Source organism: Oreochromis niloticus, linkage group LG14 (assembly GCF_001858045.2).
Source record: "Oreochromis niloticus isolate F11D_XX linkage group LG14, O_niloticus_UMD_NMBU, whole genome shotgun sequence".
Classification (NCBI taxonomy): domain Eukaryota; kingdom Metazoa; phylum Chordata; class Actinopteri; order Cichliformes; family Cichlidae; genus Oreochromis; species Oreochromis niloticus.
The window spans coordinates 28,495,561-28,551,232 of NC_031979.2; the positions used below are offsets into that span (position 1 = coordinate 28,495,561).

Below are 55,672 nucleotides of genomic sequence, written 5' to 3' on the forward strand. Positions count from 1 at the left end.
GGATATGTCGGCCAATTTCCACTGGAAATGCCTTTTGGTTAAACCTTGAGCAAGGAATTTGTATTTGCACTGTTAAATCTTTATATAACTTTAATGCACATAAAAAAAAGCTGCTTGTTTAAGTGAAAATACGTTGATGTTTTTTTTTTTTTGCACTAATAAAGTTGTGGAGTCATAAAGTATTTTGTCTAGTGTCAATTATATTGTCAGTTATATCGTTATCGCAAATGCTCAAATGTATATCGTGATAAATATTTTTGGTCATATCGCCCTGCTCTAACACCAACGATACCGACCATCAGCCAGGGCCTTTGGGCAGCTGCTGAGGATATGTTCTTGGGTGCCCCTTCCAGAGCACAGGGGACAGGCTGATGTCTAGCCCTTCCACGACTCATGGAGGTGTACTGGGCTTGGTAGGGTGTTGTATACTGCCTGCACGAGGAATCGGACATGGTGGAAGTCTGCCTGCATGATGTTTGACCAGGTGACTTAGTGCTGCAAGGTAGTCTTCCACCTTGTCCACACTCCCTGCTGCCTGAGTCCTACGGCCCTGTTTATTTGCTCCTCCTCCTCACCTGCTCGGACCTCTTCCTGGAGTAGCTGATGTCTCTCGTTTCCCTATACCCTGCTGACCTGAGACTTTGGGAAATACCCCAAGCCTGCTCTCCCTGTTGCTAAGACCACCACCAGTGTCTTCTGCTTTAGGCGTGACTCTGCCACCTAAACTGCCTTCTCGGCCTTCCACTTTCTTCCTGTCCTTACCTCAATGCCTTGCTGATGCCAACTTGCACTCTTTAGAATCTCTGTACTGTAGGGCTTCTCTTGTGCATGCCACTTTGACGTTAACTGTGAGACCACTGAAGGGGAACTGCAAGATGTTGCTTGCCCCATACAAGGCAGTGCTGGTGAGGCTGCAGGGAAAACCCAGCCACTTGCGAAGAAAGCCGCTGATCTTCCATTCAAGGGATTCCACAGTAGTTATTGGGACTGTGTAGACAAGCAGAGGCCACCGGATTCAGGGCAGGATGGAATGCTGGTAGATCCAAGCTTTAAATCTTCCAGGCAGGCTGGACTTCTCTACCTCAGTGAGCCACGCCCTCAGCTCCTCATTTGCCTTCTGGGTGGCAGCAGAGTCTTTCATGCTGGAGTCAAAGAGCTTTCCCAAGCTCTTGACTGGTTACTCCATTATGGATGGGATTATGGTTCTTGAGATTGAAAACCAGAACTTGTCCGTCACCTTACCCTTCTTCAGCTCCATAGATCTTGAATTGGAAGGTTTGAAACTCATCTCAGCACGGTGGCATGGTGGTTAGCACTGTTGCCACACTGGCCTAGTTAGCTGCCCTCGACACTCCACCACCATGTTCACTGCCAGAGTAAAGAGCGTAACTGAGATGGTACAGCCTGTTATCATTCCTTTCCTTTGTAATAATTCAATATCAGGTCCTTGATATTGCTGGGAACATGGAGGAAGTATAGAGCACACTCAACCAGCTTGTGTTTGATCAACCTATACGCATTTTTCAGGTCCAGCCACAATACAGCTGCGTCGACTCTGTTCTCATGGGCTTCTCTTATAGGGTGTGTAACTATGTTTTTCGAGTCCACCTCTTTGAGAATACAGACTCCCTCTGTGCACCTCCACAGCATCTCACCCTCTCTGCCATATCACCTTTATGGTCTTCCACAGGTGTCGGAGCACCTCTGGGCAACACTTATACACAAGGTAGGGTATGCTACTGGGACCTGGGGAAGATGCCGAGCAGGCTGCCTTGATGACCTCACATACCTCCTTCAAACTTGGCTCCATCAGCTTAAACTCTGCTGATGATGGGGCGGGTTTGATGAGAGCTTCATTAGGTCCCAAGTATTGTTCCCTCTGTGAATCACTCATGATTCACTTCTCTTGATGACTCCAACCAGCCGCTGCGCTTGTCCCCAAGCAGTAGTTTTGAAACGCGAAAGGGATTAGCAATAAAAGCTGCTCATTTCCTAGCCCTCTCTCTCTCTCCCTGTCTCCTGTGCCACTCTGCTCTGCATGATGGTGGTCATTGCTTCAAGCCTGCTGTCAGCATCTCTTTTGGCTACGGCTTGTATGATGTTGGCCACATCCTCATCAAACTTCTGCCAATCACTCCGTTTGATGGCTGGGGGCTGTCAGGTTTCCTGGGTCGTTGACCCAGTGTTTTCTGTTTTGTCATGTTCAGTTTATTTTGCCTATTCCATGTTTTTCACTTCCTGTTTCCTGTTTCAGCCTGTGTACCTGTGTATCGTTAGTGCAGTTATGTTCAGCTGTTCACTCACCGGTCTCTCATTATCATCCTCATCAGTCTGTGTATTTAAGTCCTCGGTTTTCCTCAGTTCACTGTGCCAGCCATTCAGTCTTAGAGCCAGTCAGTCCTTTCGCTCCTGCCCTGTTCCTCCACTCTTCATAATAAACCACCTTCACTATCCACGAGTCCTGCGTTTTGGTCACTTCATCGTCTCCACACGACACAAATCCTGACAGGGGCCACTTAATGCCCTGCTGTGGAATTACTCTATTTGGATTGGAAGACTCCGGTGTGTGGAGGGACCCTATGGGGTGCATCTCACTGGGTTCAGGACCTGTAGATTGCATCTCACTCTCCCGCGCCAAACATTTCATTCTCGCCTGATGGACCTTTACGCCACGCTGGTTCTTCCACAGCTTGCCACAGACGCATGTCTTACTTATAATCCTATCCATTACATTGGTCATTAACCTTGAGTCTCCTAGGGATATCTCTAGCTTGTCGGGGTGCTTTCTCATGAAAACTCCAGACCAGGGAGCTAACCCTCCCTGCACTTAGAGCTGTCTTTCTGAGCCGCCATTTGTAGTAGTTACCAAACTGTTCTTGGTCGTCACCTAGTCTTTTCCTAGGCGTCACTGGCTCACACAGAGCTTAACTATGCAAGAAACATATTCTGGATGCATCTAGTAGTGAAGGGATTTCCGGCTCTTTTTAGAGAAGCGGCTCTTTCGGCTCCGAACCGGCTCTTCAGGTTGTTTTGTTGCTTTAATTAATTTATTATTAACAATAATATAAAATTATGCACAAAAGGGATTACTAATGTAAAGAAAATTGGTTTTATTTATATGTGTTTATATATAAATATATGCGGTGGCCCCTAGAGACAAAGCACGTACAAACTCCAAAACACATTTCTAGCGTTAACTGAACTTCCAAAACAGAGCTACCTAGATCACTTAAATTACACAATTGAAAGCAAATGTGTGTTGTTTGTGTATTTATACACAAGCACGCATATATATTCAAATAATTTAAAACATTTTTTTCATTTACCTGTTACTACCACACACCAAATCCGGTTGTTGGTACTTCCTGGCTTGTGTAGCCATTAGGTAACAAAAGCTCAACACTGCGCCTAGCATTCTGGAGCACTTCTGTTGTCTTTTGTACGTGTTTTGGAGTTTTTACGTATTTTGGAGTTTGTACATGCTTTGGGGTTTTTACGTGTTTTGGAGTTTGTACGTGCTTTGTCTCTAGGGGCCACAATAAATATACTTTATTTAATCACACCACATAAAATGTAATAAATAAATCATATAATTCAAAAACCAACTATTCACATTTCAACTTTTAACTATTTAAATTTTCAGTTTTTTCCTTTTAAAGTGATTTAAAAGGAAAAAGTGAAACAACACAAAACACTGCAAACCACAACACAATTAAATATAAATTAAAATATGAAAAGAAAAAGAAGATGCATGTTCTCTGTCATATGGGCCTGCATGAATAAACATTCTGAATCCTTTATCATCCGCAACTAAAAATAGTTGTGGGTGATTACTATACCTTTCTAATATGACGTTGTTGTCCCTGGCTCTCTTTCTCTCTCTCTCTTCCTCCCGCTCTGTTCCTGTGCTACTGCGAGTGTAACTACCGCCCCTCCCCCCTCTTCCCAGCACAAAGCACAAGGCTCCGTGCGGAGTGAAGGGGGAAAAAAGTGTGAGAGGGTGAGAGAAAGAAAAAAAAACCCACTGCTCCTAATAAGGAGCCGGCTCGCGTCGTTCACTTCAAAGATCCGGCTCTAAGAGCCGTTTCGTTCGCGACCGACACATCACTAGTATCTAGAGTATGTTGAAGAACATTAGGTGCAAAACATAAAATAATTTTTGGACACTCTTCAAGTGGCAGAATGACAGGGAGCGATAAGTGGTTGCTCGAATATGTGTGTTAACTGTGCTAACTGTGTTGAACTTTGCAGAACACACAGATGCTCCCTGACCAGCTCCCTTGTGCTGTGCTTTGCTCAAGGTAGCAGAAAACTGTTTTTGTGTGGTGGACAGTGTTGGGGAGTAACGGAATACATGTACCGCCATTACGTATTTAAAATACAAAATATGAGTAACTGTATTCCGTTACAGTTACCATTTAAAAAGGTGGTATTCAGAATACAGTTACTTTGTTGAAATGAATGGATTACACGCAGTGTTGCCAACTCCTCAGTAAGGAAAATCGCTACTGGCTGTCCTAGAAGTCGCTAAATGACGTCATCGCCTAATTTGCATAATTGGTCACGCTAATGTAATTGTAACCTACGTTGTTGGAGAGAGAAATAACATCGTGGAAGAGACATAAAGTGAGTAAAAAACGTCCTAAATGCAGTTAGAATTTATTTAGAACTACAAATTAAATTTCTTTTAGTAATTATTGTTTTTTAATGTTACAATTCCAACCTTGCTCCTTTATCCGGGTTTGGACCGGCAAAAGTGACCCGAAATTGGCACTCTGGTGGAGTTACTTTGTGTGTGTGAGTGTGTGTTTATAAATAGTTTTAAACCTTGTGATCCACAAAACAGCATAACAGTAAAAGAAGAACTGACTGCGTTACAGTCAGTGTGGGAGCAGCGGCTTCGCTCATGCGCGATTCATTTGCCATTTGGAGGCATAGGTGTGAACATCTACTACCCTGATAGCAGCTGGGGGAGGACTATCCTCCGCCTGTGAGTGCTTTGGCACGGGTGAGGTGCCCATGGCAGCACCGCTGCTTGTTGAGAGTAAGAGCTATACGCGTTTTCACGTCAAAAATTCGTCATAAATAAGTCTCCAGTAATACCAGAAAAAGTCGCCAGATTTGTCGCTAGTCGCTTTTTAGAAAAAAAAGTCGCTAAGGGGTCTGAAAACTCGCTAAATATAGCGACAAAGTCGCTAAGTTGGCAACACTGATTACACGGCGGTATTTTCCTGTTTCATAAGGCTATGCCCTATTTTTAGTTTCCACGCTGGTGGAAACCCAAACAAAGCACGCATTAAGAGGCTCTAATGTCTGTGTCTCAATCTTTATGTCACCCCTACTTGCGGCCTGCATAATGACGTGAAGAAATTTTTAAAAAATTATTCACAAAAATTATTTAATATGAAGGCAATAGGCAGAGTGTTACAGGCATAGCCCTCAATAATGTAGCCTCATGGGCAGTGTAGTCCGTGCTGCAGGGAGAATAGACTGCCATACCCATTATGTGTCTGTGAGCGCGAGGGAGGGAGAAAAAGGAGAGTTGAAAAGTACGAGTTGTCACCGAACACAAACGGGAGATGGAAGCGTGTAAATATAATAATAACCACTGCAGCCAAAAAGAGTGCCTGACGAGCCCAGTTGTAAGTGAGCTATTAAGACTCAACTGTACACTGTGTTCTGTTTTCCTCCAAAACAATAAGTTCCGTTGGAGCAGCCTTTCAACGCCTCTCTCTGTCTCTTGCTAGCAAAGTTGACCCAGACAACAAAGTAAAGCTAGTTTTCGGCTACAAGCCTGACACAGAACCCAACATGTTAGCCGGAGGCCCCTTTACGGTTCGGAGCCGCGGACCTGTTTTATGTACGTACAAAATAGTTTTCTATACGAGATCGCTGCAAAAAGTGCAGCCTTACCTAATGCCCACCCTACTGTTACTCAGTCAAAGGAATTTGCAAAGAAAAGCGTCTGGACTTCTTTGAGTTGCTTGAAGACGTTTCACCTCTCATCCGAGAAGCTTCTTCAGTTCTAAGGTCAAATGGCCGAGAGTCCCAGATTTAAACCCAGTGGGAGTAATCCCCCAAAGAGGGACAAAGGACCCCCTGGTGATCCTCTAATCACATGAGCCAAGGTGTGAAAGCGGGTGTGGTACCTAATCAGCCAGGGTTTCGGGTGAGCCCATTGTGAAACCTGGCCCCACCTTGTCATGTGAGTTCCTGAGGTCAGATGGCCCAGGATGTGAGTGGGCGTTAAGGCGTCTGGGAAGGGATCTCAAAACTGGATTATAGATGGCAGACAGATGGTGTCGTAAACCACCGCCTCTGTTCAAAGATGGTCGCTCACAGTGGACATAGATGGCCTCTTTCACTCCTCTTTCAAACCATCTGTCCTCTCTGTCCAAAATGTGAACATTGGCATCCTCGAAAGAGTGTCCTTTATCCTTAAGATGCAGATGGACTGCTGAGTCTTGTCCTGTGGAGGTGGCTCTTCTATGTTGTGCCATGCGCTTGTGAAGTGGGGTGACACCAGCGAGGGAGGATAAGAAAGACAGACGCAACAACGTTATCATCCCCTATGTAGCCGGTGTATCAGAGAAACTCAGGAGAGTTTTCTCCAGGCACGACATCCCAGTGTACTTCAGACCCAGCAACACACTCAGACAGAAACTGGTTCACCCGAAAGACAAAACTCCAAAACACAGACTTAACAACGTGGTGTATGCTGTACAGTGCAGCGAGGAATGCCCAGACCTCTACATTGGAGAGACCAAACAGCCACTTCACAAGCGCATGGCACAACATAGAAGAGCCACCTCCACAGGACAAGACTCAGCAGTCCATCTGCATCTTAAGGATAAAGGACACTCTTTCGAGGATGCCAATGTTCACATTTTGGACAGAGAGGACAGATGGTTTGAAAGAGGAGTGAAAGAGGCCATCTATGTCCACTGTGAGCGACCATCTTTGAACAGAGGCGGTGGTTTACGACACCAACTGTCTGCCATCTATAATCCAGTTTTGAGTTCCCTCCCCAGACGCCTTAACACCCACTCACATCCTGGGCCATCTGACCTCAGGAACTCACATGACAAGGTGGGGCCAGGTTTCACAATGGGCTCACCCGAAACCCTGGCTGATTAGGTACCACACCCGCTTTCACACCTTGGCTCATGTGATTAGAGGATCACCAGGGGGTCCTTTGTCCCTCTTTGGGGGGATACTCCCACTGGGTTTAAATCTGGGACTCTCGGACATTTGACCTTAGAACTGAAGAAGTTTCTCGGATGAGAGGTGAAACGTCTTCAAGCAACTCAAAGAAGTCCAGACGCTTTTCTTTGCAAATTCCTTTGACTACGATGACCTGGATGACTGAGAACCTTCACAGACATACTACTGTTACTCATTTTATATTAAGATTTTAAAATCTAGTTGGTATTGGTATGGTGAATAACCTTCAGTAAAAGTAATAAATCACACAGCAATAGTACATTCATGTAGTTGTAAAAAGCATGATAATATATTAAGTAATCCAAAGTATTCAGAATAAGTTACTCTCATTGAGTAATGTAACGGAATACGTTACAAAATACATTTTGGGGCATGTATTTTGTAATCTGTAATGGAATACATTTTAAAAGTAACCTTCCCAACACTGGTGGTGGAAACTAGAAAAAATGGGTTTCAGATGACAGCACAGTTATGTGGGACTAAAATAAATAGATATATGGGAGAAAAGGAAACAAAAATCCAAATGCTGTTGATTTCATAGTTCTGCATATAGAGAAGTGTCGTTTTAAAAAAAAATTAAATATTTACAATTTTAAATACTTTTTTCCAAAAAAGCAATAAAAAAATAAATCATTATTATTATTATTAATGATAATAACGATTTATTTACTTGTTAAATATCGTTAATATTTTTGTTGCCATGATTCTTATCAATGGATTATGATCAGTACTGAAAATGTTTTTCAAAATAACATTATTCCAACCTTCATCGTTGTTCACCATTCATGTAACAGAAATAAAATTATAAAACTTGTATTTGTTGTATATGTATATATCATTTGTGCATCTGTATTTGTTACCCTATCAGATCATACTGAGTTACAATGATATTGTTTAGGGCTGCCATGTAACACATACTAAATCATTTGTAAATTTCAGATAAATTGTATGTTGCACCAAATCATAACAATAGATGAAGCTAAACCAATCAAGCTGCACCACTATGAAAAGTCAACATTTCATTCTTCATTTTCTTGGACAAATAGCTTAGATATACTACAATAAACAAATACCTTATTGTAAAAACATGATAAGCACTTAACATTTATTTTAATTTTATTTGCTGATTTTAAAATTTTGTGTAAATTGCACCTGGCAGTGATGTGTAGCTAAACACAAAGAAGCAGAGCTTTTTTAATACAAGAAAAAAAAATGCAGCCTCACAGAACATATACATGAAAGCAAATTTCCTGTATATGTTCAGGAAATGTATGGATGATTAATAATTTAATCATCCATTCATTAATTCATCCATTATCTTCTGCTTATCCTTTTCAGGGTTGTGGGGGCCGGGGGCTGAAGCCTATAAAAATAATCATTATTTATTATTATTATTTTTATTGCATACTGAAGCAGTATTTTGCTGTGTGGTTTGATGAAATATGAATGGCAGCATTTACTAGAGATGGCACGATACCACTTTTTTATGTCCGATACCGATATCATAAATTTGGATATCTGCCGATACCGATATGAATCCGATACAGTGTGTTTTTTAATCAATAAAACTGTTTTTAATATCTTGCTGCATTTTGTGTAAGTTCATACTCAACTTTAAATGAACAACAACACTAAAGCTATTCTGTTAAACCTGTATGTAAAAAATACACTGCACCCAAAATATTTCATAGTTCAGCAACACTGATCAATCTAATAAACTTAAACCTGCACCATCCTCCCTATTGTGGTATTTTAAAGAGTACTTAGCAGAAATATTAAGCAACCTAACTAATAGGGTTGCAAACTCCCAGCAAAAGAAAATGGGGAACCACCCCCCACCCTCCACCTGATGATGCTTAATCGATGTAATCAACTTTAATTTGATGCAGGGTGGAAAAAAAATGCACAGAAATAAATTATTTTTCAAGAATAATTAAAAAGATTCAGCATCTTTCTTCAACAGAATTGCAGACTGCACAGGTACTTTCCCAAAGGAAAAAGTAGTAGTAGTAGCTTACTAGGGTATATTAGACTTAATAGTTACTATATACAGTAATGGACTTCTATACATTTTACATCAGATTAAAACTTTAGGTGTAAGATTCAGATAATTATTTATTAAAAGCTAGACATTTTAAATGAGAATAAGAAAGAAAAGTACGTCTTTGTGCCCCCTTTTCCCTGTTCATGCCCTATTGGCCCCCCTGGCTAAACTTTGCAAGATCCGCCCCTGCACAGTTACCAGCTGTCAGCTAAGTAGAAAAAGATCCTGGTGTAGAAAGTAATATTAAATAAATTCTAACAACAACTTATCAAGGTTAAACGTGCTGCTGTTGTTCCGCCGCTGGTTTCCTCTTTCTGGTGCAAAGTTGGCCAAAAACAAAGAAGAGAGACGGACTCGCGACAGAAAAGCCGATTAGCTGATCATTGATCAGTTTCACGATTGAAGTAGCAGCAGGAGAGGGAGAGAGAGGCAGTCGCTCCATATATCGGTTGTTAAGCTTAACATGGGAACGCTTTACAAACATTCAGAGATGGACTTACACACTTGCTTTACTTCTCTCTGGGATAACTTCCTCGGAGATGAAATGCCGGATTGCTAGCGAGGCTACAAATACACACAGCCGCTCTATCACGTGATGCATACTGCTCCGACGTGCTACGGTTATGAGCCGAGTTACGCCGTGTTGCAAGTTTTTTGAGGTGCTTTTTTGATATTTAATGGATCGGATTACATTTTTTATTTCCCTCCAATATCCGATCCAGTAATTTAGGTCAGTATCGGACCGATACCGATACGTAATATCGGATCGGTCCATCTCTGGCATTTATATTTCTGATGTAACTCAAATTACATTTATTATGAACAGGATGAAGTAGGCATAAGATTTTTCAGTACAAGAAAAAAATTTTCATCCCTGAGGCCATAGATCAGAGGACTCAGGCACCTTGAAGCAATGTTGAACATAATATAGTTAAAATATCGGACATTCAGAAATAAAGTAAAATCAATCTGAAGCACTGCAATTTCTATGAATGGGCACCACAGTTGAATGAGACAGAGCAGCAACTGGAAAGCATGAAGGATCACTGTTTTGAGTCCTTTATGTGTCAACTTTTTTTTCTCTCCTGATGCAGCTTTGGCCACTTTCATTATTTGAACATATGAGTATGCAATAGTGATGCCCATAATGAAGAAATAAAATTGATACACAGCTGATCGAACATGATCCTGCCATCTGTAAAGAGAAAATGTCTCTCCACTACATATTATGGATTGCTTGTAGAACTTAAGTGAAGAGGAAGCAAAGAACATGGACAGAATAATTATGCAAGGGCCAGAGCTGACACCGTGAATGACCAGGATACAGTACATAGTGCTGCGTGTGGAGCACAGCTGTCCATGACGCAGGGGCATACAAATGGCCACATAGCGCTCCAGAGTCATTGCTGTCAGAGTAACTGGTGTGACAATGAAGTAAAGAAGTACAACAACAGAGATAGTTATACACAACCACACTGGCATTGCAATTTCAAAATGGGTCAATACAAGTAAAACATCTGACACCAATAACAAAACACTGTCTGACAGCAGTGTTACAAAAAATAAGATGTAACGTGCAGATGTGTGAAAGCATTCCTTTTTAACAAAGATCACAATGAGGAACATGTTAATGCAAAGGAAAATTATTACCAGGATCTGTACGATAATGACACGGTAGCTGATTGATCGCTGCAAAAAAACATAATTCACTGAGTTGTTACCTGCCATAGAGAACAAACGTGTTTGAAGTACTTCTAAGAGTTAATTAAAGTTTTGTTAATAAATGTAAGATTTTCCTTTTAATAAAAATCAAAACTCAAAATCAAATCCAGTGGAGAAACCTTCCACTCTGTTCCAGAGCCAAATGTCTTCTGCTGCGTTCCCTGCAGTTTTCTGAGAAATGACTGTGCATCATTAAATTGAAGCTTACAGCAACTAAGAATAACAATTATACATGAAACTTCCTTCTACTGTGTTGTCATCATCCCCTAGCACCCATTCTCCTCAGTATCGATGCCTCTAAGTAGGTAATTGATGGTATACTCAGGAGACTTTGCAGTAAAGTCAACATAACAGATCTGAAAAAACTGAAAAGTTGTTGTTTGCTGTGAAGGTAATCAATTCTGTAGTTAATGCAACAAGTGAGACTACATCCTATTATTTTAGGGTTATGTCTTAAAAACTCCTACACATGTTACTGTGACAGGTAATAGGCCTGTTTGTGAGGTATTCAGATAAGTGAAAACTGTCCTGTCTTTCTTTCCTCGGCATTGTCTCTTTTAATCTGTTTATTATAAACAAGGAAGTTTAAATTACAAGCAAATTTCTTGCATTTTTCTTTTTTTCCTTTGATGTTTTTTTAAACTGTATAGACATGAGTTAGTAACACATGTAAGTAAGACATGAAAAACATCAGACATTTATATCCTAAAACTGACCACATATAGATTGGCCAGTTGGTAGGTTTACTGATGCTAGGTGTGTTTTAAAGATATGTGGCTACCTCAGCTCATCTGAAACCCACCTAGCAGAGACTTCGTGGTCCCACGTTTGTGACTAGCATGGGTAAAAAATTTTGCCGATAACTAATTCAACACTGAGAAGAGAAGTCAGATGGAAAATCCATTGTTGTTGTATTTTGTCTTGCTAAAGCAGTTAATGAAAAGTGGGTAAGTGCCATGACAGCTGAAATATTTTGGATTTTAATGAAGGAAAATTCTACTAATGGTCTTAATGAACCTCATGTTGGGCCTGATCAGCAGAACTTGTGTGTGCTGTTGGGTGAACTATCCATGTTTTTTGTAGAATCCATTTACCTGCTCTCATTTGTTGTTTTAGCTGTTTGGCAGTTGTTGAAAGAGTTTTGTGAGCTTTAACCTATGATTGTACCATTTCTAGCAAAATACATTAATATTTAAAAATCGATTCAGTATTTAATGAATCAATATGACATTATTGAAACTAAAAATGATGGGCTTTTCTTTCTCTGACCTCTCATGTTTTGGGGAGAACTGATGCGAGTTTCAGGCTTAAAGTTCTGTGACACGGGCCAGTAAGTGATAGTTAGATTGAACCTGGTGAAAAATAATGTCCACCTGGCTTAAAGATATGCCAGATGTTTATGGTCTTTCCAGATAAGCACAGGATGTTCAGTTCCCTCAAACCAATGCCTCTACTCCTCGAGTGCTAACTTGATTTTCAGCAACTCCTGATCACCCATGTCATAGTAGTAGTTCTTCTCAGCCTGAGAAAGACGAAGGGAGAAAAAGGCACTGGGGTGTAGCTTACCCTTGATGCAGTGTGTAAAGACTGCACCCACTCTAGAATCAGAATGTTTCTAGAATCATGAAGCTCAATATGGTGTGGCCACATCCAGATGCCTTCCTGACTGCTCTGCATAGACTATGCACCTTTTTAGTTGTTTACTTATTAAAACTTCACAAACTTCCATTGTGAAGTTTGCTGATGACACAGTGGTGTTGGGCACCATCTCCAACAATGATGAGGCAGCCTACATGGATGAAGTGGAGAATCTGGCATCGTGTTGTCAGGATAACCACCTCCAGCTGAACTTCGGCAAGAACAAGGAGCTGGTGGTGGACTTCGGAAGAAGTCAGCAGAGAGACTACAAGCACATTGTAATCAATGAAGCTCCAGTGGAGAGGGCACAATCCTTCAAGTACCTCGGTGTCCACATCTACTCAGATCTGACATGGTCTGCCCACATTCAGGTCCAGTCCAAAAAGGCTAGGTAGTGCCTGTACAACCTACGACAACTGAGGAAGTTCAGGGTCTCTCCAGGAATCCTCAGGACTTTCTATACAGGCACTGTGGAAAGCATCCTCCCACATCACATCCTGGTATGCGAACAGCTGTGTCAAGGACAAAAAAGCTCTTCAGAGAGTGGTCCGTACAGGACAAGACCAAAAAACACATGAGTCGGTTCTTGAGGCTGGCTGGTTACTACCCTGGTTCATGCCAGGCTTGCAGACCTGACCAGCTCCTTGACTCCGGCAGACAGAGCAGTGGCAGGCGGTGTTGTGGGGAACCCCTCCTCTACATGCGTCGACCGACACCTCGCACAGAGGGCCAGGGGCTGTTTTGTCCCAGCAGGTAAGGGGGGGGAGGTTGACCAACCAATTGTGTACATCCACATGAAAATAATAAGAGCAGGAGGCCAGTGGAGAAAGATGAAGATGATGAAGAAGCTTTATTTATTTGTCACTTGCAGTTGCCTGCAAGAAAGAGTGCCTGGCCATCCGGTGGGCAGCCGAATCTCTTCGTTATTACCTCCTGATTCTAGACAGAATGTGCTGATTTTTTGTCACCTTTGTTGTGCATTTTTCTTACAACTTGATAGTGTTCATCCAGCTGTTCTACTATGCTAAGCCTACTAGAAAGGTGTAACTTCATGCTACTGTCCATATGGCTACAGCTAGTTTTGTGTCTTTTGCACTTTTCTGTTAAGTGCTTTAAGTGGTGCACACTCGAGGTGGTCCAAAATGTTTCGATACCAGGACATTGACACAGCAGACCCAGAAAGCAAAAAAAGAAGGCATTCCTCACCCATGTCTAATTAGTCAACTGCGCTTGCCATATGGTGTGCTGGAGAAAGTTAGTATATATGCTCTCCAACAATTCATGGACTGCTGCTAAATAGGGATGGGTATCGTTTAGGTTTTATCCGATACCAGTACCAAACCGGTACTTTTGAAACGGTGCCGGTGCTTAAATGGTGCTCGAACCGGTGCTTAAAGAATGAAGAACACACACTTTGTCCAAAAACCTCTCATGTTTAGCTGTTTTTTTGTAAAAAGATAACAATGTTAGCCTTTTCTGCAGCTATAGGGCATGGTATCCCTCTTGGCTGGAAGCAGTGCTTAATCAATGGAAAGAAAACACCAACTTTGTCCAAAAACCTCTCATGTTTAGCTGTTTCCCACTTTTCTTTGGTCATTTTAGCCTTTTTGGCCAGGGTGAAGGGAGCATCTGCCATCAAACAAGAAGACAACCGCATGTAACTACGACGGTGTTTGCTAGTTCACCTTGCATGCAATAATTTAATAACGTGGTTAGCCTACTCAATGTAAATTACACAAGAACAACATTAAGCTACTCACCCAGAGAAGAACGGCTGCTGCCATCATCACCCGTCATCATTTCTGCTACACTGGCAGGGCTAGGGGCCAGGACTCTACTCTTCGGGTTCTTGGGGGATGTTGCTAACTCCGGGTCCGATAACAGGCACTACACCCGCAATAGATGTGCTCGGTGTGAGGTCTCGCAGCAAGCTATCAAATACGGTGCATTTCTCGGCTTTTAAAAAAAACGCTATGCGTCGCCAGGTGTTTCATCAGATTCGAGGAGTTACCTCCTTTGCACAGAATCACAGTATCAGCTTAAAGCACTTGTTGCAGGATACTGAGTTTGCATCTTCTGCTGTGAAGTACAGCCAGACTTTTGACCGCTTCGCCTTGGGCGTTTTTAATCTGTAGCTCTACTCTAAAAGAACGTACGTACTTGGGCCCGCCTACTACGCTTGCAAAGGTAAAATGATTGGCTAGAATCCAAAGTGTATGACATCTCAGTTAAAAGAAGCACCGAAATAAAGCACCGAAATGTGTGCTGCTTTTCGGTCTGGTTACTACCGTTTAAGTCAGAAACGGTGCCATAATGGCACCGGATACCGGTACCCATCCCTACTGCTGAATATTTAATTTTCAATGGTCAGGTCCAAGCTCTTTATTCTTTCATTTTCTTTGATGAACAGCCTTAATATTGGATGTTGCCATAAATAAACAACTGAATTTAACTTTTCTCTTACAACAGCACTTGAATTTGCTATCCTCAGTCAAGAGTTAGCTAAAAACTGAGTGCCTTTCTCTTTTGGAGGACAAGGGTCTCTCTTCTGACTCTTGGTGAAGGCGGTCGCACTTTTCTCCTCTCCCTTCCCTTATCTTCCCTGCTTAGCATCTTATGTCCTTGTCTAGTCTCGTCTATTTTCTTACTCTTTCCCTGGAACATTCTCTCACAGTCTGTTCTCTAAAACCTAAAAGAGGAATTATGGATTTGATCAACTGGTCCCTGAATGCAATTGACACCCTCTTCTCAACGACAAGCCTGGGCTCGGGTGACCCTGAGTGTCCTGGAGGTATTTTCCCTGCCGGGAATGGGAGGGAATGGATGGGTGGCGTAACTGGAGGGTCGTGTGCTTGGTGGGACTGTCGATCGAGGACGTCGAAGATATCTACCTGTTCGGAACCACGATAACAGGGTTCTTGCTGATCAGAGCTGGCTTGGCCCTGGCTTATCTTTTTTTTTTTTTTTTTTTTTTTTTAACCTGTCCCGTTTGGTTCTTTTGCCATCAGAATTATTGTCTAAAGGCGAAGAAAGATGCCCAACGGATTTACTTTACCCAATGGACCATCCCAGCCTTGCCGTAATGGTCCATCTGATTCACCTTTTATTGTTTATTTTATTTTCACTTGCTGAATACGGGACAGACTTGACTGGTGGAAAGAAAGGGGAGAAAGAAAGAGGGAAAGAAAAAAAAAAAGAAAAAACCTGAGAAGAGGGACGGGGAAAAAGGGCAAAAAACAAAAACCAACAGAATATATCAAAGATTAAAGAAAGCGGAATTGGCTGTTCAAAACCCCACAAGGCTGCCTGCTGTGATTGAAACGATGGGACGAGTCGTGAGTTCTCAAAATGGGCTCATTGAACGCAGCACGGATAAGATCTTGGAGAAGCTTGAGGCTGCCGTAAACACTCAGAATAAGACCGCTGAGCGAAAATTGGATTAAATCTTGGAGAAGCTCACGGCGGTCGTGAGTTCTCAGAATTTGCTCTTTGAGCGCAAGAATGATAACATAATGGAGCACAAGACTGATAACATCATGGAGAAGATCACGGCTCTCCAACGGGAGATTGAGAGACCAGTGTCAGACTGCTAGAACAGCTTTGAAATTCACATGAGTTGTTCGCACTAAAGTAAAAACCACCATCATTTCATGCAGCTACCATTTCGGCGCCAGCTGTGGTCTCAAGGCTGGAGCTGAATAAAAACACCCTGATAAAAGACTGTGCATAGACTGTTTCTTCCTATCCTATGCAAGGCCACCTGGGTTGGCTGGAAGACTGTGTACTTAGACTGGCAGGGCGAAGGACACTGTCTCAGCTGAACTCTGGACACACACACACATATACACATGCAGATGTACACTCATCCCCCCTCCCCTTTTACCCATCCCTGTTGCTTGTCATGTGTTTCAATGGTGTATTAAGAGTTTTTCATGTGCTATGCACAGAGGTGTTTTTTTTCTGTTCTCAATCTGATCTCCCTGTTGGAGCTCAGTCTGGGGGGAGTTCTTTGTTCTCCTTGTCTTTCCTGATATTGTGTATTTTCTATTGTTCTGTGCTGTCCTCATTAAGGAGGATGGAAGCCTCAAGATTGAACTTTACCACTAATCCACACACAAAGGCAAACTACTATTTCACTGTCGAGACCCACTGGAAAATAATCTTGGGCTTATTGGATCCTAAACAACAGGGAAGAGAAATGGAAAATGCAAGCATTGAGAAAACACTTAAAACATGTTGCTATTCAAACTAGAACAAATGGAACAATAATGTGTCACAAACTGCCTCAGAGGCTTTAGAGACCCTTTAGAGATGAGTTACTAACTTAGAAAAGGAGTCAATTTTTTTTTAATTAAATAAAGAAAATGTTTTTTTTTCAGCTGGTCATTAGTGGGAAGTACTTGGATGTATGACTGCAGAAAAGAGAAAGCTTTTATATTCTAGTTTACTGGGTCCCACGTGAACCTTATTAATTCCTAGTTAGGTCCAGCAGAACAAAAGACTAAAAGAGGTGTCTAGTGCCTAAGTGTTGTCAAAAATGTAATGACCACTCATCACTACTTTTGTTGCCTGTTGTAGTTCAGGGTCTGGCTGCTGGGTTGTTGTTGGCACTCAGTCAGGTTTAATGTCACCCTGAGTTCTTGGCTAGCTTAAAATTAGCATGCGGTCCATGCAGTTGCATTCAAAGAGCAACTGCATGGACCCACATGACAAGTGAAATCAGCTGATTGTAGCACAGGAGGTAAGTCCAAGTGGAACCAATCAGTGAGATTGATATGCAAACCACTTGGAGTCTCATCCCTTGTCAGTGATAAAGTCAGTGCAAAACTAATGATTTTCTTTTGGGTCTTGTTTCATAGTCGGCACACTGTTAATAACTTTAAAAGTGATCACAAGTAGAGGTTATTCTACATGGTCCTCTTTTGGAGAAAATATGCTGAAAACAAAACTTACATATATTTATACAACTACATCTTCATCTTGAAGCTTTTATTGTATGAAATATATACAATATTGAATTTTATCTCCTTGTGTTTTTGTGCTGGCAGTGTCAGGGTCTGTGTCGCAGACCATGGGGAAGTGGGGAAGTAGGACCCAAATGCTGGACTCCATGCAACAGTCAGGGTGGACCCGAACCCGAATATGGTATTCGGACAGGCACAAATAACATGTTTTTTATGAATACTTATTTCAAACAAAAACTTTAAAAAATATTTGTATTCGGGAACAAGGGAAAACTTTATATCAAAAAGCTGATATAAAGCTTTTTGATATATAGTTTTGTGCATCACCGGATGAGTGATTGACGTATAAAAGAGGTGACTGACACGGGCTGCTCCACACAGCAACAGAGAAGGCTCGGCTGAGCAAAAAAAGACTGAACTGCATCACTATTATTGTTGAATAGATTTTTTTTTGTACTTTAACTTGGTTCCGGATGCAGTTTATAACTTTTGCAAAGATCGGGAGTTTATTCCATTGCGCTGCATTATTGACGTCTGCAGTCGGGTGCTCTCATGTTCGCTCTGTTTACGTAATTTAGACAATAGGCTGTTGACAGAGTAACCTTAACGTTCGGTTAAAAAGGTTAAAACAATGCTTGTGTAGTTGTGTCGAATTGTATGCACTTGTGCGAGTTAGAGTAACTTAAACGTACCATATATCTTTTGCAGACAGCAAGACATAGGCTATAGGCTAGTTAACCTTAGCATACCTTCCCGTCACTCATTAACTCAGCTGAAACTCCCCTCATGGATTTGGGCAACCAAATAGAAAAGAGTGTTGCTACTGCTGAGCCATCTCTTGGTCCTCCACCAGCCAAAAAACTCAAGTTCTGTGTGGACAGTGTTGGTCAAGTTACTTGAAAAAAGTAATCAGTTACTAATTACTGATTACTTCCCCCAAAAAGTAATCCCGTTACTTTACTGATTACTTATTTTCAAAAGTAATTAATTACTTAGTTACTTAGTTACTTTTTAAAAACACAATTTACAACCTGAATAGGTAATAAAGTGATAGATCTTTCAGCCCAATTCTGCTTTTTCTGCATAATCCATCATACAAAATGTAATCAAATGGAAAAGTCTCTTCTTAAAACTTGTTTTATTAGTTTTAATCTTTTAACTTTATTCATCAAGCAAAAATTAAATTACATGCAACATTCTCTGACTGGAAGAAATTTGTTTAACATTTAAACCTATTTTCTGCACATTCCAGCACATAAAATAAAATATTTTTTTGTGTTTACACTCACTCTTTCAAATAGATCCAAGTAAAACACAGCAGAAAATAAATAAAGTCAAAGACTAGTTGCTCTATTTTCACCTGTAAAGCAGGACTGGGGTAGGCGGAGGTTTACCCTGGTGCAGGTGTGCCGCAGCGGTCAGTTGAAGACTCCACAAGTTTCTCTGTGAATTTCCCATTACAGTCATAGCGCACTCGGTGCTTGCTTGGAAGTTTAGGGGGTTTTTTTCGCTGTAAAAAGAAGTTTTCTTCTCACGCACAATGGACGCTAATGTTTTTGTCACTTTTTATGGAATCAAACTCAAAATAAGGTCAGTACTTCCACGCTTTAAACGCTGCATGCTCATACTCTCTCCCGCACACGATATATTATCCATTGTTGATCTGCAGACAGCTGTTGTCACGAACGTCGCACTCGCTTACGTCACTGTCATGAGACATTCTCGCAAAAAACTCACGGTTTTAGTAACGCAGTAACGCAGCGTTCCTACGTGAAAGTAACGGTAATCTAATTACCGTTTTTGTAATGGTAATCCCTTACATTACTCGTTACTTGAAAAAAGTAATCGGATTACAGTAACGCGTTACAAGTAATGCGTTACTGCCCATCTCTGTGTGTGGAAGCATTTTACAATCAGTACTGCAGACAAAACCAAAGTGATATGTAATGTGTGCAAAAGTCAAATCAGCAGATGCAGAGATATTAAACATCTGTCAACATCTGCTATGTATAAAAGAAGACTCAGACAAACACATTTATGGCTTAATCTTATAGAATTCAACATCCCTGTGTTGGGCAAACAGGTTTTGCAGCTGTTTGAGCTAAGTTATTCACAAAATGAAAACCTATACTTTGTTTTGGGTGAGAACTCCATTCAAATGCATAATCACATGCACTTAAAGCATCCTCTCCTGGTACTGTCTGCCACCCCCCACAAGCACCAACCCCCCCACAAGCACCACTTCATCATCACAGCCATGTTCTGCCCCTGCAAGTCAGTTTCGCTGTCTGTTCAGCGTCCTCCAACAAGGACGGGTGGTGGGGGGGTTCATAATGTTCACAATGGTATTTTATTAGTTGTTGATTTAACCATGGATGAGGCAATGGCTGTTATGTTATTTTCTTTTCAATAACGTTACATGTTCATTGCTGGATTTATGGAAAAACATCAATTAAAAACATCCATAATTATTATAATGGATATAAATCAAGAATACTTACACTATAACATTAATTATAAGTGTAATGCAAAAAAATGAATTTTTACGCGTATTTTGAATTTTACTCGAATACAAATACAAATAGTTTCCCCCCCTCAACAAATACAAATACTGGCTGCTTTGCACATCTCTAGTGAACAGTGCATTTATTTACAGTGAATTAAATGTAACACACAATAAATCTCCAGTGCGCTCCCGCAACTTCTGTGTCGTGCCTCCCAAGTGTCTCTGCTCCGTGCTCTCTGCTCCCGTGTCTCCGCACACCCCATGTGTGCTTCCGCCCTGTGTTCAGTCCTCTCCTCCTGAGGAATCAGCCATCAGGACACCAAACTCCAGCAGGCATAAACTTAACAACACTAGAAACACTAACATGGAGTCTAACTCAACAATCCTGCGCCGATGGGAGCTTCGTAATGCTCTTAAATAGCTCCCCCGATGAGCTTCATCAGCAGCAGGTGCGTGACATGGTCTTCAGGTGTGGCCGGCCCCCCTAGCAGGATCAGACCCACCAGGCCTGGAGATGCCTGTCAGAATACCACCGCACACAGACGCACACGCCTGCCTATACATTCAAACGTGGACACAGACAGCAGCACAGTGCAGCAAAAACACATAATAATAATTGAGTCCACACTGCTCCAGGACCCTGGGTCCCTCAGACCCAGGTCCCTGACAGGCAGGCTGGTGAGAGACTATATAAATACAAATGTTATGAATGGTAAATGGCCTGTATTTGTATAGCGCTTTACTTATGTTGGGTCTGCGCTTCCACAGGCCCCGCTAATTTAGAAACTTATTCCCGTTAACGACAAGCAAGGAAACGAGACGAACATCTTTAACCGGTTTTTACTTGCGCAAGGGAGGTCCTGGTCGGTGTCTCAGAAAGCACTCTGAATCCTACCGCAAAATGACCCTGACTTAGGCCTCTGCTTGCCGCCTTTTATTGAAAACAGTTACAGTACACACAAGCACCTCCCATTGTAAAACCCCCCTATGGTTACAAAAGACAAGGCACTATGTGCGTATGTGTATGCATGTGTAAGCACGTGTATGCATGTGCGAGAATGTGTTTGTGTTTGTGTTTGTGTTTGTGTTTGGGGGTGCGTTTGTGTGACCTCCTGCCCACAAAAGGATCCTAAAAGTAGGAAGCTTACTACACAACAAACAGAACCCTCACATAGATGTCCCTACAATAAAACACTATAGCCTCCCCCACCAACAAACCGGCTGGAGAGGTGGTCAGAGACAAAGGAATGTCTTTGATCATACAGTTTGAGCTAAGACTTACAAATTTAAGTAACACAATAACAACATTTAACAATTTGACTCCAACAACTTAGTCCCTAAGGACTAAGCTTTACACGTTCAGTCATGCACATATTCACACACTGGTGACGGCAAGCTACATTGTAGCCACAGCTGCCCTGGGGCTACAATGACAGAGGCGAGGCTGCCGGACACTGGCGTTACCGGGCCCTCTGACCACCACCACCACCAGTAGGCAACGGGTGAAGTGTACATTGTGCTAACTGTGTTGAACTTTGCAGAACATGCAAATCCTCCCTGAGCAGCACCTTTGTGCTGTGCTTTGCTCAAGGCAGCGGGAAAATGTTTTTGTGTGGTGGAAGCTGTAGAAAACAATGGACTTCAGGGGACAGTTATTTAAGACAAAAAAAAAATAAAGATATGGGAAAAGAGTAGAAAAAAATGCAGGCACTGTTGATCTCATAGTTATATTTATACTGGTTCAATTACATTTTTTCGACAGTGGTTCCAATAATGTCTTTCTTATCGCATTCTATTAAATGCAGAAATAGGGGGAAAGCAATTGGGATTTTTTCACTGTTGTAAATACTGTTCATAAAAATACAGTTATTTAAGAAATTATTATTATTATTATTAGTAGTAGTAGTAGTTATAGTAGTAGCAGCAGCAGTAGTAGTATAGTTATCAATAATAATAGTAACAATTTAATTAATTGTTAAATATCAGAACAGTTATAAAATAAATTTAGAATTCATATTTTTGTTGCAGTGATTCTTATCAGTGGATTACAATCAGTACCAAAGATTTTTTTTTAAGTATTAATTATTCCATCATCCGTTCATAATAGAAATAAAATTAAAGTTATATATATTTGCTATATATCAATTTTGCATCTACGTTGATTGAATTCTTAGGAAGTGAACCATGTCATATCAGAGAAAAAAACAATTTTGGTCAAATTGAGCACATACCCTAAAATAAGTGAATACTTTATAATAAAAAATAATAAACACTTGACAATTATTTTCATTTAATTTTCTCGTTTTAAACATTTGTGTAAATTCCAGTGTTGTTTTTAATGCATAACAATATAGTATCACAGAACATATACAGGAAAGCAAGTTGCACAATTACTAATAATTTGAAATTCATCATTATTTACATGAAATTTTTCTTTCATATTGAAGCAGTTTTCCTGTATGGTTTAATGTAACATGAATTTAGAATAAATTTAGAATTTAGCATTTATATTTCTGATGTAACTCAAATTACGTTTATTTTGAACAGGATGAAGTAGGCATAAGACTTTTCAGTACAAGAAAAAAATTTTCGTCCCTGAGGCCATAGATCAGAGGACTCAGGCACCTTGGAGCAATATTAAACATGATGTAGTTAAAATATCGGACATTTCGAAATAAACTGAAATCGATCTGAAGTAGTGCTATTTCTATGAATGGGCACCACAGCTGAATGAGACAAAGCAGCAACTGGAAAGCATGAAGGATCACTGTTTTGAGTCCTTTATGTGTCAACTTCTTTTTCTCTCCTGATGCAGCTTTGGCCGCTTTCATTATTTGAACATATGAGTATGCAATAGTGGTGCCCATAATCAAGAAATAAAATTGATACACTGCTGATCGAACATGATCCTGCCATCTGTAAAGAGTAAATGTCTCTCCACTACATATCATGGATTGCTTGTAGAAGTTAAGTGAGGCAGATGCAAAGAACATGGACAGAATAATTATACAAGGGCCAGAGCTGAGAAGATGAATGATCAGGATACAGTACATAGTGCTGCGTGTGGAGCACAGCTGTCCATGACGCAGGGGCATACAAATGGCCACATAGCGCTCCAGAGTCATTGCTGTCAGAGTAACCGGTGTGACAATGAAGTAAAGAAGTACAACAACAGAGATAGTTATACACAACCACACTTGTATTGTAAATTCAAATTGGCTCAATACAAGTAAAACATCTGACACCAATAACAAAACACTGTCTGACAGTAGTGTTACAAAAAACAAGATGTAACGTGCAGATGTGTGAAAGCATTCCTTTTTAACAAAGATCACAATGAGCGACATGTTAATGCAAAGGAAAATTATTACCAGGATCTGTACGATAATGACACGGTCATAGACTGGTCGCTGCAAAAAAACATCATTCACTGAGTTGTTACCTGCCATAGAGAAGAAACATATGTTTGAAGTACTTCTAAGAGTTCATCAAAGTTTTGTTAATAAATGTAAGATTTTCCTTTTAATAAAAATCAAAACTCAAAATCAAATCCAGTGGAGAAACCTTCCACTCTGTTCGAGAACCAAATGTCTTCTGCTGCGTTCCCTGCAGTTTTCTGAGAAATGACTGTGCATCATTAAATTGAAGCTTACAGCAACTAAGAATAACAATTACACATGAAACTTCCTTCTACTGTGTTGTTATCTTCCCTTAACACCCCTTCTCCTCAGTATAGATGCTTCTAAATAGGTAATTGATGGTATACTCAGGAGACTTTGCAGTAAAGTCAACATAACAGATCTGAAAGAACTGAAAAACTTTTGTTTGGTGACAAGGTAATCAACTCTGTAGTTAATGCAACAAGTGAGACTACACCCCATTATTTTAGTTTTATGTCTTAAAAACTCCTAAAGTGATGTGACATTGACATGTACTAGTTCTGTTTGTGAGGTATTCAGTTAAGCGAAAACTGTCCTTTCGGGTTTTTTTCTAAGCATTTTCTCTTTTAATTTATTTACTATAAACAAGGAAGTTTAAATTACAAGCAAATTTCTTGTATTTCATTTTTCTCCCTTTGATTATTTTAAAATGTATAGACACAGGTTAGTAACACATGTAAGTACACATGTAGATATGAAAAACATCAGACATTTATATCCTAAAACTGACCACATATAGATTGGCCAGTTGGTAGGTTTACTGATGCTAGGTGTGTTTTAAAGATATGTGGCTACCTCAGCTCATCAGTAACCCACCCAGCAGAGACTTCATGGTCCCACTGCACACACTGTTTGTATGTGACTGTTTGTACTCAAGTACGTTACTCAAACACATACATTTGTGACTAACATGGGTTAAAAAAGGCATTTAAGACACCTTTGGCATAAGGACGGGTAGGTAGGTCAGGGTCATTGACCCAGTATTTCGAGTTTCTGTTTTGGACACTTGCAAGACTTGTACTTTCATCCAAAATAGATGAGGACCAATTGTCCAGATTCAGCTTAGATCCAGTTCACCTCTGGTTATTTCTCAACTCATCCCATCTGAATAAATATGCATTTATTGTGGCTCATTTTGTCTCAAAATAATGTGTAATCCATATTTTACACATCTAAAATCTAATGAAACTTCATTCATTATAAACTTGGAAGCTGACCTGCATTTTTTTCCATTTCAAACCATTACTATGAACTCTACAATTAGGCAAAAGTAAATCATCTCTGCTATAGCTTTAAGAGAGCCATCATTATTAGCAAAGGCTGGTATTAGCTTGGTATAATATTAAGCTAAATGATAAAACTGCAGTTTTACTGTAAATGCCTTAAAGCATTACTCTTATCCAGTAATAGCAAAAGTAATCAAAATCTGTTTGAATTTTTTTAAACTGGGGTTATTACATCTCACCACTACACTACAACTTTATCAAATTATTACTGAAAACCTTAAGTGGTAACGGTAAACTGGAGCTAAAAATTTTTATTTAAGAAAAAAAAGCTGGCTTGAAGAGAACAACCACCACAGGGCTGGGTATCTAATCACAGTTCCATAAGTAAAGCATATCTGATCTGTTTCTGAGTGACCCAGAGTTGCTGAAGTTGAAGGCTCTTTTTTCCCCTCTTGATTTTTAAGATGCATATTCCTCAGTCTCCTTAAATAAAATGAAGGTTCTGCTCACTGTGAATGTTTCTGCATTGATGATGTTAGGGTACCTGGGTCTAGTGATCCAGTGGTTTTGGTTTTGTATGTTGTATTCTTTGACTTGGTGTTTCTGTTATTTCGTTTCTGTATTTCTTGCTCCCTAGGTTCTTTATTGTTTTTCTTTATTTCTGTCTTGGGTTTTGTTTGTATGCCTTTCCTGGGTTTAGTGTTATGCCTTTTTCATGTCTCTGTGTCAGGTTCGCATTGCTGTGTTATGTTTCCTGTTTTACTTTGAAAGTCCATGTCTTATGTGAATGTGTCTGGTTTTGCTTCCTTAGTCTCGTTAGCCCTGATTTCTCCCAGCTGTGTTTCCCTCCTGTCATCCATTCCCTGATTGCTCCTGTGTGTATATAAGCCCTGTTATTCCTTTTGCTTGTTGCTGGTCTGTCTGTGTTGTCTCCCTGAGTTTTTCCCTCTGTGTCTTCAGGTTTCAAGTCTGTTTTGTTAGTTTTCCCAGTATAGGTAATCCTTTAGGTTCTGCTCATTGTGAATGTTGCTGCATTGATCTCTTAACTGAAGATAAAAACATTGAGAGTTAATTCTGTAACCGAAAACCGAAGTGATAAATATTATAAAATAATAAATGAAATGATACAAAATATTTATTTAAAAAGGTGAACATTCTTTTGAATTAGATGTGGGTATTGTGCATTATTGATTCAACTGGAATATGACTATATAATTACAAAAAACTTTCATCATTGTGCATATTTTGCTTAAATGACATAGATACACTACAGTAAAGGATATAAAACAAAAAATTACAAGATCGCAATCTTTTGTAGATATTTGTAAATTGTCCCTTACAAATAGTTTCTGATTGAAAAGTCAGATGCAAAAAGGTTTCCTCTTTTTACAATATAAAAAGCGGAAACGGGCATGATCTTTTGGCCAGGATCTTTTCTACGTCAACCAGCTCGGTTCCCATCAGGCACCGTTCTGTGGAAGTGGCCCCCTCTATGGGAGTAACTACATGGCTGGATCATTCTGTCAGGTTGGAGGGCAAGAAAAGGACCCAAAACGCAGGGATTCCTGGTTAGCAACAGCGAATTTATTCATGCTTGGACACATCTTTTGTAAATACAATATTCAATTTCACTGTTATGCTGATGACACCCAGCTTTATCTGTCTACTAAACCTGATTCTGCTTTCCCTCTGTCCTCCCTCACCCTCTGTTTAGCTGAACTTCATGGTTCTCTTCAAATTTTCTTAAACTCAATAGTAACAAATCAGAGCTTCTCCTGGTAAATTAGCATATGTTGGTTCTCTGAGAAAGGCAATCTCCAAACTATATAATGTGCTTCTTCAGGCAAGGAAGGATATTACTCAAAATATTAAGACCAAATGGGAACTGGAATCAGGGATGGGTATAACAAATAAGAACTGGGAGAGGATTTATAATTTTCATTGGTACTCAGCAAGTTCAGTATCTTGGAGAGACCACTGCTGGAAGAACATTATTAGATTTTTCAAAACCCCTCATCAAACTAGATATAAAAATGGGACAGCGGAATGCTGGAGAAGATGTGGATCAGAAGAGACATCAAAGAGGGACACCAAAACACAAACTTAACAATGTGGTGTATGTGGTACAGTGTAGCAAGGAATGCCCAGACCTCTACATTGGAGAGACCAAACAGCCACTTCACAAGCACATGGCACAACATAGAAGAGCCACCTCCACGGGACAAGACTCAGCAGTCCATCTGCATCTTAAGGACAAAGGTCACTCTTTCGAGGATGCCAACGTTCACATTTTGGACAGAGAGGACAGATGGTTTGAAAGAGGAGTGAAAGAAACCATTTATGTCCACTGTGAGCGACCATCTTTGAACAGAGGCGGTGGTTTACGACACCAACTGTCTGCCATCTATAATCCAGTTTTGAGATCCCTTCCCAGACGCCTTAACGCCCACTCACATCCTGGGACATCTGACCTCAGGAAATCACATGATAGGGTGGGGCCAGGTTTCACAATGAGCTCACCTGAAACCCTGGCTGATTGTGACCCACACCCGTTTTCACACCTTGGCTCATGTGATTAGGTAGAGGATCATCAGGGGGTCCTTTGTCCCTCTTTGGGGGGATTCTCCCACGGGGTTTAAATCTGGGACTCCCCACCATTTGACTCTCAGAACTGAAGAAGCTTCTCGGATGAGAGGTGAAATGTCTTCAAGCAACTTAAAGAAGTCCAGACGCTTTTCTTTCCAAGTTCCTTAGACAAAGAACAGTGAAGTTTCAAAAATGTGATTCCTTCCATGGCAACTCCCGACTCCTGTTCAGTGTTCTTGATCTGTGGTGTGTGAGGTGAAATCCAAAACACAATATTTACAGCTGTGCTCTGCTCCTGCCAGCCCTCTCCTTCCCAGGTTCGTCACAAAACAAGACATGATGATTAGTTAAACTTTTCTCTTAGACAAGGGATAAAGACAGACTCACCATGGAGCCGGAGCTGTACTTATTATGTCACCCAATGAGCCAGCATCGACGAAGTTCAGCCACTATGTCAGGTAGTAGGCTGCTGATGAAGATCATCAGCAGAAGCCGATGAATCTTGATTGGCTTGAGCGCAGAACCTCCAAAGGCCTGGTATGACTCGTATACCGGCACACAGACCACACACACACACACACACACACACACACACACACACATAGAAGGAAGCAGGGGACCGGGAGAGAACATAACAAAACATAACAAAAATGGCAGGTCAACCAGCAAGAACTGATGGACCATTGCAAAACTCTAATTCTGAAAGTTCAGAAAAAGTGGTTGAATGTTGAGAATGTAACCAACTGCCAGAGAAAAAGACTATATCCTGTTAATTTTGATTTTTATAAACTCCTACCCTGATGTGTCTGTGAAAAATAAATGTGCTGATTTTTTCCCCTACCTATTGCATCTTTTAAGGTATTTATTGCACAAAGTGTAAATTAGTAAAAGTTTGTTTTCTATGTTTCAGATCCTAATTCTTTTTTTCTAATTATTCTGTTATATTGGGACAAATATGTAATAAAAATCATGCCACATGCCACGGCATTCCAGTGAATTTGTTGCATTAGCCCAGTAAAACTCAAGATCACAACCCTGAAATGTTGATATGCTGTGGCGGGATACCTGCAGTGTTTAGTCCATTTAAATCGAATACTGGTTCATTTTCCCCATTGCTTAAATAGCATGAACGCTTTTATTCAGTTTATATTGATACAGCACCAAATCACAACAAATTACAGCAGTCCCCTCAAGGTGATTTATATTGTATGGTAAAGACCCCACAATGAATCACTGCTCAGTTATACAGCATGGTGTCAGAATTGACCCGGACTGTCACAGTAACAAAGACACAAAGACAAAAGAGAAGAAGCATGGCAAAGTTTATTCCCTGAGGAGGAATGTCATACTGGACAAGCACCTCACACAGGCTATAGCTGATGAAGGACCTCACGTTTGACCAGTGATGCAGATAACCACAGCGGCCACACAACAGAAGGGAAGTGAAAACCAGATTTTTTTTTTTCCTTCTTCGAGTGGTGGAAAGTTAATCATTACTTGCTTGTCAATACAGTCAGTTATTCTTGTACACACAACTAGTTATTTTCTCTGTTTCTTAAAGACAAATTTCAGCATTATGAATATTTTAGATGTACTGTGAAAAATTAAGTTTATTCTGAATTGGAAGAGGCAGGCAAAAGATTTTTGAGTACAAGAAAGAATTTTTCATCCCTGAGGCCATAAATGAGAGGACTTAGACACCTTGGAACAATATTAAATAATACATAGTTAAAGTATCTGAAATTTCGAAATAAATTAGAATCAATCTGAAAGACTGCAGTTTCTATGAATGGACTCCACAGCTGAAAGAGACAGAGGAGCAGCTGAAAACCATGAAGGATCACTGTTCTCAGTCCTTTTTGTGTTGACTTCTTATTCTCTCCTGATGCAGCTTTGGCCACTTTCATTATTTCAGCATAGGAGAAAATAATAGTGATGCCCATGATGAAGAAATAAAACTGATTTACAGCTGATCGAACATGATCTTGCCATCTATAAAGCATAAACATCTCCACAGAGCATATTGCATATTGTTTGTAGAAGCTAATTGAAGCAGTAGAAAAAAATGTGGAAATAACAACAATGCATGGCCCAGAACTGAGGCCATGAATTATCAGGATACAGTACTTAGTGTTGCGTGTGGAGCACGTCTGTCCATGACGAAGTGGCATACAAATGGCTACATAGCGCTCCAGAGTCATTGTTGTTAGAGTTACTGGTGTGACAATAGAATACACAAGCACAAAAAAACAGACAATTATACATAACCAAACTTGCATTGAACATCTGAAAGTGGTTAAGATAAGTAGGATGTCAGTCATGAGTAACAAAAAGCTGTCTGACAGTAATGTGACAAAAAATAAAATGTAGCGAGCAGATGTGTAAAAACATTCCTTTTTAAAAAAGGTCACAATGAGCAACATGTTGACACAAAGAAAGATTATCACCAGGATTTGCACAGTAATGATCCGGTCAGTCAATGGTCGTTCCAAAAAAGCACAAATTACTGTGTTGTTACCTGCCATAGAGAACTCACAGAAGTGTTTGAACAACTTCTAATAGTCCACCAAAGTGTAATTATTAAATATTTAGTCTAACCACTCAAACAAAAATTTAATCCAGTGAAGAAAACTTTTATTCTTTTTCAGAGACAAATGTCTTCTGCTGAGCTCTGTACGGTGCTCTGTGAGGTGACTGTGGAACATTAATTTAAAGATCATATGAAACTGAATTGGTCACATGGTGTCATCATCCCTTAGCAACAATCTCCCTCAATGGTTCCATCCTATTGACGGTGAACTCATGGGAATCTACAGTAAACCCTACATTAAAGTTCTGAAAAAGTTGTTGCATGTTGAGATTTAATCATCACACTGCACTTCCTCATCCTAATTTGCTTTTCTTAATTGTTTAACTATATAGGAACAAGTAACATATAGCCTGCGATTCAACATTGGTATTTAAACTAATTTCTGCCTGTATGTACATGGGCCTAAAACATAAAACTACAGTCATGCGAAAAAAGTGCACATTTATGGGTTCCACAGGATTTAAAATTGTAAGTAGTCATTATGCTGGGTCAGTGAGCCAGCGTGGATGTTTTTTGACTTTGTTACTGATCATTTGTATTTCCAGTTCTTAGTTACTTGTTCATTTAGGTTCTCCCGGTTGTCTCTGTTGCTGACCCATGCTCTCTGTCTTCATGTTATGTTTTCTGTTTCATTTTGGTAGTTCTTCTACTTCGTGCAGTTTACTTCCTTTCAGATTTCAGGTCTCCAGTTGTTGTTCTTGTTCCAGGTTTCAAGTTTTCATGTTCAGTTTACCTAGTGTTTTGTTTTTCACAGTTTATTTTTCTTAGCTATTCTTAGTCACCCTATGAATTTTTGGGGGGCATTACTGTGCAGCCTAAAATAAACAGCTTGCTTATTGTTAAGTCTAGTACCGTCTCTATTGTCTATATTTTGGTCTACTCTCTCTCAACACTTCACACAGTCAGTCTTAACACATGCTCATTTGTCCAGGCAAGGAAATCCCAAAAAGTTCTGTTCATCTGGATGTAGGGTTTACAGTGGGAGAAACGTTTCATCACTCATCCAAGTGACTTCTTCAGTCTCAGTTGACAGGAGGTTTCCCAAACTTTATAAACAGTAAATTTGCACAATGATTAAAATTAGCCCACTGAATGAACAATGGGCTGTGAGGTCAGTTTCTTGATAATTAATATGCAAATTATTGGCAGAATACGGACTCACTCTGGAGGGCACTGATGAAGGTGAGCAACCAATGCAGATAGGCGGCTTCCACCTCACAGCCGTGGAACACCAGCGTCGCATCTCGGCCAGTGAGTGCCTCTATTGCAGTCGCTAGGAGCATGTCGTCGCCACCTGCACATCAGGAGCAAAAGGTCACGCCCACCAGTAATGATAGGAATACTGGTGTTCGATCTCAGCCAAGACAAATCTCCTCCATGCCTAATGCTACCGTGTCATTTCCTCTCTGTAGTAATTGATTCGGGGGTAGAACAAAACTTCATTGATTCAGAACTAGCTCATCGTCTCTGATTAACTCTGGAACCCTTACCACATCCTCTGCGCGTCTCAGCTTTATCAGGGCAGCACCTCCTGGACATAACACACGTTACTGAGCCCTTAATTTTCACTCTGTCTGGAAATCATTCTGAAGAGATCTGTTCTTTTGTGTTCAAAGCCACTCAAACTCCGCTAGTTCTCGGGCATCCCTTGCCACAACAACATAACCCGCACATCGATTGGCAAAAGGGGTGCCTTTCTGGGTGGGGGGAGGAGTGTCATATGACCTCTCTTAAGTCCGCCTTGCCATCCAACACATCTGTTTCTCCCACTGAGCCATCTGTGTTTCCCGACTTGTCTAATGTGTCTCCTGTTCATCATGAAAGTGGAGGTGTTTTGGAAGGACCAGGTGCAGTCATTACCCCTTCATCGGCCGTATGACTGCACCATTGATCTACTTCCTGGAGCTCCATTGCCCACGAGCTGTCTCGTTAGTCTCTCACTACCTGAACGAGAGGCTATGGAAAAGTACATTTCTTGTTGCCGGCATCATCCTTGCGTCCTCTTCACCTGTCACAGCGGGTTTTTCTTTGTTAAGAAGAAAGACAAGACACGGTGGCCATGCATCGACTATCGTGGGTTAAATAACATAACAGTAAAAAATAAATACACACTGCTCCTCACCTTCGCCTTTGAACTGCTCCAGGGAGTGGTCTTACTAACGCTCCCGCAGTTTTTGTTGGTGAACGACATTTTAAGAGACTTCAGTAACCGGTTTGTTTTCATCTACCTCAACGACATCCTGATCTTTTCCAAGTCCAAGCAGGTCAGACAGGTCCTGCAGCGGCTTTTGGAAAACTGGTTGTATGTGAAGAACAAGAAATGAGAGTTGCATGTTTCTACAGTGTCTTTCTTGGGCTACATTACAGAACAGGGAAGCCTCCATCCGGACCCGGTCAAAGTCAAAGCCGGAGTCGCAGTGGTTCTTTCCCAGCAGAGAGATGGTAACCTACATCCCTGTGCTTTCTTCTCTCGTCGTCTCACCCCTGAAGAACAGAATTACAGTGTTGGGAACCGGAAGCTGCTGGCAGTTAAACTTGCCTTGGAGGAGTGGAGGCACTGGTTGGGGGGCATGGCTCAACCCTTCATTGTTTAGACAGACCATGAAAACTTTGCATATCTGCAGTCAGCTAAGAGACTCAATGCCCGGCAAGCAAGGTGTGCCTGTTTTTCACTTTTCCACTTTTCTATTACTTACAGACCGGGCTCTCGCAATGTCAAGCCCGATGCCCTCCCTCGACAGTTCTCAACCTCAGAGGACAAGCCGGACCCCGCACCTATATATGTGGCTTCCTGAATGATGTTGTTACTCCCCGCTTTCTCCAAAAAGTATTTCCTACCATTAGACCTTATATCCTGAGAATTATCAATACTAGTCTGTTAACCGGTCAAGTTCCAGTGGGTTTAAACATGCAGTCATACACCCCTTACTTAAGAAACCTGGCCTTGATAGTTCTGTTATGTCAAATTTTATACCTATCTCCAAGCTTCCCTTTTTAAGCAAGATCTTGGAGAGGATTGTACATACCCAGCTGTTGGATTACTTGAATGACTCGCAACTGTCTGAAATCTTCCAATCTGGTTTTAAGCCCTTTCACAGTACGGAGACAGCTCTTGTTAAAGTTGAATGACATTCTTGTTGCTACTGATCGTGGTAAATATGCTGTGCTTGTGTTATTGGGCATGACAGCTGCATTTGACACAGTGGACCACGACCTGCTGATCTCCCGCTTACACCAGTGTGGGAATTTCTGATTTGGCTTTGTCATGGATAAAATCATATCTTTCCGAAATGAGTTTTTGTGTTAAGTTGGGGCTGGCCGCTTCCTCTGTGGCCCCTCTGCTTTGGGGTGTGCCCCAGGAATCTATCCTTGGGCCATTATTTTGTGATTTTTCGTAAACACGGAGTGTCATTTCATTTGTATGCCGATGACTGTCACCTTTATTTACCTTTTAGTCATTTGGATACCTCCTCATGTCAATCACTGCTTGACTATCTTAGCGATATTAAATCATGGATTGCAAATAATTTTCTGAATTTTAATGATTGCAAAACGGAAGGAAATTTTATATGGCCCGCATCGCTCTACTGATTCTCCAGATGTTGATTTTGGTGATTTGACCTCCCATCTGAAAAGTTTGATCACTAATCTTGGTGTTAAACTTGATTCCGCGCTTACTTTTGAAGGTCATGTAAATGGGGTGGTAAAATCAGCTTTTTATCACCTCAGACGCCTATCGAAAGTTAAGCCTTTCCTTTCCAAACCCAATTTGGAAACTCTTATTCATGCTTTTATCACCTTACATCTGGACTATTGTAATTCCCTTTTAATAGGGGTTGGCTAGCACTAGAATTACTGAGCCTTTTTTCCCTGGTGCAAGTCCCTACTACTAGATTTACTGGCCTGCGCAGATTTGCGTAAATTCCCCCCGACCTTAACACCTCTTGGCACCCCGCTGAGATTTTCACAGGTCGTCAGCTCCATTGTTCTCCTGCTTTTGTTGTGCAAACACACCCTCCCCCAACCCCTAACCATGAGAGATTCAAGTTTTTCCTTCCCTGCAAGGCTGCTTTCCTTCCTTACCTGCCTGCATGCCTGTCCATAAACATATATACACAGAGTTGTACATATATTTATATATTTATCAGAGGTGTGGACTCGAGTCACATGACTTGGACTCGAGTCAGACTCGAGTCATTAATTTTATGACTTTAGACTTGACTTGAAAAAAGGTTGTAAGACTTGTGACTTGACTTGGACTTTTACACCAGTGACTTGGGACTTGAATTGGACTTGAACCTGTTTACTTGAAAAGACTTGATATTTTACCCAAATCTAAAATTTAACATACATATTATATAAAAAGTGCGGACCATTAATTCACTTTATTCATTCATTCATTCTTACCACACTCCGTATGTATGTGAGCGTGGGCTGTAGCACAGCCAATCAAATTAACCAGATTTGAAAAAAACAAGAACAAAAACGCTCGAGCCAAAAATGCTCCCAAGAGTAATTTCTTTCGGGTACATAAACTACGAAGTAGTCAACAAAAAACGAAATGCAATATGCAAAACATGCAAGAAGAGAATCACAGACGGAGATGGAACAACTTCCAACTTTGTCCGACATTTGAAGTTGCATAAAGAACGGTAGGTGGTGCCTTTTTTTGCTACGATGAGACAGCTGACTTAGCTAACTTCATTTTATTAGCAAATGTTCTTCGGGCTACGTTGATGATACTGTTTGGCTTTAACAGGTATGATATGTTTGTCATGCTATTTTAAATCCGGTCCTACAAGCGCATCCAAGAATAACATGCAACTTGTTAGCTCAGAATTGTCGGTGAATGGTGAGCAGGGTCCGTTTCAGAAAGTGGGTTCTGTAGCTGTACTCAGTCTCTCTCCGTCTCCTCCCCATCATTAACCCCGTAGATTTAACCCAGTTTAGACTGACAAATATTTATTTTACCATCACATCACAATTCAAAATCACTGTGTTTAATTTGCAATTAGTGTATGGTCGTGTTTAACTTTTGCATGTCTGAGCCTGGGAAAATTTTTTTTTTTGGTTAGAAAATCTGGCCCACCTTAGTGTGTAACTGAGTAGTCCTGCTATACATGGCCTTTTTCTTCTGTCATTTATGTCAATACATCAAATAAAATACTTTGATCTTATATTATTAGCTGTTGTTTATTTGCAAAGGTTATTCTCAACAGGGATGCTAGACAAAAACGGCGTTTTCTACAGACAGCCTAGCATACGCTCTCCACTTGCGAGTGAAAAAAGAAAAAGAAAAAACACCCCTTCCCTATTGGTGTTAGAGTTTACCATGTCAGCCAATCAAAAAAAATGATAAGGCAACATGTGACATTTGGTTGTTTAGGGAGAAGGGGAAGTTTTTAGGAGTGACACCCGCGACGGAAAGCGGGCGAGCGAAAGAAAGAGAGAGAGAGTGTTTTCATATGTGAGACATTAGTGACGTTTAGCGTGTTTGGAGGCTATAGTTAGTTTGTTGTGTAGTTATTGTTTTGTATTGTGTGTCGGTTAGACTGCTGAATTTCATATTTGATCTAAAAAAGCTGTCAAAGGCAGATTCCAGTGTAAACGCTGTCTCCACATAGAAAACTGGACTGATGCACCTCCAGTTGTCAGACCTGCAGGGTTTAGGCCTGTGGTGTTCTCCTCTGTCTTATACTGAACACAAACTACATTTTTTGGACTGGCACAAATAATTTGTGTGCCTTCTTATTTGATGCAGGACACCTGATTGTTCTGTAAATAGATTTAAATGGTTATATAAAAAACGCCTGAGGCCTTGGCTGCATTTTTAGGTAAATAGTACCATATAACTTTGTTGTTTGCAAAACTTGTGCATAATTTTTAGAAATGTACAATTTCTATTTGCATTTCAAGTTATGAAAATGATTCGTTAAACATGTAAAAAAATATAACTTTTTTCTACTCGGATTCTGAATTTTTTGTCTGAATTTAGATCAACTGTGCTAATATAGTATACCAAAATGAAAAAAATAACTCAAATTTCAGATATTTGAGGTTGTGCTGTAAATAATGATACCAAACAAGGCAAGAAAAACATATTTTAAAAGTGAAATATAGAAGTAAAATCAAAAGTAGTCAAGAACGGCCAATTATACCCGGGACCCCAGAGGGTTAAAAAAAAGACTTGAAAGGACTTGAAATTCAAAGTTTCGGACTTGGGACTTGACTTGAAACACTGTTAGACATTTTATTGTATTTTTACAGCAACTTACTGGCAACACTATTGCCAGTAAGTTACTGTAATTACTGATCTACAGTATCTTTACTGTTGTGATGTTTTACAGTTCAACCACTTTACTGTAAACATATATTACAGTATAACAGCTTTACTGTAAATGTTGTTTGTGGTAATGCAGCTTTACTGTAAACGTGGTTTACAGTTAGAAAGACTTACCGTGATTTAGTTTTATAGTATCACTGTACTGCAAATGTGGTTTATGGTATAACACTGTAATTGTGTACAGTATAATTTGTTTAGACTGTAATTGTGTTTTACAGCATATAAAATAATATTAACATTCATATTCAATATAAGAACATTTACAAAAAACAATATAATTCAATAAAGTAGTCTCAGAATAGTGAATTAAACCAACATTTATTGTTGATAATTTTTTTTAACAAGAAAAACATTTTTCGACTGAATAAAAACAATGTCAATAACCAAAATAAATAGAAACGTACATGAAAACTACACAGTCCTTCACCTTTCTGTGTCTGATTTTTTTAAGGAAAACAGTTTTTCATTCCACTAAAAACAGGACAAACCCACGAGCATGAACATTAAATAAACTATTACACTTGTAAAACAAAAATCATTTACAAAATGTAATAATTATCAGTGGGTCCCAGGAAACAGAATGTGACATGGGATTTAGATTTCCGTTACCAGGATGGTCGGGTTCAGCGTAGTCTTCATCACCACCTGTCAAAGACACATCATCAATATTCATGTTTGCTCAGGTTATTCACTTGTTCACATCTGTCTGAGATCATTCATACTGTTGTATGGATGTGTGTACAGTATGTACAGTATATAATTATCAGCTATGTAAAAGATATTGAGATACTATCCTCATGGACACGCCACACCAGTTTTGAACTTTGCCTGTGTGAACTGGGCCACTCGCCTTCATTGCTGTGTGTGCAATAGTTTATCGGCCTCCTAAATATAAAAAGGAGTTTTTATCTGAGTTTTCGGAGTTTCTCGCTGACTGTGCATCCCGGTATGACCAGGTCCTGCTACTCGGTGATTTTAATATACACGTATGTTGCCCAGGGAAGCCCCTGGCTAAGGACTTCATGGACCTGGTGAACTCTTTTAATCTTGTTCAATCTGTTAAATGTGCCACTCAAGAACGTGGTCACACATTGGATTTGGTGTTGTCATATGGGTTATCTGTCTGTAACTTACATGTGGAGGATGCTGTATTCTCTGATCATATGCCCATTTTATTTGACGTTGTTCCTCTTAGTCCTGTTGTTAAACGGGCTGCACCGACGCAATGCTATCGTGCCTTCGGCTCAGATACTGCTGAAGATTTTTCAACACTATTTGAACAACTTGTGTCCAGTCCCTCTGAGTCGTCCTCCGTAGATGGATTACTCTCTCATCTGGACTCTGTAAATCTGCCCTTGATGTTGTTGCACCTCTAAGACTCAGGCAGTGTAAACCCAAGGCCAGCCCTTGGCTAACCGATTTTACTCGAGCCATTAGAAGAGAATGTAGGAGATGTGAAAGACGATGGAAAAAGGACAGGCTGTACGTCTCTTTGGAAGCTCTTAAGACGAGCTGGAAAGCTTACCAGAGGGCAGTAAAGACCGCCAAAAACTCCTATTTTTCACAACTTATTGCTGCTAATTCACAGAACCCTCGTGTTCTGTATAATACCATTAATTCTGTACTGAATGCAGAGGATCATGTTCTTTTGCAATCTTCTGAGGTTATGTGTAATAGGTTTCTCAATTTCTTTGTGGATAAGGTTGCTAGTTTGAGACCCTCCACTGTAGCTTCTGTTGACCCGGCTGTGCATGTTCCCTGTTTAAGTTTGCTTATTGCTTTCCAACCGGTTGTTCTACCTGAACTAGAGAAGCTTGTGTTAACTGCTAAACCGTGTGGTTCTCCGAATGATGTTGTTCATCCCCGTTTTCTGAAAGAGGTGTTTCCTACTGTTGGACCACATATTCTGAACATAATCAATACCAGCCTCTTGTCAGGTCAAGTACCAAGTGAGTTTAAGCATGCAGTTATTCATCCCTTACTTAAGAAACCAGGCTCAGATATTTCAGTAATGTCAAATTTTAGACCCATCTCTAAACTTCCTTTTCTGAGTAAGATCTTGGAAAAGGTTGTTCACACTCAGCTGATGGATTATCTAAACAACTTTCAAATCTTTGAAGTTTTCCAGTCCGGCTTTAGGCCGCTTCATAGCACAGAGACAGCTCTCATAAAGGTTATGAATGATATTCTGGTAGCGACAGACTGTGGTAAACACGTAGTGCTTATACTACTAGATATGACTGCTGCATTTGATACAGTGGATCACAACCTGCTGATCTCTCGATTACAGCATTGTGTGGGCATTTCTGGCTTGGCACTCCTGTGGATAAAATCATATCTCTCAAACAGGAGCTTCTGTGTTAAGTTGGGCTCATCATCGTCTTCTGTGGCCCCTCTGTCATGGGGTGTACCACAGGGATCTATTCTTGGGCCATTACTGTTTTCATTGTATCTCCTGCCACTGGGTGCGATCTTTCGTAAACACAATGTTTCATTTCATCTATATGCTGATGATTGCCAGCTCTATTTTCCTTTCAGTCATTCTGATAGCTCCTCAATTAGACTCCTGCTTGATTGCCTTAGTGATGTTAAGTCATGGATGGCTCAAAACTTTTTAAATTTTAATGAACGTAAAACGGAAGCAATTGTGTTTGGCCCGAATCGTTCCTGATATCCCTGATGTTGACCTTGCTGCTCTGACCCCTCACCTGAAGAGCTCGATTACCAATCTTGGGTTAAAAATCGACTCTGCTCTTACCTTTGATGGCCACGTGAATGGGGTGGTGAAATCGTCATTCTATCACCTCAGGCGTCTGTCGAAGGTTAAACCTTTCCTTTCAAGGCGTGACTTGGAGACTGTTATCCACGTTTTTATAACCTCACGCTTGGATCATTGTAACTCCCTTTTAATTGGGGTTGGACTGGGCACTCTGACACGCCTGCAATTAGTACAGAATGCTGCGGCACGGTTTTTATCTGGTAAAAGGAAATTTGAGCACATTACTCCAGTTCTGGCCTCCCTGCACTGGCTTCCAATTGAATTTAGGATTCATTTTAAAGTTCTTTTATTGGTTTTTAAATCTTTAAATGGTCTGGCACCTGCATATATGTTTGATTTGCTGAAGCCCTATGTCCCCACTCGTTCGCTCCGGTCAGCTGAGCAGCTGTTGCTCTCAGTCCCCAAATCACGGCTGAAACTGAGAGGCGACCGAGCGTTCTCTATTGTGGCTCCTAAGCTTTGGAATAACCTTCCTCTTCACATTAGGCAATCGACATCAGTGCTGGTTTTTAAATCCAGATTGAAAACGCATTTTTATTCACTGGCTTTTGACTCAGTGGTTGACTGACTTGTATTTACTTATATTTTATTGTTTTTGCTATGTTTATTATGTTTATTATTTTTATCGTATTTATTATTCTTATGGTATCTATTATGTTTCTATTGTTCAGCACTTTGGTCAGCCTTGTGTGTTTTTAAAGTGCTATATAAATAAACGATGATGATGATGATGATGATATTATCATCTCTGTATTCTTACCTAGTTGGAAGTCCTCCAGAGAGCCGCTGGAGGAAGGTGGTGATCCGAGGGCTGATGCTTGTAACCTTCCTCTTTACGACACGACCTGTCTTGCGGCTTGTACCAAGTTTTGCAGGGCATTTTGTTCCCATGTCTGGATTGATCCTCACAAAGAACCTTTTAACGGAAAAAAGTCTGCTTTAATTTCAAAATTAAAACATACATTACAGCAATCTCCAATATGTTTCTGCAACTGTAGTCAAGCTATCACATATATTTCATTCTTAAATGGTGTAAGCTTTAATGGTTTAAAGTATTTACCTCTGTATCATCTCCAGTGTGATGGACGCTGACTCCTGATACTCAAGGTTGAAAACGTAGTATGACGCAAAGAAGACAGCAAGGGTGCTGCCAAAGTCATGTATCTGCTCAGGCTCAATACCTTGCCCTCCAAACTGATCATCCAGCGGCTTGCAGACATGAAATTATTCCCTAAAAACAGACAAGAGTCCAATAAGACAATGTGCTCACCCTTACAAATAAGGTTTCCACAAGAATGCTGGATAGCAGGCCTCACACTGTACAAAAATAGAATCCACAAGGTTTGCTGCTATTTCTCTTATTATTTATTATGTAATGAAAATTATGATCAATTACAGGAAAAAACTGCCTAATGTTTTGGCATTTTGGGCTGTGCTGAAATGTTAGGCTGTTTTTTCCTGTTGGTCATTGTGTATAATAAATAATAAGAGAAACAGCAGCAAACTGTGTGTATTCTATTTTTATACAATATAAAACAGACAAACCCCTGTTAATTAGCTGTGTGCTGATGTTTCTTCATATGATAACAAAATTGTCTTAATTCTGAACTACAAACACCACAAAATCTACACCTGTACATGGCTGCATGTGTGTGAATTTGACTTAACTTTTACTTTGCAAAGAGCATGGCAATAACACAACAGTGACTGAAAAACATCTCAATATATTATCTGTTTGTTCTATTATTAAAGAAGGGATCTACATTGCTTGGGTTGTATCAAAAAATGTGAAAAAGTTAAAAGAAAAACTATCTATAGATCAATGTTATTAACTTAAACCATGCAGACCCTGAAACACTGGAGGAAAATTTTGGAGGGTCTGTCAAGCTGACGTTAAACCCCTTAACAATGGCACTGCCACTAACTGCGACTAATTTACAGACCACTACACTGTCTTGCTTTTTAAATGGAACCTATGAAACAATAAACCACAGTTGAGATTAGAGCAGGCTAACCTGCATGAGAAACTTCAAAACTGGGTTAGATTGTTTTAGCAGTCTTTAAATTTCCAAAAAAATGTTGTCTACCTTTATTCTCACTAAATATGTCTTTTTACCTGCTGTTTTGTCTTGTCTCTCAAAGAACTGAGGCTACATCACACTGTCAGCGCGGCCAGCAAGGGCAGGAGGACAGCAATGCACCACACTGGGTGGGAAAAGACAGAGAGACAATTGTTAATTTAATGTTGCATTTATTTAACCCTTGAAAAATACATTTACATAAGTAAATAAAAGAAAAAAAAAAACACACAACCCATCTTTTCCAGAATAATTCAACTAATTGCTCTTTTGACCAACCTAACACAGACGTTACATGGTTTTCCTATGAAAAAGACCCTGGAAGACATTGTATTAAAGGAAAAAAAAACATGCTCCCCTTCCCACTTATAAAATAATAAATATTAAACTTAGGTTGGAGTTCCTCGCGCCACCAACCTAATGTTATATTAACTTTTTAATGTTGTGTACTGCAGCTCACACAAAATTAAATAAAGCAGGCTAACCTACATGAGCAAGCTCAAAACTGGATAAGATTGTTTTAGCAGTCTCTAAATTTAAAAAAAAAAAAGTTGTCTTTCTTTATTCTCATTAAATGTGTATTTTTACCTGCTGCTTTGTCTTGTCTTTCAAAGAGCTGAAGCTAAATGTGCCACTGTTAGCTAGCTAGCTTCTCAATAGTCATAGAACAGAAGCGCAGGAGGACAATGCACCACACTCGGCGGGAAAAAGACAAAGACTGTGTTGCGCCTGTGTTCCTCGCCCCTCCCCGTGGAAAATATATATCTAAATATATTTTTAAATAAGAAAAGAAAAAAACACACACAACCTATTTTTTCCAGAATAATTCAGCTAATGTGCTATTTCGACCAAGCTAACACTGAGTTTAAGCCCCCCCTCCCTACCAAACACACACAAAAAATATATATGCTCTTAAAAATTAATAAACGAGTATGTAAGGTAGGAGAGTCCTTTGCATTACCTTATGGCGTCCTGTTTGCAGTTTCCACACAGAGGTCCAACAATAACGAGGTGCAAAATCTTTTGTCCTCTCGAGCATATCCTAACGAAGAGCTAACAAAGTTGGCCTGTCTTTCCTCTCCTGTCAATCACTGGATCACAGGTCATGTCAGTCAGGATATGGAGTGGTGGTTGGTAGAGGTAGGTGGGTGGGCGGGGCCAGCATGCATTCAGTGTGTGTTTCACTAAGTTGGGTTGACTAGTTCCCAGAAGAGTTCTGTACATGTTGCACGTTCAGTAAATGAGCAATTCAGTTACTGCTCCACTGAGAAGCCTCCGCCAAATTATTACAATATTCTCCACTGACTGAAGTTCGCCTTTCTGCGTCTTTTTTAAATAACTTTATTCACTACTTGTCACAAGTACAAAATTACACAAAAACAGACAGCAGCAACAGCCTAAGTGAAATCCAACAACAGAATAGTGGCAAGTAAAAAAATTAACAAAAGGAAGTGTGAATCTTGTTCAGGGTTAATCAGAGATAAGTGATGGAGATGCAACAATGTGAATTCTGCTTTTTTTTATTTGTACTTAACCTTATAGTCTTTACATAGGAATGGAAGTCAATTAAGAAAACACAGAATTTTGGGAGAGATTTGGAGAACCTTGCTTTATAAAATTTCCCTACAAGGAGACCTTACACACAGGCAAGTCCCCTAAAAAGTCAAAACCATAATACTTTCACTGGTATCATACTGACAAATGGCATAGGTTGGAGGAAAATCTGGAAATGGTTAGCAGTGAAAGAGTTAAAATGTAATGCACTATTGCAACCAACCACTGAAAGAGTAAAAATACACAAACAGTATGATGAACCATTCAAATCACATAATACAGTAGCACTACTGCTAATGTGTTAACGGTAGGTATAACTACTACCGCAATTTTAAAAAATACAGTAAGTTACTGTAAATAACCTTAATATACCCATAATGCATAGCAAATTACAGTAATTAACTGTAGAAATGTTTTCAAGTAAGTTACTGGGCATTTTGTGGTATTTTACTGTGAAAAATACAGCAAAGGTTAACAGTGAAGTTGTCTGTCTTGACTTGCGACTTGACTCTGACTTGCTTGACTTTACTTGAGACTTGACTTGTGACTTGAGGATAAAGACTTGGGACTTACTTGAGACTTGCAAAACAATGACTTGGTCCCACCTCTGATATTTATATAGCCACACCTTATATAATATGCATAAAGTCTAGTTATACACACAGACACATCTATATCATATATACACACACACACACACACATACATACACACATATATATATATATATATATATATATATATATATATATATATATATATATATATATATATATGTGTGTGTGTGTATATATATATATATATATATATATATATATATATATATATATGTATATATATGTGTGTGTGTGTGTATATATGATATAGATGTGTCTGTGTGTATAACTATGTATGTGTGTGTATAACTATGTGTATATATATATATATATAAAATGTTTGTATAGTGCACTTTCTATACCTTGCTCTGTCCACTTTTTTGCAATGACAATGCAGATTTTCCACTTGTGGGACAAATAAATGCAGATTTGCTGTGTGTGTGTGTGTGTGTGTGTGCGCAACATTGGCATTTGTTTACTCAGATCCAAGGCAGGCTATGAGGGGCCGTACAAGCCAAAATTCATTCTTTCACTCTCACACACATACATTCTTCTCTCACACACATATATTTTCACTCTCACATACATATATTTTCATTCTTTCACTCTCACACACATACATTCTTCTTTCACACACATATATATTTTCACTCTCACATACATATATTTTCACTCTCACATACATACATTTTCATTTATGCATTCCTACATTTTGCTCTCATTTACATGCATTCAATATGCATTTAATCTCACAAATAATATATGTATGTAAGCAGAGAATGCATACATGTCAGAAGAAAATATATGTATGTGAATGAAAGAGTATAGTGGAAACGGAAGGAGTTTAATGGAAACGGAAGGCTGGGTGTCTGTACCGCTGTGATTGGCTGAGAAGCACGCGCGGGTCACTTTCAAGTGTCTGACAGTATGGAGGGGGGAGAAGAAACTCGAGTTCTTCAGCAAGCTATCGGGGTGTTAAGAAATATTTTATCATCTCCTGAAACGGTCGCATCGTTGTCCTCGTCACTTGATCGAGATGGGACGGGCTCAACTTTTTTTTTTAGGTGCGCTCAGAATAGTGGCACAAAAATAACGCCACAGTAACCCAGAAAGAGTAATATTTCAAACTCCGCCACTCTGTGCTTCTCTGCCACTGCCTCGTTTGAGTTTTGGACGAAATGGATTCTGAGATATTGCATTTCGTCATTTCGAGCTGATTGGAGACCAGAACAGCCAATCAGATATTTTTGCATCCAAGTCTGTGATTGGCTGGTTTTGTGGCACAAAAATAACGCCATAGGTCACAAAATAAACTTTTAAGATATTTTCATGCGAGAATGGTGCTGTGTAAACTTCAAATATCTGCTTGATTCATCAAGACATCACATATTTCCATAAGTGCTCTAACATTTTCGGAGATGCCTGTTACCTATGGCCTTATTTTTGTCCCACTATTCTGAGCGCACCTAAAAAAAATTTGAGCGCACGTAAAAAAAAAAGTTGAGCCCGTCCCATCTCGATCAAGTGACGAGGACAACGATGTGACCGTTTCAGGAGATGATAAAATATTTCTTAACACCCCGATAGCTTGCTGAAGAACTCGAGTTTCTTCTCCCCCCTCCATACTGTCAGACACTTGAAAGTGACCCGCGCGTGCTTCTCAGCCAATCACAGCGGTACAGACACCCAGCCTTCCGTTTCCATTAAACTCCTTCCGTTTCCACTATACTCTTTCATTCACATACATATATTTTCTTCTGACATGTATGCATTCTCTTCTTACATACATATATTATTTGTGAGATTAAATGCATATTGAATGCATGTAAATGAGAGCAAAATGTAGGAATGCATAAATGAAAATGTATGTATGTGAGAGTGAAAATATATGTATGTGAGAGTGAAAATATATATGTGTGTGAAAGAAGAATGTATGTGTGTGAGAGTGAAAATATATGTGTGTGAGAGTGAAAATATATGTGTGTGAAAGAAGAATGTATGTGTGTGAGAGTGAAAATATATGTATGTGAGAGTGAAAATATATGTGTGTGAGAGTGAAAATATATGTATGTGAGAGTGAAAATATATGTGTGTGAAAGAAGAATATATGTGTGTGAGAGTGAAAATATATGTATGTGAGAGTGAAAATATATGTGTGTGAAAGAAGAATGTATGTGTGTGAGAGTGAAAGAATGAATTTTGGCTTGTACGGCCCCTCATAGCAGGCCAAACCTCTGTGTTACAACCTACATACAAAAGACAGACATTCACAATATATGGGTACACAAGTCTGTTTTATTTCAAAGTGTTTCAAACTTTACAGCGTTTGCAGACCCAGTGTCCATCATCCCTGCATTTGGCACAGGTGAATTTCTTACATGTTGCACAGGTAAATCTGCTGCGATTCCTGTTGCAGCTCTCTTGCACCTGGCACTGCGTTGTCTTTACAGTCCCTGGCACAGCAGCTGCAGCAGCCTGCCTCTGTGCTAAGATTTCCTTGTGCTGCATGAATCGGCAACGAAGTTGCTGAGCTAGAAGACGCAGAAACAATCTTCTTTTGCCTGTCCACCCTGTACATGCCTTGTACAAAATGTAGGCATTCACTGCCGCCAGGTCCAGCATATTGTAGAAAACCGCTACTGGCCACCTGCGTGTTGCTGATCTTACAGAATACATCCGTGCCATTTGGTCCAACACGTCTACACCACACTGTAAAAGCAGAGCGAGAGAGTCATGAGTATATGTTTTTTTCTATAGGCCTGTATAGCACACATCAGAAAACATTGTAGCACTGGTGTAAAATTGTACACACATTCACATACCTTCATGTGGTTGTAGTCTGTGATCGTGTTGGGTTTCCTCTTTCTGCCGTCACCGATCGTCACGTCTTGGTGCATGGAACTTAGAACACACACAGTCTTGTTTTTTTTAGGTGCATAAATTGTCAAGGAGACACTGCCACTTCTAAGCACTGAAGTGGAGAATACCTCTCGCTTTGCAGTATCTTTTGCAAGTTGAGGAAGTTCACGCCGGACTTTATTCACCGTGCCCAGTAATGTTGTTTTGCGCTGCAGCAGTCTGTGCGACAGTGACAGTGAAGTAAAGAAATTGTCCATTGTGACATTTCTTCCATCATCCAAAAACGGCTCCATCAGTTTCATGACCACGTTCTCTGCCAGCCTCTCTCCCTTCTGACGACTGGGGTCCTTTCCCAAGTAAGGAGATGCACTGCAGACATATTTGGTGTCCAAATCCGTGGCCATCCAGAACTTGATCCCAAATTTGTCTGGCTTGGTTGCAATATACTGGGTGAATGGACAATGAACCTTGGTAGGGAACAGCTGTTCATCTATGGTCATGTGTTCCCCTGGAGTGAAACTCTTAGCACAGTTCTCGTTGAAGCGTGTCCAGATGTCGGAGATCGCTGCAAATTTGTCTGTTTTCACCCGTTCTGCCCGTGTGTCCCTGTCATCAAATCGAAGGTGTTGCATAATTGAAATGAATCTATCTCGGGGCATTGTCTCTTTGATTAGTAGCACCAGAAAACTTTCTGACCAGCAATCCACAATGGCACCAACAGGACACATGATTGCTCTTACAAACAGGATTGAAATGAATGCCATAAGTTCATGAACTTAAAGCATAAAGTCTAGTTATACACACAGACACGTGTATATCATATATATATATATATATGTATATGTGTATGTGTGTGTATGTATATATATATATATACACACACACACACACACACACACACGTAGATAGATAGATATGTGTGTGTGTGTGTGTGTGTGTGTGTGTGTGTATGTGTGTGTGTGTGTATACATACACCAATATTTTTGAATACACGTGTCCATATTTATGTTTCCAGATTGTTTGTATAGTGCACTTTCTATACCTTGCTCTGTCCACTTTTTTGCAATGACAATGCAGATTTTCCACTTGTGGGACAAATAAATGCAGATTTGCTGTGTGTGTGTGTGTGTGTGTGTGTGTGTGTGTGTGTGTTTGTGCAACATTGGCATTTGTTTACTTAGATCCAAGGCAGGCCAAACCTCTGTGTTACAACCTACATACAAAAGACAGACATTCACAATATATGGGTACACAAGTCTGTTTTATTTCAAAGTCTTTCAAACTTTGAAACGAACCTTGGTAGGGAACAGCTGTTCCCTACCAAGGTTCGTTTCAAACCGTTGTTGCAGCTGGCAACAACGGTCGTGCACTCAGTATAGTTGTGACTTCCGCAAAAAATGTGGTCAAAATCTCATGAGTAAGTTGAAGCATTTCTATCAGGCATTTCTGAAAGTTGTAACACAGAGGTTTGGCCTGCCTTGGATCTGAGCAACTCTGAGTGAGCAAATGCAAATGTGCCAGGCCTCAAGGACAATGGGTGGTTTGCACAACAAAAGCTGTAGGAGAAACAAGCTGACGACCTGTGAAAATCTCAGCAGGGGTGCTTAACACCTTGGGACTTGCACCAGAAAATAAAAAAGCCAGTAATTCTAGGGGGTATTGGGTTTAGGGAAGTTACGCAAATTTGCGCAGGATAGTAAACCTAGTTCTAGGGCACCTTGTCACGCCTGCAGTTAGTGCAAAATGCGGCGGCACGATTTTTAACCGGTAGTAGGAAATTTGATCACATCACTCCGGTTCTGGCTTCCTTGCATTGGCTTCCCATTGAATTTAGGGTTCGTTTTAAAGTCCTTTTATTGGTTTTTAAATCTTTAAATGGTCTGGCTCCTGTCTACTTATCTGATTTGCTGAAGCCACATGTTCCTCCTTGCTCGCTCCTGTCACGGACCCGGCTCTGGGGACTCGGGGTCCGTGGGCAGTGGGGACTATGACTGTTGTTATTATTATTATTATTATTATTATTATTATTATTATTATTGTCATTATGATTATTATCATTCGGTGTGTCGTCTGCACTGCCTCTTATCTCTGTCCACGTACGTATGTAGGCAGGTGTGTGTGTGCGTTTGTGTGTTGCTGTTTTCTGTGGCCAAGTTACAGGCACCTTCAGGCCTGAGGGGCGTGGCCTGGCTTGAGGACTGGCCACACCTAAAGTCCTTGCCGCACACCTGCTCCTCATCTGGGCTCGTCGGGGGAGCTATTTAGAAGAGAGCTGGAGCTTCCACCGACGCTGGATTATTGCGTTTGACTTCATGTCAGTCTTCAATCAGAGTCAGAGAAAGTGAGTGTATGCCTGCTTGGATAAAGTGTGTAACGACTGCCTCTATTGTTTTCCCTCAGGAGGAATGTGGGATGAGAAGGAGCAGTGAGCACGGGGAGTGCAGGGACACTGAAGCAGAGAGCACTACACAGGGACTTATTGGGAAGAAGACACAACACGGGAGTCTGGGAAACTGGGGAATTAATTGTTTCGTACTTCACCACTCTGTAAATAAACACTGTTGCACTGAAGAGTCCGGCGTTTGGGTCCTGTTTCCCCACCTCCCCACGGTCTGCCAACAAAGACCGTGACAGCTCCGTTCAGCTGAGCAGCTGTTGCTGTTGGTCCCTAAGTCGCGGCTGAACTGCAGAGGAGACCGAGCGTTTTCAATTGCGGCTCTGATGCTCTGGAATAACCTTCCCCTCCATATTAGACAAGCGTCATCAGTGCAGGTCTTTAAGTCCAGATTGAAAACCTATTTTTATTCCCTGGCTTTTAACTCTGTAGGAAACTGACACCTTACTTATTAATGTTATTGTATTTTTTAATGATTTTATTGTATTTTTAATTTGGTAGTTGTTTTGATCTGTGTTGTTCAGCACTTTGGTCTGCCTGGTGTGTTCTTAAAGTGCTATACAAATTGATGATGATGATGATATTCTCCCAGCTACGTGCACTTTGGGAGTCATTTCCTGGGAGATCCAGACAGCCATCCGTGAAGTTCAGAGGACGGAGCCAGACCCAGGAGATGGACTGGCCCGGCGGCTGTTTGTGCCCCAAGCCGCCCGATTTCAGGTTTTGCACTGGGCACACACAGCCCGCTTCACTTGTCATCCTGGAATGCACCGAACCATTAGGTTTTTTTAGCGCTACTTCTGCCCATGCCCTCCAGACCATGGTCCCACATTGCGTTGGACTTTGTGATCGGGTTACTCCCTTCTGCAGGTAACTCCAAAATAGTTACCATAATAGACCGTTTTTTCTAAAACAGTTCACTTTGCGGCTCTGCCTACACTTCACACAACTCTGGAGGCCACACGGCTGCTCAATAACCACGTCCGGAATTCCGTGGACCTCAATTCGCGTCCCACGTATGGAAGGAGTCTTTAGGTGCCAAGGTTAGTCTGTCCTCCAGTTATCATCCTCTGAGCAACGGCCATGTATACCGTCATGGTGCCCGTGTCTTGCTGGCTAACCCCGCATAAGATGACATGTTTTGTTTTGTGTGTGCGCTCTCTCTCTCTCTCTCTCCTCTGCCGGGGCGGTGCTCATTACCCGCGTGTAACACTCATGTGCCTCAAATACTCTAAGACCAAAAGGTACTTCACCCAAATTTGATGCAAAAGAGCTCACTGCTCTGGACCAGTAGGTTCGGCTACGTACAGGAGAGGCAAACTGAATGAGACTCAGGCAACTGTGAGTTTTGAAAATGCCAGCTTTGTATTTTTACTCATCGAGAAACAAAAGAAAGAAAATATGACAAACATACAAAACATTACAAATAAAAGTCTCTGTTTTTGGTACCAGTATTTTCCTCAGTGACAACCCTGTGGCACAATCACAGTAATCACTTTACAAAAAGAAAACTTACCTGGGTGCACCCTTCTAAATGTACAAAGTTCACTTCCAAAATGAACCACAATATCAATTAGCAAAATCCAAATAACAACACTTGGTTGTATCTTCATAGACTTTGTTAATAAAGTACAACAACCATTAAGCTGGAAACATGTATCCAACCGCCCACACCCACTTCCCTTCCTGTTCGTGGGATGTATAGAGTCCGTGAAAAGTCCTTAAAATAAACCGTCCGTAAGTCCAGGGGGATGTGTGTGAAGAAAGGGAACAGCAAGTTCAAAGTGGCGTGGTGTGTTTTTGTTTTGTTGCAACTGGCCTACCACACTCTGCTGTGCAGCACAGAACAAAGTCAATTGGTCCATCAACGGGGTTGGCTCGCCATCGATTACCGGATCCGTTGCAATGCATCAAAAGGAAGATACAAAGGGAAACAAAAAAAACCTGACCTGTCAACGACAGTGTCATAGGACACATTAAGTTCTCATATAATCACAGTTCAAAGTCCTATCACCTAAAATGTATTATTTGCAACGTTACCCATGTTACAAATTGAAAATAAACAGTAAAGCACACACTGTGCATTTGCTTCAAATGCTGTTTTTCAGTAGATTGAATAAAGTTTTCCACAAAATATTTTTAAACAATTATCCAATAAACACTGGAACATTTTGCTTGCAAAGAACTCATGAAAAGTGCAGATAAGCAATGAACTATTAAAATACTTAGCTCACCGATCTCAGAAAAGAAAGGCGGAGCAGCGCGAGATGGCGCAGGAATGATGAAATGGCGTCGTCTCTAACTCCCGACCTTCGTCGACCAAACAATGTAAAAGGAACCAGCTAGTTACTTGTCTTAGCAGTACACATACGATAAAACGATCGTTCATAAGCAGCGAGTGCTAACTCTCCCGTTTATATTATTTTTTTTCCATACCTCGTTTCAGTGAATCGCCGTGTCTTTTTCCTTGCTAGCGTGCTCATGGAGGATTCGCGAGAGAGAGAAGGAAAAGCCTGTGCTCTCTCAGACGGAGATGGCAGGCGGGACCCTGCACCACATTTCAGCAGCTCATTGGCTTAGAGCAACACACGCCTACACCAGAGCAGTTAACTCTTTAACTGCTGCACCTATGGCTTATTCACTATAAACAGAGTGTACTGCTAAGATTAATGGTCCTTTTTTCATTTTGGTATATTTTATCCAAGCCATCCTTAAATATGGGTTACACCCTCCCCACTTTGATGGTATGCACGTCCCTGTGCATCTAAATGGCTAAACTGCATAGAGCTTGAAATGGCTTCGTTTAGGCTACTGAATACTGCATTAACAACATACAGTAAGGGGTTACCTAATTTGGAATACTGCAACCTTTCTGGTCTCTGATGTGACCTTTGGGATCGACGAAGAACGTCATGATTTTCCTGAGAGCTATTCTGTGAAGCAGGTGCACTGGGCTGCTCAGTTATGACTGCTTCGTGGTCATTGAGACGCTCTGGCATTGTTGCATTTGCACTGGGAAGGATCTGCTCGCTAGGTTGCTGGGTTTTCTCCACAGGATCCTCAACTTGAATGTTGGTCCCCAGCAAGCTAGGCTCAGGTAAGTTTGAACGTTCAGGTAAGTTTCCAGTTTCAGTTTCCTTAATTTCCTCTGTTTGTTTGTCACATTCGGTGGGATTGTCACGTTCGGTGGGATTGTCACATTCGGTTTCATCATAAGCTGAAAACTGTCTTTGCACACTTTCAGTACGGGGAACAACAAGAGCTGGTGACACTTCAGGTGGCTTGGCAGAGCTGGAAATGGACATTGGTATCCAGGTAGGTATTGGTAAGTACTCGGAGTCAAGGTCATCATCCTCCTGAACAACAGTTTGCCTTGTGTTCCGCTGAGCATGGGGCTTTTGGGAACTGTTTTCGGTTGACTCCGTGATAGGTATGAAACTACAAGGGAGGAGCAAGTCTCGGTGTAATGTTCGGACTGGTCTTTCTTTCGCTTCCGGTTTAACCGTATAGACAGGTAGTTCACCTGCTTTTCTCAGAACCACGTAAACATCATCCTCCCATCTGTTTGCCAACTTATGCTTTCCCCTCAGTTTAACATTACGTACGAGGACCCTGTCGCCCACATTGAGAGTTGAGTCAACCACTTGTTTGTCAAAACGCGTCTTATTGCGCTCAGCATTCTTTTGTGTGTTTGAGGTTGCGATCTTAAAACTTTCCTCCAACTTATGTTTCAGATCACTGACATACTGTGAGTGTGACTTCTTCTGGGCATTAACAGGCAACCCGAATACTAGGTCAATGGGGAGCCTTGGTTGCCTTCCAAACATCAGCACATAGGGCGAATAGCCTGTCACATCATTCTTGGTACAATTATATGCATGTACTAGAGGTTTTACATACTCTTTCCAATGCAACTTCTCATTGTCACTCAAGGTACCAAGCATTTGGAGGAGCGTCCTATTGAACCTCTCAACTGGATTGGCTCTGGGATGATACGGTGTTGTGCGTATCTTTTTCATGCCAATGATTTCGCACAGTTCACTTATTGTCTTTGATTCGAAATCGGGGCCTTGATCACTTAAGAGTCTCTCTGGGACCCCATAATGAACAATGAAGTTCTCCCAGAGGGCCTTTGCAACAGTGCGTGCTCGTTGGTTGGGTGTAGGGACGGCCACCGCGAACTTAGTGAAGTGATCAGTCATAACTAATATGTCTTTAGTGTTAGACTGATCTGGCTCAATAGATAGATAATCTATACAGACTAATTCGAGGGGCCTACTTGTCTGTATGTTCATGAGAGGAGCTGCCCTCTCAGGTTTACACTTTCGGCGAACACAACGTTCACACGTACTGATCATTTTCTCAACTGACACCTGCATCTTTGGCCAGTAAAACCTAGCCCTGACCAAATCAATAGTACGGTCATTCCCTAAGTGTCCCATGTTATTGTGGAGGTGTTGGAAGACCATTGGTCTTAACTCCTCAGGTAACACGAGTTGAAAGGAAATGTCTGGACCGGTTTGCCTTTTTCGGTAAAGAACTCCATTCTGAAGTTCAAGACGACTGAGCTCACGCAGTAACAAGGGGAGCTCGGGTAGTTCTGCTCTAAGCCTGGGAGGTGGAGTCTGGCCAGTTTCTAACTGAGTGACTACAGCATTAAGAGCAGGATCTAACCTCTGTTTCTGTCTAAGTTCATCCTCTGTTATAGGCGGGGCAAGAGGGGAACCACCTAACAGCTCTTCCTCAAAGCTATCAGGAACAGCCGTAGCATGTAGGGCTAAAGACTCAACTAAGGCTAAGCCTGGGCAAGTAAATGACTCTGGATCCAGGCCTACAGAATTAACTGAGTGCCTTTCACAGATGGCCTGCACGACCTCTCTGGAGACCATTTCTCTGTCATCGCTGCTAAGGTGAGTGAGAGTGAATTGCCTGATCCTTTCACTTTCTTTCTGTGATACAGGATCATCACCTGGGCTACCATGAGAGCGACGAGACAGCGCATCCGCATCTACGTTTTGTTTACCAGCCCTGTACTGGAGTTGGAATGAAAAGGTAGACAAGGCTGAGAGCCAACGGTAACTCGTTGCGTCCAGTTTTGCAGATGTTAGAATGTACGTTAACGGGTTACTGTCAGTCACTACTGTGAACTCTGTACCATAAAGGTAATCTGAGAACTTTTCAGTGACGGCCCATTTAAGGGCCAAGAATTCCAGCTTGTGGGCTGGATATCTCATTTCACTTTTGAAAGTCCTCTGCTAGCAAACGCTATGGCCCTCAACTGTCCATCCTGAAGTTGGTAAAGAGCTGCACCGAGGCCAATGGTACTAGCATCCGTGTGGAGGATGTACGGGAGTTTGGGGTCTGCGAAACCCAACACTGGAGCTGAGGTTAGCTTACCAATGATCTGTTCGAAAGCTTCTTGACATTTTGGAGCCCATCTCTCACCAAATGGCTCTTTTGGGTTGTAGTATGCAGAGTTTTGTTGCTTTGTGGGTCTTTTCTTCCCCTTTTTCAGTGGTGGGTAGCCAGCGGTTAGCTCATTTAATGGCCTTGCAATGTTAGAGTAGCCCTGGATGAATCGCCGGTAATACCCAGCAAAGCCCAAAAATGACCTTAACTCCTTAAGGTTGGTGGGGACAGGCCAACTTGTGAGGGCTTTGATTTTCTCTGCATCAGTTTCAACTCCACGTTCTGACACTACATGGCCGAGATACTTAACCGAGGTTTGGAAAAATTTACACTTCTCGGGTGCCAGTTTCAACCCAAACTCTTTCAACCTCAACAGGACTCTCTTCAGACGTTGCTCATGTTCTTCAAGAGATGATGAGAAAATGATGAGATCATCAATAAAGACAAGGACCTCCTTAAGATTCATCGGACCCATACACCGCTCCATGAGCCTTTGAAATGTGGAGGGTGCATTGGTGATCCCTTGGGGCATCCTATTGAATTCCCAGAACCCTAAGGGGCACACAAAGGCTGTTTTCTGCTTGTCTGACTCTGACATCTCAATCTGATAGTATCCCGACTTGAGATCCAAGACCGAGAACCATTTTGACCCTGCCAGAGCAGAAAATGCTTCCTCCAGATTTGGTAATGCGTATGCATCTTTTATGGTTTGGAGGTTTAGCCTCCTGTAGTCGATGCACAAGCGAACAGAACCATCTTTTTTCCTGACAACTACGATCGGGGAGGCGAATGGTGATTCAGATTCCCGTATCACTCCCGTGTCGAGTAGTTCCTGGAGGTGTTTCCTCACAGCCTCCACATCATGTGGATGTATTGGTCGGGGTCTGGATTTAATTGGGGTTTCATCACTGAGCTTGATGTGGTGCTGTACTTTTTTAGTGTGTCCAAAATCTAATTCATGCTGCGAAAACACTTCCGGCATTGAATTTAGCATTTTTGTGACACGATCTTTCCATTCATCAGGTAAGTCATTTCCAAAGTCAAAACTGATCTTTTTAGATTGAGAAGGATCTTCTGACTGGTCTGAGGAGTTTGATACCTTCTCTGTTTGTTCTTTGTGTATGACTCTGGTTACGGCATTAATGTCAGCTAGCACACGGCCTGAAGGGACAACAATGTCGTGATCGGTTTCATTTTTTATTACAACCGGCAGTTTACAGGGCTGCTTGGCTGGCAGGTTAACAAGAGCAGTTAATACAAGCAAACCACTGGGCAAGGGAAAGGCTGATGACTGTTCGACAACTGCGCATTTCTCATTAATGGAGTTGGGAATGTACACTGAGGCCTCCAAAACTGCCGTCTGCCCTGCTGCCACCACAGTTTGACATTTACCCGTTAGCTTTGCACACCCAAGACTGCAATTGCTAGCTGCTTTTTGACGTATTCCAAGGATTTTAAGGAGTGTTCGGTAGCCATAGGGGACTGGCTGAAAGTTTGCACTGGACTCATGGAAGTCAGTATAAAGGGCATCTAAAGTGTTTGTACCTATCAAAATCTGTTCTCGCGCCTCGGCTCGCAGTGGGGGGATAACTAATGCCAGGGTGTTAACATTAATATCTGAACCCACGAAGTCCTTGGGAAAAGTGATTGAGAGCTCTACATAACCTAGATAAGGGACGGATTGGCCATTTGCACACTCTACATCCAGGAGATCGCCCA

The 55,672-nt window shown here is 40.9% G+C and overlaps 3 protein-coding genes, 1 long non-coding RNA gene and 2 pseudogenes across 5 annotated transcripts; 1 reads left to right on the forward strand and 5 right to left on the reverse strand.

The window, feature by feature from the left end:
• Positions 1 to 276: 276 nt before the first annotated feature.
• On the reverse strand, positions 277 to 1,650 carry LOC106096575 (uncharacterized; annotated as a pseudogene).
• Positions 1,651 to 10,070: 8,420 nt separating this feature from the next.
• LOC100691751 (odorant receptor 131-2-like) lies at positions 10,071 to 10,996 on the reverse strand (annotated as a pseudogene).
• An 11,636-nt stretch (positions 10,997 to 22,632) lies between these two features.
• On the reverse strand, positions 22,633 to 23,547 carry LOC100692022 (odorant receptor 131-2-like). The gene has a single exon (XM_003455941.2). It carries the CDS (start codon positions 23,545 to 23,547, stop codon positions 22,633 to 22,635), a length of 915 nt encoding a protein of 304 aa, XP_003455989.2.
• Positions 23,548 to 28,944: 5,397 nt separating this feature from the next.
• Positions 28,945 to 29,967, reverse strand: LOC100692293 (odorant receptor 131-2-like). Its single transcript, XM_025898478.1, has one exon. The coding sequence runs from the start codon at positions 29,873 to 29,875 to the stop codon at positions 28,961 to 28,963; it is 915 nt and encodes a 304-aa protein (XP_025754263.1). The 5' UTR covers positions 29,876 to 29,967; the 3' UTR covers positions 28,945 to 28,960.
• A 3,412-nt stretch (positions 29,968 to 33,379) lies between these two features.
• Positions 33,380 to 48,118, forward strand: LOC112842211 (uncharacterized). Its single transcript, XR_003213941.1, has 3 exons — positions 33,380 to 33,775; positions 34,589 to 34,592; positions 47,862 to 48,118. It is a non-coding gene; the product is annotated as an uncharacterized LOC112842211 (long non-coding RNA).
• Positions 48,119 to 50,040: 1,922 nt separating this feature from the next.
• On the reverse strand, positions 50,041 to 52,747 carry LOC109194643 (uncharacterized). Of its 2 annotated transcripts, XM_025898475.1 has the most exons (4): positions 51,563 to 52,747; positions 50,981 to 51,499; positions 50,779 to 50,854; positions 50,041 to 50,493 (listed from the first exon to the last, which is right to left on the reverse strand). In XM_025898475.1, the coding sequence occupies exons 1-2, from the start codon at positions 52,744 to 52,746 to the stop codon at positions 51,256 to 51,258; spliced, it is 1,428 nt and encodes a 475-aa protein (XP_025754260.1). In that variant the 5' UTR covers position 52,747; the 3' UTR covers positions 50,041 to 50,493; positions 50,779 to 50,854; positions 50,981 to 51,255. The 2 variants fall into 2 exon arrangements, with proteins under 2 accessions (XP_025754260.1, XP_025754259.1); XM_025898474.1 differs by having other exon boundaries at positions 50,779 to 51,499.
• Between the last annotated feature and the right edge of the window lie 2,925 nt (positions 52,748 to 55,672).

Excerpts from the sequence above, each read along its gene's own strand:
- LOC100692022 (XM_003455941.2), bottom strand. The coding sequence starts at position 23,547 with ATGGCAGGTAACAACTCAGTGAATGATGTTTTTTTGCAGCGACCAGTC.
- LOC100692293 (XM_025898478.1), bottom strand. The coding sequence starts at position 29,875 with ATGGCAGGTAACAACACAGTAATTTGTGCTTTTTTGGAACGACCATTG.
- LOC109194643 (XM_025898475.1), bottom strand. The coding sequence starts at position 52,746 with ATGACTGATCACTTCACTAAGTTCGCGGTGGCCGTCCCTACACCCAAC. Across the intron at positions 51,500-51,562 it reads CAACCTAGCGAGCAGATCCT|GCCCAGTGCACCTGCTTCAC; the intron begins TCCCAGTGCAAA and ends CATAACTGAGCA.